At 48.5% G+C, this 72089-nt stretch overlaps 1 protein-coding gene across 1 annotated transcript; it reads left to right on the top strand.

Moving 5' to 3' along the window:
• Nucleotides 1-25360: 25360 nt before the first annotated feature.
• Nucleotides 25361-44282, top strand: LOC119921585 (platelet-derived growth factor receptor alpha-like). Its single transcript, XM_038741710.1, has 16 exons — nt 25361-25403; nt 26787-26857; nt 27068-27129; nt 27279-27583; nt 28850-29113; nt 29885-30015; nt 32349-32520; nt 32593-32782; nt 37110-37225; nt 38339-38443; nt 40821-40931; nt 41057-41204; nt 41732-41883; nt 42939-43066; nt 43230-43339; nt 44210-44282. The coding sequence occupies exons 1-16, from the start codon at nt 25361-25363 to the stop codon at nt 44280-44282; spliced, it is 2181 nt and encodes a 726-aa protein (XP_038597638.1).
• The last annotated feature ends 27807 nt before the right edge of the window (nt 44283-72089 follow it).

Raw genomic sequence — 72089 nt, 5'->3', positions numbered from 1 at the left:
CAAGCATGCACCTCTCTGAATAATCTGGCAATAAGTGGCACAAAATCAAGCAAGGATAATACCTAAGATGGTAAAGCCATAACAGTTATAGGGGTCAAAGGTCACAAAATTTGTTTTTTACCTCTAGGGCCGTGTTTGAACCAACTCATGAAATCAGTCAATCAATTGCATTTATATGATATTTATCGAAAAGATAGATAAAGGGAAGACGTATTATTTTGGAGGACTTAAAATGACAGTTTATCAGCGAATTGTATCTTCTGTATTGTAATTTAAACAGGAAGTCACAAATCATCATTGCTGGTATTTAGTGAGCGCTTACTTTTGCAGAGTACTATGATGATGATGATGATGAGGATGGTATTTGCTAAGCGCTTACCATGTGCAAAGCGCTGTTCTGAGTGCTGGAATAATTATGGTATTTGTTGAGAGCTTACTTTGCGCAAAGCACTGTTCTAAGCTCCGGAGTTGATACAAGGTAATGAGGTTGTCCCACGTGGGGCTCACAGTCATTCATTAATTCATTCAATCAGTCGTATTTATTGCGTGCTCACTGTGTGCAGAGCACTGTACTAAGCGCTTGGGCAGTACAAATTGGCAACATATAGAGACAGTCCCTACCCAACAACGGGCTCACAGTCTAGAAGGGGGAGACAGACAACAAAACAAAACAAATAGACAGTCTTAATCCCCATTTTACAGATGAGGAAACTGAGGCACAGACAATAATAATTATTATTATGGTATTTGTTAAGCGCTTACTATGTGCCAAACTCTGCTCTAAGTGCTGGGGTATATACAAGGTAAGCACGTTGTCCCACGTGGGGCTCACAGTCTTAATCCCCACTTTACACATGAGGTGTGTAAAGAAGCCAGAGAAGCCAGATGACTCACCCAAAATCACACAGCAGACAAGTGGCTGAGCCGGGATTAGAACCTACGACCTCTGACTCCCAAACCTGTGCTCTTCCCACTAAGCCACACTGCTTGGGAGAGTTAGCAGACGCATTCCCTGCCCAATATGAGTTTACAGTCTGTTAATCAATCAGTGGTATTTATTGAGTACTTATGTGTGCAGAACACCATACTAAGCGCTTGGGAGAGTTCCCTGCCCGCAAGGATCTTAAAGTCTAGAGGGGGAGAGAGATATTAACATAAATAAATTCTGGGTATGTACATAAGTGCTGTGGGGCTGGGAGGGTGGATGAATAAAGGAACCAGTCAGGTAGATGCAGAAGGTGTGAGCCCACTGTTGGGTAGGGACCGTCTCTATATGTTGCCTGCTTGTACTTCCCAAGTGCTTAGTACAGTGCTCTTCACACAGTAAGCGTTCAATAAATACGATTGATTGAGTGGAAGAAAAGAAGGCTGCTTAGTCAAGGAAGGCTTCTTGGAGGAGATGCTTAGGGAAGGTTTCTTGGAGGAGATGTGCCTTCAGTTAGGCTTCGAAGGTGGGGAGATTAATTACCTTTCGGATATGAAGAAGGAGAGTATTCCAGGGCAGAGGCAGAATATGGGAAAGAAGTCAGTGTTAAGATAGATGAGACTGAGGTAACAGTGAGTAGGTTGTTATTAGAAGAGCAAAGTGTGAAGGCTGCGTATGTAGCTGGAGAGTAGCGAGTGAGTGACTGAGTGAGTGAGTGAATGAGTGAGTGAGTGAGTGAGTGGGCTAAGTGGATTGATGGTAAGGAGTTTCTGTTTGATGTGGAGATGGAAGGGCAACCACTGGAGTTTCTTAAGAAGTGGGGAAACCTGGACTGAACGTTTTGGAGAAAAATGATCCAGGCAGCAGAGTGAAGTTTGTTATATTGTTGTATCGTACCTTCCCAAGAGCTTAGTACAATGCTCTGCACATAGTAAAGCACTCAGTAAATATGATTGACAATTGCTGGTCTGATATAAGTGAAGTATGTTAGATTGTTATATCATACCCTCCCAAGTGCTTAGTACAGTGCTCTGCATGTAGTAAGCACTCAATAAATATGATTGACAATTGTTGGTCTGGTATAAGTGAAGTATGTTGATTGTTATATCGTACGCTCCCAAGTGCTTAGTACAGTGCTCTGCACATAGTAAAGCACTCAGTAATTGTTGGTCTGCTATAAGTGAAGTATGTTAGATTGTTATATCGTACCCTCCCAACTGCCTAGTACAGTGCTCTGCACGTAGTAAGCACTCAATAAGTATGATTGACATTTGTTGGTCTGGTATAAGTGAGGTATGTTAGATTGTTATATCGTACCCTCCCAAGTGCTTAATACAGTGCTCTGCACATAGTAAAACACTCCATAAATATGACTGACAATTGTTGGTCTGGTATAAGTGAAGTATGTTAGATTGTTATAGCGTACCCTCCCAAGTGCTTAATACAGTGCTGTGCACGTAGTAAGCACTCAATAAATATGATTGACATTTGTCGGTCTGGTATAAGTGAAGTATGTTAGATTGCTATATCGTACCCTCCCAAGTGCTTAGTTCAGAGCTCTGCATGTAGTAAGCACTCAATAAATATGATTGACAATTGTTGGTCTGGTATAAGTGAAGTATGTTAGATTGTTATAGCGTACCCTCCCAAGTGCTTAGTACAGTGCTCTGCACACAGTAAAGCACTCACTAAATATGATTGACAATTGTTGGTCTGGAATAAGTGAAATATGTTAGATTGTTATATCGAACCCTCCCAAATGCTTAGTACAGTGCTCTGCACATAGTAAGCACTCAATAAATATGATTGACATCTGTTGGTCTGGTATAAGTGAAGTGTGTTAGATTGTTATAGCATACCCTCCCAAGTGCTTAGTACAGTGCTCTGCACATAGTAAAGCACTCAATAAATATGACTGACAGTTGTTAGTCTGGTATAAGTGAAGTATGTTAAGTTGTTATAGCGTACCCTCCCAAGTGCTTAATTCAGTGCTCTGCACATAGTAAAACACTCAATAAATATGATTGACAGTTGTTGGTCTGGTATAAGTGAAGGATGTTAGATTTTTATATCGTAACCTCCCAAGTGCTTAGTACAGTGCTCTGCACATAGTAAAACACTCAATAAATATGACTGACAGTTGTTGGTCTGGTATAACTGAAGTATGTTAGATTTTTATATCATACCCTCCCAAGTGCTTAGTACAGTGCTCTGCACATAGTAAAGCACTCAATAAATATGATTGACATTTGTTGGTCTGGTATAAGTAAAGTACATTAGATTGTTAATCGTACCGTCCCAAGTGCTTATTACAGTGGTCTGCATGTAGTAAGTACCCAATAACTATGATTGACAATTGTTGGGCTGGTATAAGTGATGTTAGATTGTTATATCGTACCCTCCTAAGTGCTTAGTACAGTAGTCTGCCTGTAGTAAGTACTCAATAACTATGATTGACAATTGCTGGTCTGGTGTAAGTGATGTTAGATTGTTATATCGTACCCTCCCAAGTGCTTAGTACAGTGCTCTGCACATAGTAAAGCACTCAGTAATTGTTCGTCTGGTATAAGTGAAGTATGTTAGATTGTTATATCGTACCCTCCCAAGTGCTTAGTACGGTACTCTGCACATAGTAAAGTACTCAGTAAATATGATTGACATTTGCTGGTCTGCTATAAGCTAAGTATGTTATATTGTTATAGCGTACCCACCCAAGTGCTTAGTACGGTGCTATGCACATAGTAAAACACTCAATAACTGTTGGTCTGGTATAAGTGAGGTATGTCATATTGTTATAGCGTACCCTCCCCAGTGCTTAGTACGTATGGTGCTCTGCATATAGTAAGCACTCAGGAAGTATAATTGACAATTGTTGGTCTAAGTGAAGTATGTTAGGTTGTTATATCATACCCTCCCAAGTGCTTAGTACAGTGGCTCTGCACATAGAAAAGCACTCAATAAATATGATTGACATTTGTTGGTCTGGTATAAATGAAGTACGTTAGATTGTTATATCATACCCTCCCAAGTGCTTAGTACAGTGGTCTGCATGCAGTAAGCATTCAATAAATATGATTGACAACTGTTGGTCTGGTATAAGTGAAGTATGTTAGATTGTTATATCGTAACCTCCCAAGTGCTTAGTACAGTGCTCTGCACACACTAAAGCACTCAGTAATTGTTGGTCTGGTATAAATGAAGTATGTTAGATTGTTATATTGTACCCTCCCAAGTGCTTAGTACAGTGCTCTGCATGTAGTAAGCACTCAATAAATATCATTAACAATTGTTGGTCTAGTATAAGTGAAGTATGTTAGATTGTTATATCGTACTTTCCCAAGTGCATAGTACGGTGCTATGCACATAGTAAAGCACTCAATAATTGTTGGTCTGATATAAGTGAAGTATGTTAGATTGTTATATTGTACCCTCCCAAGTGCTTAGTACAGTGGCCTGCATGTAGTAAGCACTCAATAAGTATGATTGACATTTGTTGGTCTGATATAAGTGACATATGTTAGATTGTTATATCATGCCCTCCCAAGTGCTTAGTACATGGTAAAGCACTCAATAAATATGATTGACAATTGTTGGTCTGATATAAGTGAAGTATGTTAGATTGTTACATTGTACCCTCTCAAGTGCTTAGTACAGTGCTCTGCACATAGTAAGCACTCAATAAATATGATTGACAATTGTTGGTCTGGTATAAGTGATAGTCCTGTTTATATTGATACAGATTATAGAATCGTGGAGAAGTTGTGAAAATGTGAGATATAGTGGTATGTTAGAGAAGACGCGTGGCTCAGCGGAAAGAGCACAGGCTTTGGAGTCCGAGGTCATGGGTTCAAATCCCGGCTCGGCCAATTGTCAGCTGGGTGACTTTGGGCAAGTCACTTCACTTCTCTGTGCCTCAGTTACCTCATCTATAAAATGGGGATTGAGATTGTGAGCCCCACATGGGACAACCTGATCACCTTGTATCCCCCCAGCGCTTAGAACAGTGCTTTGCACACAGTAGGCACTTAACAAATACCATCATTATTATTATTATGTTCAAGACTTTTCAAAATATTTGGAATTGCACAGTCCAAATACTTATTCTCTACCTTTTTTTTCCCAGACTATTTAAGGAATTTTGTCAGTTTACGATCTCCAAATTGTGTTACAATGTAAAATTTTAAGTTTTTCTCCCGGCAGTTCTGATGAATGACTTTTTTAGTTTTGCTACTTACCTGAAAGGTTTTAACGACACCTGTCATTTAGCTATCTTTCTTAAGTGGCCTACTCAGTCTCTGTAGGAAATATAAGCATATAAAGTCATGCAGCATGATACTGGTATTCTAAAACTGGTTATGCTATAATTAGATATGCATGTATATACATATGTGTGGGGGGTACATACATTTGTGCGTGTATATATATATATATATATATATGTTTAGAGAGAGAGAGAGAGGTATATAAATATATATAAATTATTGTATAATTACAATTACATATAATATATTAATATATTTTTATGTAATTGTAATTATACTATAATTTAGAGAGAGAGAGAGAGAGAGAGAGAGAGATAAACAAATACCCACACATTGGTAGGGTCTGAGATAATGATGATGATGATGATGATAATAATAATAATAATAATAATAATAATAATAATAATAATAATAATGGTATTTGTTAAGCGCTTACTATGTGCCAAGCACTGTTGTAATGACAAATTCACTCCCGCAATTCATTTTACATCAACACTAGCAGCATGGCTCACTGGGAAGAGCCCGGGCTTTGGAGTTAGAGGTCACGGGTTCAAATCCCGTCTCTGCCGCTTGTCAGCTGTGTGACTTTGGGCAAGTCACTTCACTTCTCTGGGCCTCAGTTCCCTCCTCTGTAAAATGGGGGTGAAGACTGTGAAACACCCTGTGGGACAACCTGATCACCTTGTAACCTCCCCAGCTCTTAGAACAGTGCTTTGTACATAGTACGCGCTTAATAAATGCCATTATTATTATTATTAACACTATTGCTGTTTTGCTGGCTCTGCTTTTGCCACCTGCAGCGCTGATCCCCATCTGCCCTCTGGAATCCCCAGGGCTGCCAGAGTCAGGGACCGGCTATCTTCTCTCCCAGGCACTATACTACGAGCTAGTATAGATACAAAGTAGATATAGATACAAGGCAACAAGGTTGGTCACAGTTCATCCATTTTTGTCTGATGGTATTGACGCCCGTCTGCTTGTTTTGTTTTGTTGTCTGTCTCCCCCTTCTAGACTGTGAGCCCGTTGTTGGGAAGGGATTGTCTCTATCTGTTGCTGAATTGTACTTCCCAAGTGCTTAGTACAGTGCCCTGCACACAGTAAGCACTCAATAAATACGATTGAAAGAATTAATGATGTTTATATTTCTATAATTCTATTTATTCTGATGGTATTGATGCCTTTCTACTTGTTTTGTTTTGTTGTCTGTCTCCCCCTTCAAGACTGTGAGCCCGTTGTTGGGAAGGGATTGTCTCTATCTGTTGCCGAATTGTACTTTCCAAGCGCTTAGTACAGTGCTCTGCACACAGTAAGCGCTCAATAAATACGATTGAATGAATGAGTACCTTTTGGTGTTGTGTTTTTCCTGATATCTCTATTTTAAAACAGTCAAGCTGTAAGTTTACGTCAGGCTGTTGTGCCATTTGCTGTATTTCTTCAGAGTATGCTTTATTACCCTTTTTTTAAACATTCAAATAAAACTTCTTCCTTCCTTATTTATATTCCCTTTGTTTCAGTCCCCAGAAAATTCCCCTAACCCTACCTGAGTAACCTCATCATTCTTTCTCCTTAAACGCCCGCTGGGTGAAAAAAAGTGATTCTTTCAGTGCCGATGAAAAAACAGAAGGCTGTCCATCACCTTTCCCCCTCCTACCTCACCTCCCTTCTCTCCATCTCCAGCCCAGCCCGCACCCTCTATTCCTTTGCCGCTAACTTCGTCACTGGGCCTCGTTCTCGCCTGTCCCGCCATCGACCCCCGGCCCACGTCCTCCCCTTGGCCCGGACTGCCCTCCCTCCACACATCTGTCAAACTAGCTCTCTTCCTCCCTTCAAAGCCTTACTGAGAGCTCACCTCCTCCAGGAGGCCTTCCCAAACTGATCCCCCTCCCCTTTTCCTCGGCTCCTCCTCCCCTCCCCATCTCCCCATTCCCTCCCTCTGTCCTACCCCCTTCCCCTTCCCACAGCCCTTGTGTATATTTGTACATATTTATTACCCTAGTTAATTTATGAATGATGTGTATATATCTATAATTCTGTTTGTTTTGATGGTATTGACATGTGTCTACTTGTTTTGTTTTGCTGTCTGTCTCTCCCTTCTAGACCGTGAGCCCGTTGATGGGTAGGGACTGTCGCTATATGTTGCCGAATTGTACTTTACAATTGCTTAGTACAGTGCTCTGCGCACAGTAAGCACTCAATAAATATGATCGAATGAACGAATGAAGGAAGTCATCGCTGGATGCGACCCAAGAGCGTGTGACCCACTAGAAATCCAACAGCAGATTAGAACCCGGGTTCTTCGGATTCCCCAGGCCCATGGTCTAACCACTAGGTCACGCTGCTTCAGGAGTATTAGTATTCATTCATTCATTCAATCGTATTTATTCATTCATTCAATCGTATTTATTGAGCGCTTACTATGTGCAGAGCACTGTACTAAGCGCTTGGGAAGTACAAGTTGGCAACATATAGAGACGGTCTGTACTAGTAATAGCAGTCGTAGTAATAATATGTATTGACACCTATCTACTGGTTTAGTTTTCTTGTCTGTCTGCCTCCTTCTAGTCTGTGAGCCCATTGTTGGGTGGGGATTGTCTCTGTTGCCGATTTGTACTTCCCAAGCGCTTAGTCCAGTGCTCTGCTCACAGTAAGTGCTCAATAAATACGATTGAATGAATGAATGAATAATAATAACAATCACTGTATTTGTTAAGCATTAACTGTGTGCCAAGCACTGTCCTAAGCGACGGAGTAGATACAAGGTAACCAGGTTGTCACACACAGGGCTCACAGTCTTAATTCCCCTTTTACAGATGAGGTAACTGAGGGGCAGAGAAGTGAAGTGACTTTCCCAAAGTCACACGTCTGATGAGTGGCGGAGCCGGGATTGGAACCCACGACCTGTGTCTCCCAAGCCCGGGCTATTTCCATTAAGCCATGCGGCTTCTACTGGTAGTACTGGTAGTGGTGTGAGGGTGATAGTAGTACTAAAAAAGAAGTAATGGTGGCAGTAAAGGTATTTTTTGGTTGTCTACTGGGTACAAAGCACTATACTAAGCTCTTAAGAAAATATAACAGAGTTATCAGTGCTCGGCGCATAGTAAGCGCTTAAGAAATACCATTATTGTTATTATTATTATCTCAGCCCCTACCAGTGACAGGATACCATTCAACCTTGGGGTTCACCTCCTGCCTGATGTTCATTCATTCATTCAATCGTATTTATTGAGAGCTTACTGTGTGCAGAGCACTGTACTAAGCGCTAGGAAAGTACAAGTTGGCAACATATATGATGTGACCTGGGGCAAGTCACTTCACTGTGTGCTTGTTTTCTCACCTGTAAAATAGTGATGGTATGTCTATCTGTTCTTCCTCCCTCTTACCCTGTGAGTTCGTTCATTCATTCATTCATTCATTCATTCATTCATTCAAGCAATCGTATTTACTGAGTGCTTACTGTGTGCAGAGTACTGTACTAAGCTCTTGGGAAGTACAACTGAATCAAAGTGAAGGAGGATAACCTAAGAACGTTGCTTCTCCCCACAAGAATGCATTTTTGTTATTCCAAACCTTAATCCAGCACTGATTCTAATCTCATTGCTTTTTGTATTTGTGGCCCGACAGAAAAAGACCCCATAGAATGCTAAACGATCAAGAAATTTAAGGTTTTAATAGACTTTACCTAACTATCTGGAGTAAAAATGTGTATCATGGTTAAAAATATCTGTCACTTTAGATATTTCTATTCTGGGTGTGTGAAGATTGTGTGCTCTTGAGGGAGAAATTTCAAGAAAGCCATTCTCATTCAGAGAAGAAAAGATCAGTCAGTCAATTATATTTATTGAGCACTTACTTTATGCGGAGCACTGTACTAAGCGCTTGGGAGAGTACAGTACAACCTGTTAACCTTGTATCCCCGCCAGCGCTTAGAACAGTGACTTGCACATAATAAGCGCTTAACAAATACCATCATGATCATTACTATTATTAAAAAAGCGTCATCTGTCAGAAGTAAACCAGGACCAGCTGGAACTCAGCACCGGAATCCGTGTTCTTGTTGTGGGCAGGGAACGTGTCCGTTTATTGTTATATTGTACTCTCCCAAGCGCTTAGTACACTGCTTTGCACACAGGAAGTGCTCAGTAAATACGAATGAATGAATTAATGTTCTAAGTGGGCAGTCTGCTCCCCCTGGTCCCTGATATCTGTCAGGGACAGATATATGCTGTCTCTAGTTGTCAGTGGTTGTCAGGGCTGCCCTGAGTCTACATGCACATGGCCTTGTTTTCTTCACTGTTTATGTGGCCAACCCCTCCTCCTTCCCATTTGGTTTTCAATAGTTGATTCATATCTGTGACAGTCGAAGGGAACAGAATGCTGAAGATTTGCAGCATTTTCCGATTTTCGGAAGCCTGTATCTTCAGTGTCGACGCCAGGCTCTTCAGGGCCTTCTTGTCTCTATCCCCTAGAAGGATATTATAAGTCTGCTGTCCCAAATAAGTCCGCAGGGTTTCCTGAGCTTCACAGATGACAATGTTTTGTTTGGCCCGTTATTCCATTTAATCAATATATTGTTCCTTTTCATCCTTAATACGGTTGGTATCTGATGTCTCAGGCCCTGAGAGCAGTCAGTATCTTCAAGCTCAGTGTGGTGTGCCCAAATAACTCTCATGTTACACCCTGAGTGAATTAGAAATGGTCATTTTTCTGTTCTCTTATTTGCCTCTCTTCCTTTCAGGAACACCTTTTTAACATATGCCTATTGATTTTCTTTTCTTTCCTTTTGAAATAGCTAATTACCAGGCAGACTTAGCCAACATTACTTGTGAAATTGCAATAAAGCCAAAGCTGATCGATGGACTCGAAAACAGTCAGCGAAGGCTGCAGACCCCGAAGAAGCAGTACGAAGAGAAAGTAATGATGCTGCAGCGTAAAAGTCGGGATACTCGGCTCGAAAAAGGTCAAGTGCTTCAGAATTTAGGTAAGAACTGGAACTTAACGTAATTACCTTTATGTGTGATTTTATTTTCCCATTTCCACTTTTTTAAGGGAAGAAAAATTCAAGTAAGACCTACGTGAAATTTGCATTAGAACAAGTGTCCTATCTAGTTCATGAGTTGATTTTGTGTTTATTTCAGAATTGTAAACTCCTACAGTGTTTTTTATAGATACTATTAATAAAAAAAAGTTCTGTTCACGTCTCCCTGCTCCTCACCACCCCTGAAGTAACGTGGTCTAGGGATTAGGGAACAGACTCAGAAGTCAGAAGGACCTACCTTGTAACCCCGGCTGTTCCTCTTGTCCTCCGTGTGACCTTGGGAAAGCCTATTAATTTCTCCGTGCCTCTGTTACCTCATCTTTAAAATGGGGATTAAGTTTGTGAGCCCCATGTGAGACAGGGACTGCGCCCAACCCAATTTGCTCATATCCACCCCATCACTTAGTACAGTGCCTGGCACATAGTAAGTGCTTAAATTCCACAAGCCTCCACATCGAAAAGATACTCATTACCGTTGGCTTTAGGGAACTCAATCAACTTGTCCCCTCCTACCTTAACTTTTCTGAATTTCGTACTACAACCAATCTGCACACTTTGCTCTTCTAATGCCAACCTACTCAATGTATGTCAGTCTCATCTTTCTCACCACTGAATCCTTTGCCCACATCCTCTCTCTGGTCTGGAAGTCCCCTTTTCCTTCAGATGTGACAGACCACCCAACTCACCAACTTCAAAACTTTATTAAAGTCACATCTCCAAGAGATCTTCCTCAGCTAATCCCTCATTTCCCCTACACCCTTTCCCTTCTGCTTTGCTTATGCTCTTGGATCTGTACCCCTTAATATGCTTGATGTTTGCCTGTACACTTGGATCTGTAACCCTTAAACACTTGATAATCACCCCAACCTCAGCCCCACAGCACTTATGTACAGATCTGCCAATTTATTTTAATGTCTGTCCCCCCCTCCAGACTATGTCTATGTCTATGACTATGTCTAAGTCTTTGTGGGCAGGGAAGATATCTACCAACTCTATTTGTATTGTATTATCCCAAGCACTTAGTAGAGTGCTCTGCACACAGTGAGTGGTTAGTTCAGTTTTCTTGATTTGACCATCATTGATGTTTTCAATATTGGGAATATTCTATTCATCCATTAAATTTAGGCCACATAAAATCATGTCTTGGGTTTTCTTTGGGAAATCTTAACATAGCAACTGTCAAAATGACAATTAAGCGTGAGAGGAATAGAGAATGTTCTCAGGCTATCGGAAGTAGTTGTGAGGTCATTGAATGATTGCTCATCGTGAATGCTAAAGTTATGTAAAAATTAATAGAAGAAAATTTCCTTTTGTCATTAAGGCCTGGTGGAATCTTGTTCAGAAGAGAAAGCCAAAAAAGTTAAATCTGAATATACGAATCCACAGACCATGAGTAAAGAACTTCAGCGACTCCAGACTGTTCAGAAAGAGCATGCACATGTGCTGAAAAGTCAAACTCAATATGAAAAACAGCTGAAGAAATTGCAGCAGGATGCGACAGAAATGAAAAAGGCAAAGGTATAGATTTTCTTTGAAAGAAACACTAAATTTGGAGTCTGGGAAACTTGGCATTTACAGCGAAGCTATGCGATTGCAAAGTGTTCTCCATTTTTAATTGCAAATGCTATGCTTTGACCTGATGTTATGATTACAGATAGATTGGCTGTCATTCAATAGAGTTAAAAATTCACTGTTCCTTGTTAGACAGTTTTCAGCCATCTAGGATGGAGACTTTTGTGTCACATTGGAAGATAGATTTTTCTGTGTTGGACATTAAAATCACAAGAGAATAACAGATTTTAGATCAGGTATTTGTGGGAAATGTACGATCCAAGTTAATCAAAACTTCAGGTCATTGTATACAATTATCTATCGTAAAATTTTCAGAGTAATTTTAACACATTAACGTACATTAAGCGTAACAAGTGTGCAGGCGCTCATAAAATTTTCAGAATAATTTTAACACATTAACGTGCATTAAGCATAAAAAGTGTGCAGGCACTCCTCCTTTCTCACCTCCCTGATGGGAATCTTCAATCAGTCACTTGCCAATGGCTCCTACTCCACATTGTAGGGTGGAGAGTGGGGAAAATAGGTCTAGCGAGCCATGGCAGTTTCCCCAAAACAGGAAGGCAGAGGTGAGACTAGAAAGGCAAGTCGGTGGTGGAGAAGGCTACTTAGAGGCAGTAGCCCTAAACCTAGACAATCTCGGCCAATCAGTCGTATTTATTGAGCGCCTACAGTGTGAAGAGCACTCTACTAACCTCCTGGGAGAGTATCGCATAACAGACGCAGGGAACGTGTTCATAGTTTAGAGAGGGAGATAGACATTAATATAAATAAATAACGGACAGCTATGGACATGAGTGTGAGCCCGTTTCTAGACCGTGAGCCCGTTTCCAGACTGTGAGCCTGTTGTCGGGTAGGGGCCATCTCTATATGTTGCCAACTTGTACTGCCCAGGCGCTTAGTAGAGTGCTCTGCACACAGTAAGCGCTCAATAAATACGATTGAATGAATGAATGAATATGAACGAGTGCTGTAGGGCTGAGGGAGGGCTCGAAGAAGCCGTGAGTCAGGGTAGATCATAGGCCGTCTATTGTACTGCCCATGTTCCTTAATGTGGAAATGTAGTATTAATGAGCTCGTCTTGCTTACCTCTGTAGATACGCTTAATGAAACAAAAGAAAGAAGAACAAGATGACAGAATCTCGAAGAAACCGAGAGATCGCGCAGCTTAAAGAAGACCAACAGAAACGAGACGTGAGTTGGAGGATTTTTAACTCTAGGACACGGCTTTCACTGTGTTAGTGAAATCAAACACTTAGAACGGTGCTTTGCACATAGTAAGCGCTTCATAAATGCCATCATTACTGATATTATTATTATTATCTGTGGAATTTCTGGGAAAAGTTATGGGATAATTATTATTTCCTGAATTATCTGTTCTTTAGTCTTACATATAGGTAAAAATATAAACCCACTCTGCTTGTAAGAGGCAAAGTTGATATTCTTTGTTGAGTTAAATCCCAGTATATGAAATTAATAGAAATGTGAATTGAAATGAAAGCTTTGCCCGAAGGAAAAATCCCAGTGTGACTCACTACTTTGGTGTGTAGCACTTATTAAGTTTTCGTTTGATTTATTTTAAAATATTGATTCTTGCAGCCTGAAAGGGAGACTAAAGGAACCCTTTCTTGGATAAAGTATAATGGAGCTGCTCATAACTCTAGTTACAATATCAATAAACAGGCAAGTGTGCTTGAAATAACCTCTTAATTCTTGCCTTTAAATTTTGCCCAGCCGAACCGTGACCATACTGTGTGTTTTGCAGGAAGGTGAGAACCCCCGATGTCACTGCAATGATCAGTGCTTGCACTTTAACTTTGCACTTCTCGTTACCTCCTAGACCATTTCTCGTCAATGGGCATCAATATGAGATTCAGTATGTACTGTTCATTGGAAAGTGGGGGGTGAATGTGATTTTTTTAATTTTGGAAAGCAGCACAAAGTACAGTTTATAAATCTGACACGGTTGCTACCTGCATCTGAATCCTCCAATCTATTCCAGCCTTTCATAAAACTTGCCAGCTGGTTATTTTTGAATCAGATAGTTTCTTCTTCATCCTTGGAATTCACTTCAAACTGATTCGATACGCTTCTCTGGCTAGATAAGCCGCGAAGCCATTATAACATTATAACATTATTATGGCTCATACTCTGTCCTAATCCTCCTCGACCTCTCAGCTGCCTTTGACACTGTGGACCACCCCCTTCTTCTCAACATGCTATCTGACCTGGGCTTCACAGACTCCGTCCTCTCCTGGTTCTCCTCTTACCTCTCCGGTAGTTCTTTCTCAGTCTCTTTTGTAGGCTCCTCCTCCCCCTCCCATCCTGTTACTGTGGGGGTTCCCTAAGGTTCAGTGCTTGGACCCCTTCTGTTCTCGATCTACACGCACTCCCTTGGTGACCTCATTCGCTCCCACGGCTTCAACTATCATCTCTACGCTGATGACACCCAGATCTACATCTCTGCCCCTGCTCTCTCCCCCTCTCTCCAGGCTCGCATCTCCTCCTGCCTTCAGGACATCTCCGTTTGGATGTCTGCCCGCCACCTAAAGCTCAACATGTCGAAGACTGAACTCCTTGTCTTCCCTCCCAAACCCTGTCCTCTCCCTGACTTTCCCATCTCTGTTGACGGCACTACCATCCTTCCCGTCTCACAAGCCCGCAACCTTGGTGTCATCCTCGACTCCGCTCTCTCATTCACCCCTCACATCCAAGCCGTCACCAAAACCTGCCGGTCTCAGCTCCACAACATTGCCAAGATCCACCCTTTCCTCTCCATCCCAACCGCTACCCTGCTCATTCAAGCTCGCATCCTATCCCGTCTGGACTACTGCATCAGCCTTCTCTCTGATCTCCCATCCTCGTGTCTCTCTCCACTTCAATCCATACTTCATGCTGCTGCCCGGATTATCTTTGTCCAGAAACGCTCTGGGCATATTACACCCCTCCTCAAAAATCTCCAGTGGCTACCAATCAATCTGGGCATCAGACAGAAACTCCTCACCCTGGGCTTCAAGGCTGTCCATCACCTCGCCCCCTCCTACCTCACCTCCCTTCTCTCCTTCTACAGCCCAGCCCGCACCCTCCACTCCTCCGCCGCTAATCTCCTCACCGTACCTCGCTCTCGCCTGTCCCACCATCGACCCCCAGCCCACGTCATCCCCCGGGCCTGGAATGCCCTCCCTCTGCGCATCCGACAAGCTAGCTCTCTTCCTCCCTTCAAGGCCCTGCTGAGAGCTCACCTCCTCCAGGAGGCTTTCCCAGACTGAGCCCCTTCCTTCCTCTCCCCCTCGTCCCCCTCTCCATCCCCCATCTTACCTCCTTCCCTTCCCCAAAGCACCTGTATATATGTACATATGTTTGTACATATTTATTACTCTATTTATTTATTTATTTTACTTGTACATATCTATTCTATTTATTTTATTTTGTTAGTATGTTTGGTTTTGTTCTCTGTCTCCCCCTTTTAGACTGTGAGCCCACTGTTGGGTAGGGACTGTCTCTATATGTTGCCAATTTGTACTTCCCAAGCGCTTAGTACAGTGCTCTGCACATAGTAAGCGCTCAGTAAATACGATTGATGATGATGATGATGGTGATGATAACGCCAGGTACTCTTTCTCGTTTAACTTTTTCATTCATCTAGACTGTGAGCCCGTTGTTGAGTAGGGACCGTCTCTATATGTTGCTAACTTGTACTTCCCAAGCGCTTAGTACAGCGCACAGTAAGCACTCAATAAATACGATTGAATGATTGAATGAATTTGTGCTTAGTACAGTGAGCGCTCAATAAATACGATTGGAGGAATTTGTCCATAACTAAGGAGTTTTGGGAAAAAGCCACCCTGAATCCTGGGCGTGTTCTTTTTGCACGGGATAAACAATAATAAATCACCCAGGGCTCACCATTTCATGGCCCTGGGATGTGCCTTGACGGTGTCTTTAATTTGACTCACTCAAAGCCTTAGAGGGGCCACCATCATGTGAATTTCAGCTCTGTTCTCTCCTTTCGAAAAGATATTGCATTTTTCCCCCCTCTCTGGGCTAGCGCAGAGTCAGGAAGAAGAATGAGGGGTTTTTTTTGTTTGTTTTTCCAGGGCCCTCATTCGGTATTTTCCAAGGTGAGAATTGCCTATTTCCAGGGAGTTTGCACCCGAATCTGGGGAGGGTGTGCACGGTTAGCGGGAACTGAAGGGGTTCCGGGCCCGGGATTGCCGCGGTGTAGACCCAGATCCACACCCAGACGCACAGCACAGAACCCACACACACCCACACCCACACCCACACCCACACACACACACACACACAGCGTTTCGCAGGTGAGCCGGGGAAGGACCGGCTCTGTTGTCAACGGGGCGGGGACTTTGGGGGTCCGGGTAGGGAGACATAGAAGACCCCCCACCCTAAACTCATTTGGAGTTTGGTGGCCGCACTCTCGGAGTCGGTTTTTGTGCGATTCCCCTTTCTTTGTGTGTTTTTCGTTCTTCTATTTGGACCCTGTTCCCCTGAGGCTGATTTCTCCTTTTTTTTTTTTTGGCTTTTCTTTCATTTTGTCTCTTTCTCTCCGGTGGGGAAAGGGGAACTCGTTTGGCGGGAATCCCAAGCCCCCCGGAGCCCGGGAAGGAGTGGGGCGAACCTCCTCGTGCAATCGGAGGTGAGAGGCGGGAGGGCGGAGGGCCGCCCCGTCCAGGCCGGATCGGTGTCGGGCTATCGCCATGGCGACGAGTCCTGTCGCCACAAGGGGCACCGTCGGGGGGACCGGGGCAAGGGATGGGGGTCGACGTTGGAGCGGCCCATGTCGTCGTTGATGTCGACTGAACTCGGAGTGGGGGGCCCTCCCCTCTGCCAGGGGCCCGGGGAGCTTCGTCCCAAGGCTGGAGGGGATGGGGTCCCCGGATAAGAGTTGCCACCACCGGCCTTCGAGTTAAGCGTTTAGTACAGTGCTCTGCACACGGTAATCGCTCAATAAGTACGATAGAGCCCACTGCTGAGTAGGGACCGTCTCTATATGTTGCCACCTTGTACTTCCCAAGCGCTTAGTAGAGTGCTCTGCACACAGGAAGGGCTCAATAAATACGATTGATTGAATGAATGAATGAGTGCCGAGGCCCCAGGGCGGGACGGCATCTGCCGGGGGTCAGCCGGGCAGTGTGATGGAGCTGGGGGAATAGTAGCAATAATAATAATAATAATAATAATAATAATAATAATAATAATAATAATAATAATAATAATAATATAATGGCAAAGAACTGTTTTAAGAGCCGGGAAGGTTGCAAGGTGTTCAGGTTGGCCCACGTGGAGCTCACAGTCTTCATCCCCGTTTTACAGATAAGGGAACTGAGGCCCAGAGAATAATAATAATGATGGCATTTAGTAAGCGCTTACTAGCGCTCAGTAAATACGATTGAATGAATGAATGAATGAATGAGTGCCGAGGACCCCGGGGCGGGACGGCATCCGCCGGGGGTCTGCCGGGCAGTGTGATGGAGCTGGGGGAATAATAATAATAGTAATAATAATAATGATAATAATGGGACTGTATATGTTGCCAACTTGTACTTCCCAAGCGCTTAGTACAGTGCCCTGCACACAGTAAGCGCTCAATAAATACGATTGATTGATTGATTGCTTGATTTCTTAAGTCGTTACTATGTGCAAAGAACTGTTTTAACCGCCGGGGAGGTTGCAAGGTGAACAGGTTGGCCCACCTGGAGCTCACAGTCTTCATCCCCGTTTTACAGATAAGGGAACTGAGGCACAGAGAATAATAATAATGGTGGCATTTATTAAGCGCTTACTAGCGCTCAGTAAATACGATTGAATGAATGAATGAATGAGTGCCGAGGCCCCGGGGCGGGACGGCATCGGACGGGGGTCCGCCGGGTACTGTGATGGAGCTGGGGGAATAATAATAATAGTAATAATAATATTGGCATTTATTAAGTCGTTACTATGTGTAAAGAACTGTTTTAACCGCCGGGGAGGTTGCAAGGTGATCAGGTTGGCCCACCTGGAGCTCACAGTCTTCATCCCCGTTTTACAGATAAGGGAACTGAGGCACAGAGAATTATAATAATGGTGGCGTTTAGTAAGCGCTTACTAGCGCTCAGTAAATGTGATTGAATGAATGAATGAGTGCCGAGGCCCCGGGGCGGGACGGCATCCGACGGGGATCCTCCGGGCAGTGTGATGGAGTTGGGGGAATAATAGTAACGACTTAATATATGCCATTATTATTATTATGTGCAAAGAACTGTTTTAAGCGCCTGGGAGGTTGCAAGGTGATTAGGTTGACCCATGTGGAGCTCACAGTCTTCATCCCCGTTTTACAGATAAGGGAACTGAGGCCCAGAGAATAATAATAATGATGGCATTTATTAAGCGCTTACTAGCGCTCAGTAAATATGAATGAATGAATGAATGAGTACCGAGGCCCCGTGGCGGGACCGCATCCGACGGGGATCCGACGGGCAGTGTGATGAAGTTGGGGAATAATAATAATTATAATAATAATAATAACACTTATTAAGTCGTTACTATGTGCAAAGAACTGTTTTAAGCGCCGGGGAGGTTGCGAGGTGATCAGGTTGGCCCACGTGGAGCTCACAGTCTTCATCCCAGTTTTACAGATAAGGGAACTCAGGCACAGAGAATAATAATAATACTGGTGGCGTTTATTAAGCGCTTACTAGCGCTCAGTAAATACGATTGAATGAATGAATGAATGAGTGCCGATGCCCCAGGGCGGGACGGCCTCTGACGGGGGTCCGCCGGGCAGTGTGATGGAGACGGGGGAATAATAATAATAATAATAATAATAATAATAATAATAATAATAATAATAATAATAAAACAATGACATTTATTAAGTCGTTACTATGTGCAAAAAAACTGTTTTAAGCGCTGGGGAGGTTGCAAGGTGATCAGGTTGGCCCACGTGTTCATCCCCGTTTTACAGATGAGGTAACTGAGGCAAAGAGAATAATGATAATGATGGCATTTATTAAACTCTTACTATGTGCAAAGCACCATTCTAAAGGCCCGATGAGGTTGCCAGGTGATCAGGTTGGCCCAGGTGGAGCTCAGTCTTAATCCCTGTTTTCCAGATGAGGGAACTGAGGCCCAGAGAAGTGAAGTGACTCACCCACAGTCACCCATCTGACAAGTGGCGGAGTTGGGATTTGAGCTCATGACCCCTAACTCCAAAGTCCGTGTTTTTCCACTGAGCCACTCCAGACTTAATGTCCACTCTCCACCCCGTCCTCTCTCCCTTCCTCCCCCCTGCGGCTCCCGGGCCTTGGCCACCGGCTTCCCCCACCCTGCCCGCCAGGCCCCTTCTACACTAGTGAGCCCATTGTTCCCAACTTGTACTTCTCCAGCGCTTACTACAGTGCTCTGCACACAGCAGGCGCTCAATAAGTACGATTGAATGAATGAATGAATGAGGGGGTGGCAGCCAGGCAGGCGACGAGAAGCGGGTGGGGGGCGTCCTCTGGCGGCGGTACCGGCGGGATGCCCGGGCAGGGGGATGGGAGGGGGCGCGCCCTCTGGCGTCGGGGTCGGCGAGATGCTCTGAGAAGGGAGTGGTGGGGCGCGCCCTCTGGCGGTGGTGCCGGCGAGATGCTCTGAGCGGGGAGTGGAGGGGGCGCCCTCTGGTGTCGGCGTCGGCGAGATGCTCTGAGCGGGGAGTGGGGGGGCGCACCCACTGGCGGCAGCGCCGGCAAGATGCCCTGAGCTGGGAGTGAGGGGGCGGGGGGTGCGCCCTCTGTTGGTGGTGCCGGCGAGACGCCCTGAGATGGGGGGCGCGCCCTCTGGTGGCGGTACCGGCGAGATGCTCTGAGCGGGGAATGGGGCGGGGCGCGCGCCCTCTGGCGGCCGCGCCAGTGGAAAGAGCCCGGGCTTTGGAGTCAGGAGTCATGGGTTCGAATCCCACCCCCGCCACGTGTCGGCCGTGTGACTTTGGGCAAGTCACTTCACTTTTCTGGGCCTCAGTTCCCTCATCTGGAATATGGGGATGAAGACTGCGAACCCCTCGTGGGACAACCTGATCTTGTCTTGTAACGTCCCCAGCGCTTAGAACAGTGTCTGGCACATAGTAAGCGCCTAATGAATGCAATCAGCATTATTATGATATTATTATTATGATATGGTATTATTATTATTATTATTACTATTATTATTATTATTAGAGAGGCAGCATGGTCCAGCGCTTGGCACATAGTAAGCACCTTATAAATGCCATCAATGTTATTATGATAATATTATTATGATATTATATTATTATTAAAGAAGCAGTGTGACTCAGTGGAAAGAACATGGGCTTTGGAGTCAGGGGTCATGGGTTCAAATCCCAACTCCACCACGTGTAGGCTGTGTGACTTTAGGCAAGTCACTTCACTTCTCTGGGCCTCAGTTCCCCATCTGGAAAATGGGGATGAAGACCGCGACCCCCCCGTGGAACAACCTAATCTTGTAACCTTCCCAGTGCTTAGAACAGTGCTTGGCACATAGTAAGTACCTAATAAATGTCATCAGTATTATTATGATATTATTATAATTATGTGATATCATTATGATATGATATTATTATTATTAGAGAAGCAGTGTGGCTCAGTACTTGGAACATAGTAAGCACCTAATAAATGCCATCTGTATTATTACGATATGATATTATTGTTACTATTATAGAAGCAGTGTGGCTCAGTGGACAGAGCAGGGGCTTTGGAGTCAGGGGTCATGGGTTCGAATTCCGATTCTTCCACTTGTCGCCCGTGTGACTTTGGCAAGTCACTTCACTTCTCTGGGCCTCAGTTCCCTCATCTGGGAAATGGGGATGAAGACTGTGAGCCCCCCGTGGGACAACCTGATCTCCTTGTCACCTCCCCAGCTCTTAGAACAGTGCTTGGCCCATAGTAAGCTCCTAATAAATACCATCAGTATTATTATGTGCGGAGAGGGGATGGGGGAAGGCACCCTGCACCCCACGGGCGAGGGCGGGACTCGGGGCTCGGCCGCTGGGTGAAAAACACCCTAAACACCCCCCAACTCTGGAGAAACCTGAGTTCGACGGGCAATGTGCAGCCGTTTCATCCATTCAGTCGTATTTATTGAGCGTCAACTTTGTGCAAAGCACTGGACTAAATACTGTACTGCGAAGCAGCTTGGCAAGCAATAGGATTGAAGGAATGAAAGACTCCTCATGAAAGACTCATCCCCACTCCTAGCCCCGCGACACTTGCATCCGTACCTGTGATTTATTTTTTCTATTAATAATGATAATGGCATTTATTAAGCGCTTACTATGTGCAAAGCACTGTTCTAAGCTCTGGGGGAGGATACAAGGTGATCAGGTTGTCCCACGTGGGGCTCACAGTCTTCATCTCCATTTTAAAGATGAGGTAACTGAGACACAGGGGAGAAGAAGAAGAAGAAGAAGAAGAAGAAGAAGAAGAAGAAGAAGAAGAAGAAGAAGAAGAAGAAGAAGAAGAAGAAGAAGAAGAAGAAGAAGAAGAAGAAGAAGAAGAAGAAGAAGAAGAAGAAGAAGAAGAAGAAGAAGAAGAAGAAGAAGAAGAAGAAGAAGAAGAAGAAGAAGAAGAAGAAGAAAAGAAAAGAAGAAGAAGAAGAAGAAGAAGAAGAAGAATATAAGAATAAGAATAATAGCATTTATTTAGCGCTTACTATGTGCAAAGCACTGTTCTAAGCACCGGGGGGAGGATACAAGGTGATCAGGTTGTCCCACGTGAGGCTCCCGGTCTTCATCCCCATTATACAGATGAGGGAACTGAGGCACAGAGAAGTTAAATGGTTTGCCCAAAGTCGCACAGCTGGCAAGTGGAGGAGCAAGGATTCGAACCCATGACCTTTGGCTCCGAAGCCCGTGCTCTTTTTCACTGAGCCACTGAAAGGCGCCTTCTGCGTCACCCTGACGTGCTCCCTTTATTAATCTGTGAGCCCACTGTCAGGTAGGGACCGTCTCTATATGTTGCCAACTTGTACTTCCCAAGCTCTTAGTACAGTGCTCTGCACATGGTAAGTGCTCAATAAATACGACTGAAATACGACTGAACGGATCCTCACTCCCAGCCCTGCGACACTTGCATCCATATCTGTAATTTATTTCTGTTAATGTCTATCTCCCCCTTTTCTCTTATGTTATTTCATTGTACTCTCCCAAGCTCTTAGTACAGTGCTCTGCACACAGTCAGTGCTCAATTAATACTGAAAACTGGCTGACAGTGAAAAGGGCTCCAGCTGGGGAATCAGAGGAAGTGGGTTCTAATCCCGGCTCCGGCACTTGCTTGCTATGTGACTTGGGCAAGCCACTTCACTTCTCTGTGCCTCAGTGACCTCATCTGTAAAATGGGGATGAAGACTGTGAGCCTCCCGTGGGACAACCTGATCACCTTGTATCCTCCCCAGCGCTTAGAACAGTGCTTGGCACATAGTAAGCGCTTGACAAATACCATAATAATCGATATTATTCATTCAGTCAGTCAGTCCTTTTATTGAACGCTTACTGTGTGCCGAGCACTGTACTAAGCGCTTGGGAAGTTCAAGTAAGAGAAGCAACGTGGCTCAGTGGAAAGAGCTCGGGCTTTGGAGTCAGAGTTCATGGGTTCAAATCCCTGCTCCACCACATGTCTGTAGTGTGACCTTGGGCAAGTCACTTCACTTCTCTGAGCCTCAGTTACCTCATCTGTTAAATGGGGATTAAGACTGTGAGCTCCCCCATGGGACAACCTGATATTACCTTGTATCTACCCCAGCGCTTAGAGCAGTGCTTGGCACATAGTAAGCGCTTGACAAATACCATAATAATCATTATTATTCATTCATTTAGTCAGTCCTTTTATTGAGCGCTTACTGTGTGCAGAGCACTGTACTAAGCGTTTGGGAAGTGCAAGGAAGAGAAGCAGCGTCGCTCAGTGGAAAGAGCTCTGGCTTTGGAGTCAGAGGCCATGGGTTCGAATCCCTGCTCCGCCACATCTCTGCTGTGTGGCCCTGGACAAGTCACTTCTCTGAGCCTCAGTTACCTCATCTGTAAAATGAGGATGAAGACTGTGAACCCCCCGTGGGACAACCTCCCCATCCCCCCTTCCTTACCTCCTTCCCCTCCCCACAGCACCTGTATATATGTATATATGTTTGTACGTATTTATTACTCTACTTATTTATTTGTACATATTTATTCTACTTATTTTATTTTGTTAATATGTTTTGATTTGTTCTCTGTCTCCCCCTTCTAGACTGTGAGCCCGCTCTTGGGTAGGGACCGTCTCTATATGTTGCCAACTTGTACTTCCCAAGCGCCTAGTACAGTGCTGCACACAGTAAGCGCTCAATAAATACGATTGAATGAATGAACCTGATTACCTTGTATCCACCCCAGCGCTTAGAGCAGTGCTTGGCACATAATAAGCGCTTGACAAATATCATAGTAATCATTATTATTCATTCATTCGTATTTATTGAGCGCTTACTGTATGCAGAGCACTGTACTAAGCGCTTGGGAAGTACAAGTTGTATTTCTATTCACTCAATCGTATTTGTTGAGCGCTTACTGTGTGCAGAGCAATGTACTAAGCGCTTGGAAAGTACAGTACAGCAATAAAGAGAGACAATCCCCCGCAACGAGCTCGTAGTCTATAGGTGGGGGAGACAGACTTCAATCCAAATAAATGGACGTCAGCATAAAGAAATAAAACGTCAAATAAGGACGGAAGTGCTGTGGGGTGGAGACGGGGGAAAATCAAAGGGAGGGTGATTTTTGAAAAATCAAAAATCAGGGTGATGTAGAAGGAAGTGAGAGAGGAAGAAAAGTGTCACAATCGGGGAAGACCTCTTGGAGGAGGGGTGCCTTCAGTGAGCCTTTGGATAATATAATAATAATGATTTCCTTCAACCGTATTTATTGAGCGCTTACTGTGTGCAGAGCACTGTACTAAGCGCTTGGAAAGTACAAGTTGGCAACAAATAGAGACGGTCCCTACCCAACAGTGGGCTCACAGTCTAGAAGGGGGAGACAGAGAACAAAACAAAACATATTAAAATAAAATAAGTAGAATATGTACAATGATGATGGTATTTGTATGCGCTCACTATGTGCCAAGCACCTTTCTGAGCGCTGAGCACGGTTTGAAGAGAAGCAGCGTGGCTCAGTGGCAAGAGCTTTGGAGTCAGAGGTCATGAGTTCAAATCCCGGCTCCACCACTTGTCAGCTCTGTGGCTTTGGGCAAGTCACTTTTCTTCTCTGGGCCTCAGTGACCTCGTCTGTCAAATGGGGGTGAAGACTGTGAGTCCCCCATGGGACAACCTGGTCACCTTGTAACCTTTCCAGTGCTTATAACAGTGCCTTGCGTGGCTCAGTGTAAAGAGCCCGGGCTTTGGAGTCAGAGGTCATGGGTTCAAATCCCGGCTCCACCACTTGTCAGCTGTGTGACTTTGGGCAAATCACTTCACTTCTCTGGGCCTCAGTTCCCTCATCTGTCAAATGGGGATGAAGACTGTGAGCCCCCCCCCGTGGGCCAACCTGATCATCTTGTAACCTTCCCAGAGCTTAGAACAGTGCTTTGCACGTAGTAAGCGCTTAATAAAGGCCATCATTATTACTATTATTATTAAAATGGGGATGAAGATTGTGAGCCCCCCGTGGGACAATCTGATCACCTTGTAACCTTCCCAGCGCTTAGAACAGTGCTTTGCAACTAGCAAGAGCTTAATAAAGGCCGTCATTATTACTATTATTATTAAAATGGGGATGAAGACTGTGAGCTCCTCGTGGGCCAACCTGATCATCATGTAACTTTCCCAGCGCTTAGAACAGTGCTTGCATGTAGTAAGCACTTAATAAAAGCCATCATTATTATTATCAAAATGGGGATGAAGACTGTGAGCCTCCCGTGGGACAACCTGATCACCTTGTAACCTTCCCTGTGCTTAGAACAGTGCTTTGCACGTAGTAAACGCTTAATAAAGGCCATCATTATTACTATTAAAATGGGATGAAGACTGTGAGCTCCCCGTGGGACAACCTGATCACCTTGTAACCTTCCCAGCGCTTAGAACAGTGTTTTGCATTTAGTAAGTGCTTAATAAAGGCCATCATTATTATTATTAAAATGGGGATGAAGACTGTGAGCTCCCCGTGGGACAACCTGATCACCTTGTAACCTTCCGAGCGCTTAGAACAGTGCTTTGCATTTAGTAAGTGCTTAATAAAGGCCATCATTATTATTATTAAAATGGGGATGAAGACTGTGAGCCCCCCATGGGCCAACCTGATCACCTTGTAACCTTCCCAGCGCTTAGAACAGTGCTTTGCACTTAGTAAGCGCTTAATAAAGGCCATAATTATTATTATTAAAATGGGGATGAAGACTGTGAGCCCCCCGTGGGACAACCTGATCACCTTGTAACCTCCCCAGCGCTTAGAACAGTGCTTTGCACATAGTAAGCGCTGAATAAATGTCATTATTATTATTATCATTTGAAGGGCGTGGAAAGGAATTGTCTTGGTGTAATGTGGATCTGCTAGCTCCTCGGACCTCAGAGTCGGGCCCCGGCAGGATGCCCCCCTCCGACTCCGCGGGTCCGGGCAGCGGAGACCAGAGTGGGAGCAGAGGGCCAGCCGGGCGAGGGGCACGTCCGCGGCCCCGCCCTACCTCCTTCCCTCCCCACTGCGCCTATATATATGTTTATACAGATTTATTACTCTATTTATTTTACTTGTACATATTTACCGTTCTATTTATTTTGTTCACGATGTGCATCTAGCTTTACTTCTATTTATTCTGATGACTTGACACCCGTCCGCATGTTTTGTTTTGTTGCCTGTCTCCCCCTTCTAGACTGTGAGCCGGTTGTTGGGTAGGGACCATCTCTATATGGTGCGGACTTGTACTTGCCAAGCGCTTAGTACAGTGCTCTGCACACAGTAAGTGCTCAATAAATACGATTGAATGAATGAGAGAGATGAGCATGAGAAAGAGAGATTAGTTTGAGAAAGAGAGAAGCATGGACCTGGGAGTTTGAGGACGTGGGTTCAAATCCCGGCCCCACCACACATCTGCGGTGTGACCTTGGGCAAGTCACTTCGCTTGTCTGGGCCTCAGTTACCTTATCTGTAAATTGGGGATGATTGTGAGCTGCCTGTGGGACAGGGACTGTGTCCAATCTAATAAACTCGTTTAATTATCCCATCACTTAGAACAATGCTCGGCACATAGTAAGTGCTTAACAAGCACCATAGTAATAATAATAATAATAATAATAATAATAATAATAATAATAATACTAACGATGGCTTTTGTTAAGCTCTTACTATGTGCCAAGCACTGTTCTAAGCGCTGGGGAGGTTTCAAGGTGATCAGGTTGTCTTACGGGTGGGGGGGGGGGGGTGCTCACAGTCTTAATCTCCATTTTACAGATGAGGTAACCGAGGCAAAAAAAGTTAAGTGACTTGCCCAAAGTCACACGTTTGACAGTTGGCTGAGCCGTAATTTGAACTCATGACCTCTGACACCAAAGCCCCTGCTATTTCCACTGAGCCACGCTGCTTCTCTAATCATTATTAGAGAGTGAGTTCATTCATTCAGTCATTTTTATTGAGCGCTTACTGTGTGCAGAGTACTGTACTAAGCACATGGAAAGTGCAATTCGACAACAGAGACAAATCCCTTCCCAACAATCAATCAATCAATCGTATTTATTGAGCGCTTACTGTGTGCAGAGCACTGTACTAAGCGCTTAGTACAGCGGGCTCACAGGCTAGAAGAGCCACAGTCCAGAAGAGTTGGGGAGAGTGGCGGGGAGAGAGAGAGAGGGTAGTGGCTGGGATTTTTTCAGCTACACACAAATGTATCCAACCAGGTTACCCTGTATCTACACTCCCCATTGACACTCCACTGAGTGTGGGTCAAGGGAGAGGACAGGATTCTGTCTCAGCTGCCTCAGGGGAATGGGAGATTCCTCTCCCCCTCATTCCTTCTGCCAGGCGTGGCAGACCCCCCCAACAGGGTCAAACCAACTCCTGAGTTTGCCTCCGGCCACTGGTTCCTAGAAGGAGTGAGTGTCGGCTATCCTTAGTGACCCAAAGGAATTTCCGTGGCTTCCTTCTGTCAAGAGAGGGTCCCGGCTCTGGGGGTGAGGGATAGGGTGAGGGTGGGCTCTCTGAGGCTGAGCTTGCTCCTGGAGGGGGTCCCAGGGTCGGATTACCCAGGCCCAGCTACTGGTCACAGCTCCCTGGGCTGAACCCAGGGGTCCTTGGCTCCCCAGGGCCAACGTGGGGTGCCCCAACCCAGATTCCGGAAATCAAAGGCTGTGAGTTGTAGAACCGGGTGAGTGGGAGGTCTTGAGCGCAATAGCCGTTGTTCGGGGAGGTCTGGGGGATCCCCCAAAGAGGGAACCCCCAAGTTGAAGGATGAGACGCCCCCTGCGGAGGGTCCAGTCTGACTGGACCGGCTCCAACTGTCTTTCCCCCCACCAGGGCTGCGACGCGGAGCCTTCCAATCCCCGGTTCCCGCCATGACGCCAAACAAGGAGGAGCTGGTGTTGCCCCTGAACAGGTCTCCCTGTGGGACAGCGAGATCAGCTGGCGGTTCCCCACGCTGGATGACGAGAGCTCCGGCCTGTCCATCCGCAGTGAGAAGAACAACTGCAGCAACTTCCTGTCCGTGCTGGAGGTGGCCAATGCCTTGGCCGTGCACACAGGCCTCTACACCTGTTACTACAACGACACGCAGGCCCAGGGGACCGGGATCGTAGGCCGGAATATCTACGTCTACGTGCCTGGTGGGTGTGGGAGGCCCCCGTGGGCAGGTGGGCCCGGGGGGGCGGGCGGGGGAGAAGCGACCTTGGCTTCCATCCGGGGGCGCTGGAAGGGGAGATCCGTGGTTGGGGGTTGGACCGGCCCCCTTACAGAAATGGCGGGGAGCTGTTCTGACAGTGAAGGGTAGTCAGAAGGACTTGTGTTCCAATTCTGGCTCTGCCACATTCAATCAATCGTATTTATTGAGCGCTTACTGTGTGCAGAGCACTGTACTAAGCGCTTGGGAAGTACAAGTTGGCAACATATAGAGACGGTCCCTACCCAACAGTGGGCTCTATCGTACTTATTGAGCGATTACCGTGTGCAGAGCACTGTACTAATGTCTGCTGTGTGACCTTGGGCGAGTTACTTCACTTCTCCAGGCCTCAGTTCCCTCATCCGTAAAATGAGGATGAAGAGTATGAGCCCCATATGGGACGGGGACTGTGTCCAACCTGATTAACTTGTGCCTAACCAGCGCTTAGAGCAGTGCTTGGTACATAGGAAGCGCTTATCAAGTTTCATAATTATTATTATTGTTATTATCCAGAGTGGAGATGGGGAACTCCAGGGGATCTGAGTCCACGGAGGAACCCTATGCTGGTTGTCCTCCTGAATGTAGCTCACAGCAGGCGCCCAGCCCAGTTCTCTGCCCAAAGCAAGCATTCAGTCCAGCGCTCTGCCCACTGCAAACGCGCAGCCCAGCACTCTATCCACAGCAGGTGCCCAGCTCAGCACTCTTCTTACAACAGGCGTTCAGTTCAGTGCTTCGCACACGGCGAGGCATCCAGTCCAGCACTCTGCCCTCAGCAATTGTCCAGGCTAGCCCTCTCCCCACAGCAGGCGCTCAGTCCAATGTTCTGGTGTCCAGTCCAACACCCCACCCCTTGGTGGTGATGACAGTTTCATCCTCTGCATGCCCTCCGTCCCTCCTCCACCCCCGGACATCCCCGCCAAACCAACCCCTCAGTTCAAACAGCGTGACCTAACGCCTAGAGCACGGGCCTGGGACTCAGAAGGACCTGGGTTCTCATTCCGGCTCTGCCACCTGTCTGCCTTGTGATCTTGGGCAAGACACTTCTCTGCCTCAGTTACCTCATCTGTAAAAAGGGGATCAGGACTGGGGGTTCCATGTGGGACAGGGACTGCGTCCAATCTGATTTGCCCGGATCGACCCCAGCTCTTAGAACAGTGCCAGACACACAGTAAGCGCTTAACACATACCTTCGTCGTCACCGTTCCCCCCTCAGACCCTGACGTCACCTTTGTGCCCTCCGTCATGGTCGACCACTTCATCGTCGTGGAGGAAGGCAATTCCACCGTGATCCCCTGTCGCCCCACCGACCCGCAGGCGCAGGTGACCCTGCACGCCAGCAATGGCAAGGAGGTCTCTGCCATCTACGACCGACGCGGAAGCTTCCTGGGTCACTTCGCCACGGGGTCCTACACATGTGAGACGACCATCCATGGCAGGAAGTTCCAGACCCCCGAGTTTAGCGTCCACACCTTGCGAGGTATCCCTGTTGCCCCCGGTCAGTCCGTGCCGTCCCTGGCGGGAGGTTCCCTGAGCACCTGAGGCCCGGCGAATTCGGTCCCTTTTCCGGAGGGCCGAGAGCGTCCTCCCGGAAGGCCACCGCTTCTTTCTCCGAGGGGAGGACAGTTCCCTGGGACCACCTGCTCGTGGGAGGATTTCGGGGAGGCAGGGCACCTGGGTGGCCAGGACTCCTGACTTCTAGTCCCGGCTCTGTCCTGGACTGCCGGGTGACCTTGAATGTAAGTCACTTAAGTCTCTCCGAGCCTCATTTTCCTCATCTGTAAAATGGGGCCAATAACCTTGCCTCTCCCCATCCGTCAGAAATCATGAGTCTCAGGTGGCGTGGGTCTGCGCCAGAAACAGCGTGGCTTAGTGGATAGAGCCCGGGCCTGGGACTCAGGAGGACCTGGATTCTAATCTTGGCTCTGTCACTTGTCTGCTGTATGACCCTAGGCAAGTCACTTCACTACTTTGTGCCTCAGTTCCCTCAACTGTAAAAGTGGGGATTAAGACTGTGAGTCCTATGTGGAATGGGATCTGTGTCCAACCCGATTAGCTTGTATCTACCCCAGCGCTTAAGCACTTAGGAAGTGCTTAACAAATCCCACAGTTATTTGGGGACACCTTGGTTCGGAGTTCTTGCTGGCCAGTTGGCTGGGTCTGGCCCCCACGGGGCCCCGGGCTGGGTACCGTGCAGAGACTGGGTTGGTGATTCCCCTGCCCGTTTCTGGCCTCCCTGGCTCGCCTGCAGTCTCCCAGGAGATCGTCTTGGAGATGGAGGCCCCGAAGACGGTATACAAGAAAGGTGAAACCATCGTGGTCACCTGTTCCGTCCTGGACATCGAGCCGGTCGATTTCCAGTGGAAATACCCGGGGGAGGCGGTACGTCCCGCTTCCGGCGCGCCTATTGGTGAGGGTGTGGTGGGGATGGGGCTTCGAGCAGGAGTCAGTCGAGCGTACTTATTGAACGCTTACTATGTGCAGAGCACTGTACTAAGCGCTTGGGAGAGTGCAATACAATAATATGAGACACAATACCTGGCCACAACGAGCTTGCAGTCTAGAGGGGGAGGTAGACGTTAGTAGAAATAAATAAATTACAGGTCTGGACGTACGTTGTGGAACTAGGACTGGGGATGAATAAAGGGAGTGAGTTAGGGTGACGCAGAAGGAGTCTCATTCATTCAGTCGTATTTGTTCATTCATTCAATCGTGTTTATTGAGCGCTTACTGTGTGCAGAGCACTGTACTAAGCGCTTGGGAAGTACAAGTTGGCAACACGTAGAAACGGTCCCTACCCAACAACGGGCTCACAGTCTAGAAGGGGGAGACATACGACAAAACAAAACAAGTGGACAGGTGTCAAATCGTCAGAACAAATAGAATTAAAGCTAAATGAGCATCATTAACAAAGTGAATACAATAGTAAATATGGACAAGGAAAATAGAGCAATGTGTCTGTTCAAACGTATATATAGGTGCTGTGGGGAGGGGAAGGAGATAGGGCGGGGGGATGGGGAGGAGGAGAGGAAAAAGGGGGCTCAGTCTGGGAAGGCCTCCTGGAGGAGGTGAGCTCTCAGTAGGACTTTAAAGGGAAGAAGAGAGCTAGCTTGGCGGATGTGTGTAGGGAGGGCATTCCAGGCCAGGGGGAGGACGTGGGCCGGGGATCGACGGCGGGACGTGCGAGAACAAGGCACGGTGAGGAGATTAGCGGCAGAGGAGTGGAGGGTGCGGGCTGGGCTGTGGAAGGAGAGAAGGGAGGTGAGGTAGGAGGAAGGAGGTATTGAGCACTTACTGTGTGCAGAGCACCGGAGGCACGACCTCAGGCCCGATGGACCAGGAGACCAAATGGCGGAGACACCCCCTCCATCAATCGATTAAGCGCCTACTGGGGGAGGAGTACTGCCTTGGGAATCTACTCAGTTCCTTGTGGGTGTAAAACACCATCCTAGGTGCTAGACATTATACAGAGCACTGGGGAAAGTAAGACGGAGGAAAAACGCGTGGTCACTGTCCTCATAGATTTCGAGCCCTTTCAGGGCTAGGAACTGGGTCTAATCCCCATCTGTGCACTCTTTCTCAGTGCCTAGTTCATACACTAACTGCTTAATAATAATAATAATAATGAACTCGATATTTGTTAAGCGCATACTATGTGCAAACCACTGTTCCAAGCGCTGGGGAGGATACAAGGTGATCAGGTCGTCCCGTGTGGGGCTCACAATCTTAATCCCCATTTTGCAGATGAGGTAACTGAGGCCCAGAGAAGTGAAGTGACTTGCCCAAAGCCCCACAGCTGACAAGCGGCAGAGCCGGGATTTTGAACCCGTGACCTCTGACTCCAAAGCCCGGGCTCTTTCCACTGAGCCACGCTGCTTAATACCCGTACTACTACTTCTAGTGTCATTGGAGGAGATGGGCAGAGAGAAGCAGAGTGAAGTGAAGAAGTGAATTACTAAGTGATTGAGCCACAGGGAATGCGTGACGAGAGGAACAAAAAGTGCTCCGGTACTATGGTGGATGTTGTTGTGAGGTTGGGACCTGGGGAGATGTCTCGTGAGGAGGAGGAGGAAGAGGAGCAGCAGGAGGAGGAGGAGGAACAGGAGGGATTTTAGGAGGTTTTGAAGGTCTGCAGGCAGTCGGGCGGCTGTTAGGAGGGAGAGAGCTTCAGACCAAGGCGGGGCCGTGAGGAGGGATCAGAGGTGGGAGAGGCGAAGCCACCCGCGGCTTGCGAGGAGCCCGAAACCTGAGTCGGGGAGCCAAGCTGACGGTCACTGTCCAGGTTACGGCCTTTTCTCCCCTGTGGGTCTGCGGGAGGCGACCTCGCCGGCCCTCGTGGGCAGGAGAGAGTTCTTTCCCTCCCCTCCCCTCCCTCCACTGCCCAAGCGCACGCCTCCTTGCCTAGTCTCTCCCCCCATCTCCTCCTCCTGATTCTCTGCCCCCACTCTCCTCTTTCATCTTCCCACCCTCTTCCTCCCTCTCCCCTGCCCCGGTGTCTTCCCTCCTGCTTCTTACTCTTCATCCCCTTCTTCCGCCCCATTTTCACCTATTCGGCATCTGTCGGTCCACCCCCCCGGTCCCAGTTCTAGGCCAAAGGGCAGGGAGAAAGGACGGTGCATCCGACCCAGGAAAGCCCAACGGACCCTCTGTCCTCCCCCCGGGTGTCCCCTCTCCCAGCCGGGTGGCTTGAACCCCGCCCCCTCTCTCCGTCACAGAGGGACAAGGGCGTCGTCACGATGGACAAGATTACGGTCCCATCCGTCAAGCTGGTGTTCACCCTCACGGTCCCCAATGCCACGGCCAAGGATCGCGGCAGTTACGAGTGTGCCGTCAGCCACGTCACCAGGGAGGTGCAGCAGACTAAGGTGGTCACCATCGCCGTCCTAGGTACATTCCCCGGGGCGGGGCTTGTGGCCAACCGGCCTCCACCCTGCTCATCGAACCCCCCTCCTGTCCCAGAGAAAGGCTTCGTCTGGCTCCAGCCTGTCTCCGACCCGGTGGAGGCCGTGAACCTGCACTCGGTCTGGCATTTTGACGTGGACCTGGAGGCTTACCCCCCGTCCAGGGTGTCCTGGCTGAAGAACAATGAGTCGCTCACCAAGAACACGACTGGGATCTCCACTGGCCTGCAGAAGACCGATGAGTACAGGTGACGGAGGCTTTCCCCCGCTGGGTCTCCCCCAGTGCTGTCCCACACCCCTTTCACGAATCCGTGGCCCCTGCTGGACGCCTGAGGGCAGAGTGCTGTATAGGGTTCCTACATATACGAAGTGCTGTGTTGGACTCTACTCTATGCTGAACACATATTACATGTAGAGTGCCGTCCCTTATTTATAGTATTTTCTTTTTAATAGTGTTTATTAAGCGCTGACTATGTACAGAGCACTGTTCTAAGCACTGGGGAGGTTACAAGGTGGTGATGATGATGATGATGAATGTACTTGTTAAGTGCTTACTATGTCTAAAGCATTGTTCTAAGCACTTGGGAGATTACAAGGTGCTCAGGTTGTCCCACGGGGGGCTCACAGTCTTAATGCCCATTTTACAGATGAGGTAACTGAGGCACAGAGAAGTGAAGTGACTTGCCCAAAGTCACACAGCTGACAATTGGCGGAGCCGGGATTTGAACCCATGACCGCTGACTCCAAAACCCGAGCTCTTTCCACTGAGCCACGCAGCTCAGTATTTGTGAAGCACTTTCTATATGCCAGGCACTGTGCTAAGCACTGGGGTAGACACAAGCTAATCAGGTTGGACACAGTCCCTGTCCCACATAATAATAATAATAATAGTGATGGCGTTTATTAGGCGCCTAATATGTGCAAAGCACTGCTCTAAGCGCTGGGGAGGTTACAAGGTGATCAGGTTGTCCCACGGGGGGCTCACAGTTTTAATCCCCATTTTACAGATGAGGTAACTGAGGCCTAGAGAAGTGAAGTGACTTGCCCAAGGTTATCCAGCAGACAACTGGTGGAGCCAGGATTAGAATCTAGGTTTTTTTGACTTCCGAGCCCGTGTTCCGTCCACTAGAGAAGCAGCGTGGCTCAGTGGAAATCAATCAATCAATCGTATTTATTGAGCGCTTACTGTGTGCAGAGCACTGTACTAACCGCTTGGGAAGTACAAGTTGGCAACATATAGAGACAGTCCCTACCCAACAGTGGGCTCACAGTCTAAAAGGGGGAGACAGAGAACAAAACCAAACATACTAACAAAATAAAATAAATAGAATAGATATGTACAAATAAAATAAATAAATAAATAGAGTAATAAATATGTACAAACATATATACATATATACAGGTGCTGTGGGGAAGGGAAGGAGGTAAGATGGGGGGGATGGAGAGGGGGACGAGGGGGAGAAGAAGGAAGGGGCTCAGTCTGGGAAGGCCTCCTGGAGGAGGTGAGCTCTCAGTAGGGCCTTGAAGGGAGGAAGACAGCTAGCTTGGCGGGTGGGCAGAGGGAGGGGATTCCAGGTCCGGGGGATGACGTGGGCCGGGGGTCGATGGCGGGACAGGCGAGAACGAGGCACGGTGAGGAGATTAGCGGCAGAGGAGTGGAGGATGCGGGGTGGGCTGTAGAAGGAGAGACGGAAGGTGAGGTAGGAGGGGGCGAAGTGATGGACAGCCTAGAAGACCAGGGTGAGGAGTTTCTTCCTAGGGTGAGGAGTTTCTGGAAACAGCCCTGGCTTTGTAGTCAGAGGTCATGGGTTCAAATCCCGGCTCCGCCAATTGTCAGCTGTGTGACTTCGGGGAAGTTGCTTACCTTCTCTGTGCCTCAGTTCCCTCATCTGTAAAATAGGGATTCATGCGTTCATTCAATCGTATTTATTGAGAGCTTACTGTGTGCAGAGCACTGTACTAAGCGCTTGGGAAGTACGAGTTGGCAACATATAGAGACGGTCCCTACCCAACAGGGATTAAGACTGTGAGCCCCACGTGGGACAGCCTGATCATCTTGTATCTCCCCAGCGCTTAGACCAGTGTAAGAGTTTAACAAATACCATTATTATTATTATTATTATTATTATTATTATTATTGTTATTATTATTATTAGACCACGCTGCTTCTTGCAGCTGTATTGGGTGCATATTGTGTGCAGAGCACTGTACTGAGGACGTTGGGTGCAGAATGCCGTACCGGGCACCGATGGCATGCAGAGCACTATGCTGCATATTTGGGAGGGTCCCATAGGATTAGAAGACAACCCCTGCCCTACTGTGTGCAAAGTACTGCACTAAGCACTTGAGGAAGAACAACAGAGTTAGGAGACACAGTCCCTCCTCTCAGAGAGCTTCCAGGCTGTGGTGTGAGGAGCGCTGCACTAAGTGCAACTAAGTTGTTGCCAACTTGTACCTCCCAAGCGCTTGGTACAGTTCTCTGCACACAGTAAGCGCTCAATAAATACAATTGAATGAATGCTGGGGAGAGTGGAACAGAGTTAGACGTGATCCCTGCTCTAAAGGGGCTCCTGGTCTAGTGGCCCATAACTTCCTCGTTGAGGGAGGGGACGCCTGCTCCAGAGTGACCACAGTGACCCAGGCGGGGATCTCAGGAGGTTCTGGCCCCGTATGTTGAACATCGGGCTCCAGCCCGGCCCGGGTTCAGGTGAAGTGTCGGGGCTCTTGGCCCCAGGAGAGGCAGCAGCGGCCAGGCCCAGGGCCCCTGGGATTCCACGGCTGGAGGTTGATGCCTGTCTTCTTGTTTTGTTTCATCGTCTATCTTCTCCTTCTAGACTGTGAGCCCGTTGTTGGGTATGGGTTGTAGCTATCTGTTGCCGAATTGTACTTTCCAAGCGCTTAGTACAGTGCTCTGCACACAGCAAGCGCCCAATAAATACGATTGAATGAATGAATGAATTGTTGCGGAGACCTGGCTCCCCGCAGCCCCGTGACACCCCACTAACTCCCTAGCTTGGCCGTTGGCCGACTGCCTCCTCTGGAGGCTGGCCACATGGGGATCCCAGTCTCCTGGGTCCCCCTCAAGACTGCTTGACCAGACAGAAATGCTTTTAGAACAGTGTCCAGCACTTAGCACAGTGCTTTGCACATAGTAAGCGCTTAATAAATGCCATTATAAAAAAAAACGCACAAGAGCCGTCTGGATTGCTCTGGCCATGGTGTGGGGTATTTCATTCACTCATTTAATTTTACTTATCATTCATTCATTCAATCGTATCTATTGAGCACTTACTGTGTGCAGAGCACTGTACTAAGCGCTTGGGAAGTACAAGTTGTCAACATGTACCCAACAGTGGGCTCACAGTCGAAAAGGGGGAGACAGAGAACAAAACAAAACATAGTAACAAAATAAAAAAAATGTACAAATAAAATAAATAAATAAATAGAGTAATAAATACGTACAAACACATATACATATATACTGGTGCTGTGGGGAGGGGAAGGAGGTAAGGAGTGGGGGATGGGGAGGAGGAGGAGGGGAAGAGGAAGGAGGGGGCTCAGTCTAGATCGCTTACTGTGTGCGGAGCGCTGTACTAAGCGCTTTGGAGAGTACAATCGTGGCGCAGTGGAAAGAGCCCGGGCTTGGGAGTCAGAGGTCGTGGGTTCTAATGCCGGCTCTGCCACTTGTCAGCTGTATGACTTTGGGCAAGTCAAAACTTCTCTGTGCCTCAGTTACCTCATCTGTAAAATGGGGATTAAAACTGTGAGCCCCATGTGGGACAACCTGATCACCTTGTATCCCCCCAGCACTTAAAATAGTGCTTCGCACATCGTAAGCCTGCTGTTGGGTAGGGACCGTCTCTATATGTTGCCAACTTGTACTTCCCAAGCGCTTAGTACAGTACTCTGCACACAGTAAGCGCTCAGTAAATACGAGTGAATGAGTGAATGAATGAATGAATAGTAATCCCGCTGTTGAGTAGGGACCGTCTCTGTATGTTGCCAACTTGTACTTCCCAAGCGCTTAGTACAGTGCTCTGCACACAGTAAGCGCTCAATAAATACAATTGAATGAATGAATGGATGAACAAATACCGTCATTATTATTAGTATTATTATTAACAGTAAACAGAGATATTCCCTGCCCACAACAAGCTTATAGTCAGAACAGGGAAGGTCCCTTCCATTTGCAATGTCTGTTGGCTGCGGGACGGAGCCACCTGGACCACTGGCTCCACCTGGGCTGTGCCAGACGAAGGAGGTGCCCTCGGGGTCTGTCGCCTCCCCTGTTTTCCCCTCCCCTGCCCGCCCTGGGACAGGCGTGGGCACGGTCTGCACTGGGCATCCTGTGGGGCAACCAGCGTGCAGTTCCTCCCACGGTCCTGGCACCCTGGGGGAGACCCCCAGGCCAGTGCTCTTTCTACTAGGCCATACTGCTTTCCTGCTGTTGAAGTGAAATAGCAGAGATGAAGACTTGCCCCTTTTGCAGAATGATTTAGCGAGAAACCTTCTACGTGTGGGCTTTCTGTGGTGCCTAATGAGGGTATTCACGTCGGTCCTCTTCGATGTCACCAGGTATCAGAGCAGGCTGAAGCTGATCCGTGCAAAGGAGGACGACAGAGGGCACTACACAATTGTGGTGCAAAATGAGGATGATATTGCGAGCTACACTTTTGAGCTGCGGGTTCACGGTAAGATTTAGGGGCAACGCTTCCGGTCCGGGGGTGAATGCAGGGCAGCTGCTCCCCATCCAGTCAGCCAATCGGTGAATCAGCAAGATTCCCCGAACACCGGCCGTATATATATAAATGCTCTGGGCATGTCACTCCCCTCCTCAAAAATCTCCAGTGATTGCCTGTCAACCTACGAATCAAGCAAAAACTCCTCACTCTCGGCTTCAAGGCTCTCCATCACCTCACCTCCTCCTACCTCACCTCCCTTCTCTCCTTCTCCAGCCCAGCTCGCAACCTCAGCTCCTCTGCCGCCGCTAACCTCCTCACTGTGCCTCGTTCTCGCCTGTCCTGCCGTTGACCCCCGGCCCACGTCCTTCCCCTGGCCTGGAATGCCCTCCCTCCACGCATCCGCCAAACTAGCCCTCTTCGTCCATTCAAAGCCCTACTGAGAGCTCACCTCCTCCAGGAGGCCCTCCCAGACTGAGCCTCCTATCTCCTCTTCTCCTCTCCTCCCCATCGCCCTACCTCCTTCCCCTCCCCACAGCACTTGGAGATATTTGTAGAGAGGAGTCAGGTGAGACGGGTATGAGCAGAGAGAGGGATTTCAGAGTCGGTGAGGGTGGAGATATTGCAGCGGTAGGAGATGACGAGGTCGAGGGTGTGACCAAGTTGGTGAGTGGGCGAGGTGGGGTGGAGCAGGAGATTGGCTGCATCAAGGAGAGATAGAAGGTGGGCGGCAGAGAAGTGACCAGGGACATCCATGTGGATGCTGAAGTGTCTGAGAATCAGAGTGGGCATGGAGAAGCTGTGTTAATGGAGAACCCTGTGCTAAGTGCTGCGTAGACTCAAGACCCTCAGATCGGAAACAGACCCTGCTCCTCATAGTCTACGAGAGAGGGAGAGTGGGGATCTCTATTCCTGTGCACCACTCCTGCCCATGCACATCCCGACACATGCACAAATCCATACCCCCATAGGCACACGCACACTCACCTCCGCACACTGCAACACGAGCCCGCCAGCCAAGTCACAGCCCTCCCGGAGGGGCCCCAGGAAGGCAGGCAGGCAGGAAGCAGTGGGAGGGAGGCGGGGCTGGCTCGCTCCTGCCCTGACCAGCCCTGTCGCCCACAGGTCGACTCCTTGGGTCTGGAGCATTTGGACAGGTGGTTGAAGGCACTGCAAACGGACTGAGCAAGTCCCAGCCCAAGATGAAGGTGGCTGTGAAAATATTAGGATGTGAGTGACTCTCCCGATGCCCTTTGGGGCTTCCATGGTGCATGGCGGGGGGGGACCGGGTGGGCCCTCCCTCTGAGACCCCCCAGGAGTCGCCACCCTTCTCTCTCCAACCCCTAACCCTGCCGCGGTGAATCCCCTGGGATTGACTCGCTCTTCTGGGGTGCAACAGGGTGGGTGGGTGCTGCTGGTTTCCCCAGCTCCTCGCCTCTCCGCCCCAATCTCTCTCGTAATGGTATTGATAAAGGGCATACTACATGCCGAGGGCTATGCTGAGCGCTGGAGTAAATTTAGGATTATCAGTTTGGACACAGTCCCTGTGCCCCCCGAACAGTTAGGGGGAGCAGGAATCTCATCCTCATTTTACAGATGGGGAGGTTGAGGCCCAGAGAGGTTCAGTGACTTGTTCAAGGTCATCCAACAAGCCCCTGTCCCCTCCTCATATGACACACCCACGCCCACTCTCCTGGACTGAGTTTTTTCCCCTTCTGGCCCCTCAGCTTTCCACTGGCCAGCTGCCCTGTAGCTGGCTGGCCTCTCCTCCTCAACCACCGTCCCCTCTCCCGTGCCATTACGTGCCCCCGCCCCTCATTCTCCCCAGCTGAAATAGCCTCCCCACTCCCATCAGAGCCCTTCTCCTCAGCCCCCCTCCTCCAGAAAGCCTCCCCTGACTAACCACGCCCCTGCTGCACACATTCCTCATCCCACCTTCCGGCTCTTCCTCCTCCCTAGGGCCCAGGTCTGTCTGTCTTGGAGAAGCAGCGTGGCTCAGTGGAAAGAGCCCGGGCTTTGGAGTCAGAGACAGTGGGTTCAAATCCCGGCTCTGCCACTTGTCAGCTGTGTGACTTTGGGCCAGTCACTTCACTTTTCTGGGCCTCAGTTCCCTCATCTGTAAAATGGGGATGAAGACTGTGAGCCCCTCGTGGGACAACCTGATTACGTTGTATCTACCCCAGCGCTTAGAACAGTGCTTTGCACATAGTAAGCGTTTAACAAATACCATCATTATTATTATCCCAGCTCTGCCAACTGTCAGCTTTCTGACTTTGGGCAAGTCACTTAACTTCTCTGTGCCTCAGTGACCTCATCTGTAAAATGGGGATTAAAGCTGAGCCCCCCGCCCCCAGGACAACCAGCAGTGTGGCTCAGTGGAAATAACCCGTGCTTTGGAGTCAGAGGTTATGGGTTCAAATCCTGCCTCTGCCACTTGTCAGCTGTGTGACTTTGGGCAAATCACTTCACTTCCCTGGGCCTCAGTTCCCTCATCTGTAAAATGGGGGTGAAGACTGTGAGCCCCCTGTGGGACAACCTAATCACCTTGTAACCTCCCTAGCGCTTAGAACAGTGCTTTGCACATAGTAAGTGCTTAATAAATACCATTATTATTATTATTATTATTATTAACCTGTTTATCTTGTAACCTCCCCAGCGCTTAGAGCAGTGCTTTGCAAATAGTAAGCTCCTAACAAAAATTATTATTATAGGGAGAGCTCATGTAGAACAGCCCCCACCACCAGGGGAAGCTCCTTGAGAGCAGGGCAACCGTCTTACATTTTTTCTGCAATGCCCTCAGCCCCTAAAAGGGAGTGCAGTCCTAGCCAGGCCCCCAGCCCCAACGCAACTGCTCTGCGCCACTCACGGTGACCGTCGTAATAAGGGGAACGATAGGCAACTCTCAGGGACTGCTTACGTGCCACTCACGGTGACCATCGTAAACTGTTAGGGACTGTTTCTCCACCATGTGGATTATCCAGGCCCCCACCTTCCCCTTCCTGTTCTCCCTTCGCCCCTTGTCAGCCCCTCCCCGAGGCCGGGAAGGGTGAAACTACTATCCCGTTGCCGTTTATCGGTGGTCCGGGGTGGGGAAGGTGCGGAAAACTGTTGGAGAAAGGTTCTCTCCTCCCACATCTTGGGGGTCTCGTGCATCTCTGTCACCACGGTCTCCCCTCTTTGTGGCTGTGGGGGCTCGCCTTTCACCCATCACCCTGCTCTAAGACTGGTGACCTTCAGCCAGTGCTCTGGGCTCATTAAGTGGCCACCATTAAGTGGCTGGTCTCGGGTCATAGAGTCGAGTGGACGGAGAGGCCTCTGTGTGCTGTGAAGGAGTGGGGCAGTGCTTGGAATTACCGAGTAGCAACTGTGTGCACAGCACTGTGCTAAGTACAGTATAACAGAGTTGGTGGATACGATCCCTGCCCACAAGGCACTTGAAGTCTACAGGAGACGGGAGATATCGGGGAAATTTGTTTTGCAACATCCTGAGGGCTGGGAAGTTGGGCGGTGGAGGACCCCTGGGGGTCTGCAGCAGTGCAGCGGGCGCTCGAGCTCCTGGGGGCCGGACTGCCCAGACTGACCGACGTGTTTTTCCTGACCCCGACAGCCGCGTCTCGATACAGCGAGAGGCAGGCCCTCTTGGTGGAGCTGGACATCATGATGCATCTGGGCCCCCATCTGAACGTTGCCAACCTCCTGGGAGCCTGCACCCAATCAGGTGGGTGTGGGTGGCCAGGGACATGCCCCGGCACGTCCGGGGCCGAGGGACGACTGGAGTGAAGGGCTGGGGCTCTGTGGGTGCACCCCTGCCACCCCACTCACTTGCCATCGACCCGGCCTCAGGACCCATCTACATCATCATGGAGTACTGCCTCTACGGCGATCTGGGCGACTACCTGCGCAAGAACCGCAATAGGTTCCTGGCTGTCAAGTCGGAGAAGACGGAGGAAGAGCTGGACACCTTGAGCCCCGACGACAAGAGCACCATTAAGTGGGCTAGGGCGGGGCATGCTGGGTGTCGCCCTGAAACCAGAGGGGGTGGGGCCGTGTACTGATTGCCCTCCTGAACGCCCACTCTCAAGGCCGGGAATAGAGACAGGAGCACCAGGGGTGTTGGATTGTCCAAGATGGGTCACTGGGGGAGGGTCAGGAATTGGGAGGGGAGAGTCGGGGGTTGGATGGTCTGTGCTGGGTCACTGGAGGAGCGTCGGAGGTGGAGACGGGGAGAGTCAGGTGGGCTGGCAGGTGCTTCTCAAGATCTGGTGGTCCCTGGGCCTCTGTTTCTGTAAATGGGGGCTTTCCCGGGGCTGGGGAGGAATCAGGAATCAGTGGCGGGAAGTCTCTTTGCCAAAGTGGGAAGGAGGGGCCGGAAGTGGCCCCGCTCTGTAGAATCCCCGACCAATGAGAGGCCATCAGGGCCAGCCCCCTGCCCCCTCCATTAAGACCTGTTTCCTAGACGAATGTTTCCCTCAGAGGGTACGGGGCCCCCCTCCTAACACTTCTCTTCGGCCAATGCAGTTACACCTGTCTCACATCTGAAAAAAAACGGGACGACGCGGACGTGACGCAGGAGGTCGGCACGCAGAACGTGTCCAAGTTGGAGAGGAAAGAATCGTCCGAGTATGTGGACTTGCATAAATGCCTGTGCCCCGACAAGAAGTCCGTATCGGGTGAGTGACGGTCCCTGCGACTGTCGGGTGGAGAGGTGGGCAGGGGGCAGCACGTCCAGGTGAAGGGCCGAGGGCATTACCGGTGGGGGCTGCCTGGACGGAAAATGCCGAAAATGCCAGGCCATTTGGGGGCTGCGGCACGTGGCCCTGGATCATTTGCTCTGCCACCTTGGAAGCCAAGTCCTCTGTATGGGCATGGGAGTTAGAGGATCTGGGTTCTAATCCCGTCTCTGCCACTTTCCTGCTGCCTGACCTTGAGCAAAGTCACTTCTCTGGGCCTCAATTCCCTCATCCGTAAAACGGCGATTAGGACGTGAGCTAGCGACTGTGTTCCAACCCGATTACCTCGTATCTACCTCGGTGCTTAGAACAGCGCTTGGCACATAGTAAGCACTTAACAAGCACCATAATTATTAGCAGGAGGAGCAGCGTGGCCCAGTGGGTAGAGCACGGGCCTGGGAGCCAGAAGGTCATGGGTTCTAATCTCAATTCCTCCACTTGTCTGCAGCGTGATCTTGGTCAAGTCACCTCTCTGTGCCTCAGTTACCTCATCTGTAAAATGGGGATTGACACTGTGATGGGGACTGTGTCCAACCCGATCTGCTTGTGTGATTGACACTGTGATGGGGACTGTGTCCAACCTGATCTGCTTGTGTCCACCGCAGTGCTTAGTGCAGTGCTTAGTGCAGTGCCTGGAACATAGTATGCACTTAACAAATACCATTATAATAGTAATAATAATGATGATCTCTCCTCTAGGGCAGGAGGAGGAGGAAGGAAGTGGCAGGAGATGGGGTCAGAATGAGGCAAGGAGTAGAGAGCTGGAGACTGTGGGCCAGTAGTGGCCTTTTTCTCCTGGGGCTGGGGAGGGCGGTCTCGACGACAGGAGGATTCTCCGGTCATGGTGGGGCCCGGTGCCCGGAATTGGGGCAGGAGACCCTTTCCGGGGGCTTCTCGTGGGGGGGCCCGCCTGGCCCTCCAGGTTGGCAATGCTCTGTCATGGGGGGAACGCATCCGGATTCCTGACATCCTCTCTCTGCCCTCTCCTCACCCAGGACCACTGGCAAAACCTGAAGTCCTGGACCTCCTGTCAGATGACGGTTCGGAAGGCTTTGGCGTGCTGGAACTGCTGAGCTTTTCCTACCAGGTGTCCCGCGGGATGGAGTTCTTGGCTTTGAGAAACGTGCGTGTCTCTGGGAGGGTGCAGTGGGGTGTGCACTTAGGGGACGGGGGTGGAGGCTCGGGGGTCCCTGTCCAGGTCCCATGTTTCTGGTGGAAATGGGCACTTCTGGAGTGGGAATGAGCCTCTCCCCCACCAAAGTCTAGATTCCTCCTCTTGACTCCAGACTCATGTAGGCCCTTCGCCCACCATGTACTCAGACGTCTCCTTGCAGCATTTCAATACTTCTACCCCCACCCTGGTGAGCTGGGCAGAGGGAAGAGTCCCGGGTCCATGGTAAGCCCCCAGTAGATACCATTCATGATGGTGATGGTGTGTTCTGTCAGGACAGACTCATGTTAAGAGAAGAGTGGGCCTAGTTCTTGGTATGTGAGCTCCGTGTGAGAGAGGGGCTGTGTCCGACCCGATTATTTTGTATCTACTCCAAACACATGTGCCGTAGTGAGAAGCAATGTGGCCTAATAGAAAGAGCAGGGGCCTGGTAGTGAGAGGACCTAGGTTCTAACCCCAGCTCTGCTACATGCCTCCTTTGTGACCTTGGGTAAGTCACTTAATGTGTAAACTAGAAATTCAGTTCTCCCTCCTACTTAGATTGGGAGCCCTGTGTGGGACAGGGACCGAGTCGAACTTGAGTATCTCATATCTTCTCCAGCTCATATAATAATAATAATAATAATAATAATAATAATAATAATAATAATAATAATAATAATATCGGTTAGGCACTTACTATGTACCAGGCACTGTACTAAGCACTGAGGTGGATTCAAGCAAATCCTCTCCTCCTGGAGACCCGGGCTCAGCTCAAGATCCAAAACCACTTGTGACAATCCCAGGCACCAGGGCAATAGCATCCTCCTTTGTTAACATTCACGGGATGCAGAAGGCCAATGGGATATTCACAGGATGGACAGGAGCCCCCCCCACGAATGGATTTCTGCTAGCGTTGAGCCTAGTTGAGTTAGTCGGTGTACTAACTGTGTATAATACTACTACTACTACTGTCTTCAATAGTTCTATGTGTGGAGCTTGTGACACGTTGTCCTCGAGCCAAAGCACAATCCCACACGGGGACTCAGGAGGGGCCGGGTTTTTACCATTCGAAGCATCGAACCGGAAGTCTTTCTGAGGGGTTGGGTCCCATAGGGTCGTGGCCACAGCTGAGACGAGAATGGAGCAGAGAGCAGAGCTCATCGTCGCAGCTTCTAGCGAAATCTGAGGAGAAAGTCCTCTGGCCAGGAGCCTAAAGCGGGGAGGCCTGAGGGGGCTGCACCTTGCAGGCACCCCCTTTTCTGTGCCCCCTGTGGGGTAGGTCCCCCGATCTGAATGGGGCAGGGTTTCTCCTGCCCTCTGTAGTCGATGGGGAGCATCGTATTTGGAGGTGCCCCGAACCGGCCCAGCTGATGCTGCCAAAAGTCCAAGCAGTGACTCCGTTCCTCTAGAGCCATAACAACGGAGGCGGTAGGTTCCTTGGCAGCATCAGACACCCCTCCCCGCCTAAACTGGCCCGGGTTTCACCCCAAGCCCATGCAGCCCCGACACCTCTGTGCCCACCTCCCGCTCCAGGCCCCCAGGCCAGCCTAGACCTTGGGAAAGTGACCAGGGGCCAGAGCGGAGAAAGAATCTCCAGCTTGGCCCTGGATCAGGCCCGACAGAGTCACACTTGACCTCTGAAGCCCAGGCACCAGCCAACCCTTGGTTTCTGTCCATTCCCCACTGCCCTGAGGAAGCCACATGATTTCTCGTGGGTCCATAGGGCAGGAGGTGGGGAGGTCAGCTTTCCCTCCAAGGGGTTCCTGGGTTCAGCCCCGAATGGGCAGCGGGAGCCTCCAGGAAGAGCCAGCTCAGCTTCCACTTTTGCATTCCTTCTGGGCAGGCATGCTCCAGAAGGGCCAGAAACAGGCCCCCCGACGCTGCTGCTACTATGTCCCCACCCTGGACCTTGTACGGGAGGAACCAAGGGTGCGGAGGCCACTAAGGTTCACTCAGGACCCGGCCCAGCCCGATGGTCCCACCTGTGAAACCGAGCGCAGGGCGTCTCCCCTACTGCAGCCCAAACAATTCCTACCTCATTCTGGCTTCCTGCCTCATTCCGGGCACACCCCACTCTCCGCCCCCAGGTCCAGGCTTAGTTGGGGCAGGTTCCTCGGAGGAGACCTCTGTGTCCACGCGATTCTCGTTGTGCCCTTGGGTCGCCCCTGCCCTCCTCTCTCCATCACGACAATCAAAGCCCCCTCCCGCTGGGAGATGGCTTTCCTCCTGTCCCCACCCCACATTTCCTTAGGAACGTGGCGTGTCTGCTTGGGAAGACCGCCCCGGCTTTGCCCAGAGGGCTAGTCGATAATGGTGATGTTATACATCGGTGTGGGGTAGACAATAATGGTGATGTTATACATCGGTGTGTGTATATTTAGTTCTAGATAGGCAACTAGAATACTGCCAAAACATTTATGACAAGCTGTGTCACTGCCTTTTGTTTATAATTTTTTTTTTGTACTGTGATAGTCCCCTACAGGCACGTATAACTGTTGCACTTTGGAAAAGTCCCAAACGACTGTTTGAGGATAATAAAAGTTGAAGTGTTTCCCGGCGTGCTGAATGTGTGAGGGGTGCCCGGTGAGGGGTGAGGGTGAGGGTGGGGACTGGGGAATGAAATGGTCAGGCCCCTGTGGGGGGATTTTATTTCCAAGCCGTTAAGTGGAGATCTTTATCCTTCGATAAATGACGTATGATTTAAAGCGTGGCTGGATGCTGGTTAGTTAGAAGTGGATGGTCTGGGGGCAGAGGAGCCCAGCTGCTCGTGGGGCTGGGGGCTGTACAGGATGTCGGCAGCCAGACTGGCTCGGGAAACACCCCAAATTTCCCCCTCTCTACCTCTAGACTGGAATCTCCTCCGACACAGGGATTCTAGCTACCGACTCTATAGTACTAGACTCTGCTGAGCGTCGAGTACAGCCCCTTGCATGCAGTCAGCAATCAAATACCACTGATGGACTGACAGGAAGGTAACATCAGGTGGGTAAACTCTGCCTATGGGAAACAGCATGGCTTAGTGATTAGAGTGCGGGCCTGGGAGCCTGAAGGACCTGGGTTCTAATTGTGGCTCCGCCACTTCTGTGTGACTTTGGGCAAGTCACTTCACTTTTCTGGGCCTCAGTTACCTCATCTATAAAATGGGGATTAAGACCATGAGCCCCATGTGGGACAGGGACTGGTCCAACCTGATTAGCTTTTGTCTACCCCAGCGCTTAGAACATGCTTGCCACATAGTAAGCGCTTTACAAATACCATCATTAGTATTAGGGTGGGGGGAAAAGGTCATTTGAGCCTTCTGTCCCCAGCCTCGAGGCCCTCCCTAAGGGGGCCGGAACTTGGCTCCAATCAAAGAAAGAGTCCCAAAGTGGTGTTCGTGGTTTGAAAATTGTTCCACAGTAGCAGCGGTGATCTTGTTGGGCTGTGGTGGGGGGTCAAGGAGGAGCAGAATAAGGCAGCACAATGCCAGTATCACCAGCACTGTACTGCAGCGTGGCTCAGTGGAAAGAGCCCGGGCTTGGGATTCTGAGGTCATGGGTTCTAATTCTGGCTCCACCGCTTGTCAGCTGTGTGACTTTGGGAAAGTCACTTAACTTCCCTGTGCCTCGGTTACCTCATCTGTAAAATGGGGATTAAGACTGCGAGCCCCACGTGGGACAACCTGATCACCTTGTATCCTCCCCAGCGCTTAGAACAGTGCATTGCACATAGTAAGCGCTTAACAAATGCCATTATTATTATTATTATTGTTATTACTGGAACCTGTCTGCAAGAGCACTGGAGTGGGCAACCGCTGTGTGCAGAGCACAGTGTGAGCACCAATTGTGTGTGGAGAATTGTAGTAAGGGCCTAACATGAGGAGCACTGTGCTCGGTGCCTTCTGTGTATGGAGCACTGTACTGGGTGACTACTGAGAAGCAGCATGGAATACTGGATAGAGCATGGGTCTGGGCATTAGAAGGTCATGGTTTCTAATCCTGGCTCCGCCATTTGTCTTCTTTGTGACCTTGGGCAAGTCACTTCACTTCTCTGTGCCTCAGTTACCTCATCTGTAAAATGGGGATTGAGCCTTGGAGCCCCACATGGGACAGGAACTGTGGCCAACCCGATTTGCTTGTACTTACCCTAGAGCTTAGTACAGTCCCTGGCACATAGTAAGCGCTCAACGAATCCCATAATCATGGTTATTTTTATTGCTATGTGCCCAGTGCTGCACTGGGTGTCTTTTGGGTGTACTGGTCATTGTGGGAAGCCTAAAAGAAGTAAGAGACATGGTCCCTGCCCTTTAATGGAGGAGAGAGAGTGGATCCAAATGGTTAAGGAAGCCAGAACAACCAATGTGTGAGCAATTTTAATATTGGACCCCAGGGAATAAACAAAGAAATAAAACCCTGAATACTAAGGGTGGCTATGTAGGAGGTGCTGAGGATGGGGATGACTGGGGCTGGAAGACGTGATCTGGGGCTGGGGCTTGGTGCAGCGGGGATGGGGCAGCAGAGCCGAGATGTGGCAGGAGGGCCGGGATTGGTGGTGACCCACCTCACGTGCCCACGGCGCTCATGTTCATATCCATATACCCTGCTCCTTTCCCTACTTCTAATTTATTTTAATGTCTGTCTCCCCTAATAGACTGTACGCACCTTCAGGGCAGGGAATGTGTCTACTAGCACTGTAATAATAATAATAATAATGATTATGATGGTGTCTGTTAAGTGCTTACTATGTGTCAAGCACTGTTCTAAGTGCTGGGGCAGATACCAGCTAATCAGGTTGAACATAGTCCCCGTCTAAACAAGGGGATCCCAGCCTTGAGCCCCATTTCACAGATGAGGTCACTGAGGCACAAAGAAGCATACTGACTTGTCCAAGGTCACACAGCAGGCAAGTGGTGGAGTTGGGATTAGAACCCAGGTCCTTCCGACTCCCAGGCCTGTGCTCTAGCCACTAGGCCATGCTGCTTCCAATGGTATTGTTCTCCCCCAAGCACTTAGTACAGTGCTCTGCACACACAAATTGCTCAATAAATATCATTGGCTGATTAATGGGGTGGACCAGGTTGCCAGGGGCCAGTGTGCCCACAGCTAGCAGTGGTGCTGTGGGTTTCCTGGGGCCTGGCACCCGAGCCCCGCCATCTCCCCTACACTCTTCAGGTCTCTCAGGAAAGATAATAATAATAATAATAATGGCATTTATTAAGCGCTTACTATGTGCAAAGCACTGTTCTATGCGCTGGGGAGGTTCCAAGGTGATCAGGTTGTCCCACGGGGGGCTCACAGTCTTAATCCCCATTTTACAGATGAGGTAACTGAGGCACAGAGAAGTTAAGTGACTTGCCCAAAGTCACACAGCTGACAATTGGAGGAGTTGGAGTTCGAACCCACGACCTCTGACTCCAAAGCCCGTGCTCTTTCCACTGAGCCACGCTGCTTCTCGATCTTTTGGATGTAACAATGACAGTAATTTGGATTTCTGAATCCCACTCACATCAGTCGTTGAGGGTGGGGAATGTGTCTGTTTCTTGTTCTGTTGGCCTCTCCCAGGTGCTTAGTACATTGCTCTGCACACAGTAAGCATCCAATAAATACCACTGGATGAATGAATCAATCAATCAGTGGTCTCATTTTTATCCTCTCAACATCCGTCTGGCCTGAAACTCCCCACCACGACTTGGAGCTGTAGCAGGAAGAGCGGAGGCGGGGGATGCTTGGACTCAACACAACTGGCACGGAGAACCGTGCAATAATAATAGTAACGGAATAGTACAGTGCTCACCATACAATACTACTAATAATAATGATAATAATACTTGGGGCATCTGTTAAACCCTTACTATGTGTCAAGCACTGGTGTAGTGGATAGAGCACGGGCCTGGGAATCAGAAGGACCAGGGTTCTAATCCCTGCTCTCCCACTTACCTGCTGGGTGACCTTGGGTAAATCACTAAACTTCTTTGGGCCTCAGGTACCTCATCTGTAAAATGGGGATTGAGATTGGGAGCCCCAAGTGGGACAGGGATTGTGTTCAACCGGATTTGCTTGAATCCACCTCAGTGCTTAGTACAGTGCCTGGTACATAGTAAGTGCCTAACCGATATTATTGTTATTATTATTATTATTATTATTATTATTATTATATGAGCTGGAGAAGAAACGAGATACTCAAGTTAGACTCGGTCCCTGTCCCACATAGGGCTCCCAATCTAAGTAGGAGGGAGAACTGAATTTCTAGTTTACACATTAAGTGACTTACCCAAGGTCACAAAGGAGGCATGTAGCAGAGCTGGGGTTAGAACCTAGGTCCTCTCACTACCAGGCCCCTGCTCTTTCTATTAGGCCACATTGCTTCTCACCACGGCACATGTGTTTGGAGTAGATACAAAATAATCGGGTCGGACACAGCCCCTCTCTCACACGGAGCTCACAGACCAAGAACTGGGCCCACTCTTCTCATAACATGAGTCTGTCCTGACAGAGCACACCATCACCATCATGAATGGTATCTACTGGGCGCTAACTATGTGCAGAGCACTGAACTAAGCACTTGGGAAAGTACAATTCCACGTACATGGCAGACATTCATTCAATCGTATTTATTGAGCACTTACTGTGTGCAGTGCACTGTACTAAGCGCTTGGGAAGTACAATTTGGCAACATATAGAGACAGTCCCTACCCAAGAGTGGGCTCACATTCTAGAAGACATGTTCCCTGCCCACAACGAGCCTATAGTCTAGAGAAGCTAGCAGGTGTAAATCAGCCCTAGAAGATCCAGTGAAAGTTAGACGTGGTTGTGTGCCAGTGTTTTGCACTGGGTGAGGTGGTTTAGCTGCAATGCTTCCCAGACTCGTCCTCAACCTCCCTGTACTGAACTGGTCAGGACTTTGTATGTCTTTTGTGTTTTGGCAACACTACAGTATTTAAATTAATTTAATTTAATTGGGGCACCCCGGCATAGTGGATAGCACACAGGTCTGGGAGTCCAAAGGTCATGGATTCTAATCCCGGCTCTGACACTTGTCTGCTGTGTGACCTTGGGCAAGTCACTTCACTTCTCTGTGCCTTAGTTACCTCCTCTGGAAAAAGATTGAGACCGTGAGCCCCACATGGGGCAGATACTGTGTCCAGCTTGATTTGCTCGTATCCACTCCAGCACTGTGTTAAGTGCTTACTATATGCCAGGTACCATACTAATAACATTATCGTTATTATTATTATTATAGAAGCAGCGTGGCTCAGTGGAAAGAACCCGGGATTTGGAGGCAGAGGTCATGGGTTCAAATCCCAGCTCCGCCACGTGTCAGCTGTATGACCTTGGGCAAGTCACTTCACTTCTCTGGGCCTCAGTTCCCTCATCTGTAAAATGGGGATTAAGACTGTGAGCCCCACGTGGGGCAACCTGATCACCTTGTATCCCCCCAGCGCTTAGAACAGCGCTTAACAAATACCATTATTTTATTATTATTATCATTATTAATAGTATAAAACAGCAATGAGGAGCCAGGGTGCTACGCATTCCTCGGGTACTAAGAATGGCGTTTGTTGAGCACTTACTAGGTGCCAAGCACTGTGCAAAGGCAGGGGTCAATACAAGAGAATCTAATTGGACCCTATCAGGGTCCCACATAGGGCTCATAGTCAAAGAGGTGGGGAGAGCAGGCACCTCAATTCCATTGTACCATTGGCTTTAAAGCTCTGCATAACTTTGCCCTCTCCTACCTCACCTCCCTTCTCTCCTCCTATATCCCAGTCCCCACACTCCACTCCTCCGCTGCTAACCTTCTCACTGGGCCTCGATATTGCCTGTCTCGCTGCTGACCCTGGCCCATGCCCTACCTCTGGCCTGGAATGCTCTCCACCCTCAAATCTGCCAGACAATCACTCTCCCCCTACTTCAAAGCCCTACCGAAGGTACACCTCCTCCAAGAGCCCTTCCCAGACTAAGCTCCACATTTCCTCAGTTCCCACTCCTTTCTGCATCACCTCGACTCGCTCCCTTTGCTCTTCAACTTCTCTCCCCACCCCACAGCACTTAGGTATATATGTATATACCTGTAATTCTGTTGATTTATTTTGATGTCCGTTTACTTGTATTGAGGTCAGCCTTCCCCTCTTCCCAGAGTGTGAGCCCACTGTGGTCAGGGATTATCTCTGTTTTCTTGGTGTTTTGTACTTTCCAAGCGCTTAGTACAGTTCTCTGCACACAGTAAGTGCTCAATGAATACGACTGACTGAATGAATGGATGAAACCGAGGCCCAGAGATGTTAAGCGATTTACCCAAGGACACCCAGCAGGACCAGGGCAGTGCTAGATCGAGAAGCCATTCGTCCTGTCTTTCAGCCCTGAGCTCTATCCTCAGAAGAAACTGGGAGACAACTGAGGCAGGCAGACCGTTGACAACTCACCCCTTCCCCTAGAACCTCCGAGGTTCAGTGCTTGGCACATAGTAAGGACATAACTGAGCCCCCTTTTTCCTTTCTTCTTATCCACCGGATCGCCCCCTCCCCCGCGCCCTACCTCCTTCCCCTCCCCACAGAACTTGTATATATTTGTTCATATTTATTGTCCTATTTATTTTGATTGTATATATTTACTACTATATTGTATTAATGTGCATATAACTAGAATTCTACTTATTCTGATGGTTTTGACACCTGTCCATGTTTTGTTTTGTTGTCTATCTCCCCCTTCTAGACTGTGAGCCCATTGTTGGGTAGGGACCGTCTCTATATGTTGCCGACTTGTACTTCCTAAGCGCATAGCACAGTGCTCTGCACACAGTAAGCGCTCAATAAATATAATTGAATGAATGAATAACAAATACCAAAATCATCATTCTCAGCTAACTGTTCGTGCTCGTATTGGCCACTAGGCGGCAGCATCAACCCAGAGAGTAACTGGGAGGCCGAGACCTGGCTGGACTTGGTTTCAGCTAACGGGATTTGGAATGAAGCAGGAAGGTTAGGGGAGATTTTCTGCAGTGGGGTGTTTGCCCCCCTCCTCGTTTACACCGCGGGCCTGTGGCCGGGGAAGCGACTGGAATCAGCCCAGCGGGGAAATGGACACAAGCAGGATCAATCAATCAATCAATCAATGGCATTTATTGAGCACTTACTACGTGCCCAGCATATTCAAGAGCTGTGGTGTGGTGAACTCACATGGGCCTGTTCAGAGGGGAATACGTTTAAGGAAATAGTACAAGACTGTCTTGGTTGTTATTAAAAATAAATAAATTGTGGTATTTGTTAAGACCTTAACTTACTGTGTGCCAAGCACTAGAGTTTACTCTGTGTCAAGCATTTTGCTAAGCACTGGGGTAGACACAGAATAATCCAATTTCCCATGGGGCTCACAATCTAAGTAGTAGAGAGAACAGGTATTGAATTCTCATTTTGCAGATGAAGGAACTGAGGAACCGAGAAGTGAAGCAACTTGCCCAAGGCCACGTAGCAGATGAGCGGTGAAGTTGGGATTAGAACTCAGGTCCTCTGACTCCCAGTCCTGGGATCTTTCCATTAAGCCGTACTGGGCCTCAATAGTGAGTGCTGAAACAATACCATAATTATTATCAAATGCCATCAGTGGCCACCCAGAAAGAGGGAAAGGGGAAGTTCGAGAGAGAGAGAGAAAGAGGAGAGAGAGAGAGAGAGAGAGAGAGAGAGAGAGAGAGAGAGAGAGAGAGAGAGAGAGAGAGAGAGAGAGAGAAGAGGGGTGGGGGATGCATGTGTGCTTTGTCCATCCTGCTGTGTTCTCGGGGCACTGGCACAGCCAGAATAAGAACATCACGGCAGGATCCGAGCCAGAATTGAGCCCTGGCCTCGGTGCCCAGGCTGAGGTGGTTTCCACCGTATATTTTGTGGTCAGCCTCGGCCCAGGCAAACTCTCAAAGGCTCCAAGGAGTCAGTCCACAGTGTTCTTGTGGCTTCTCCCGGGTGGACCTTGCACCACTGGACAAAGGGCAGCTCTGTCTTCTGAGGGCTGTACATGCACGTGTGTGTGTGTGTGTGTGTGTGTGTGTGTGTGTGTGTGTGTGTGTGTGTGTGTGTTAGGGGCGGCAGGGAGAGGGTGGGGTTCTATGCTTCCCAGGCCTCTCCTATGTCTCCTGGACCTCAGCCTGGAGTCACGAAGCCAGAAGGACAGGGGGACAGTCACGACACGGCAGTGGCTGAACAGGACAGGAGACAGGCCGGCTCTGTCTTCCCCTATTTGATGGGGCAGTGGCGGGATGGCTGAGGGGTTGCTTCCCACACTGCACACGACACACCGGACCAAATCAATCAACCCACCTGGAATCTCCTCTAAGACACTCGACTTTAAGACACCCAAAAACTCTCTCCTGCTATGCACCAGCCCGCACACTTCCCTCCTCTCACACCAACCAACTCGGTGGGCTTCAATCTCATTTCTCAATCAATCAATCAATGGTGTTTACTGAGTTCTTACTGTGTGCAGAACACTGCTCTAAGCACTGGGGACATGGACTGTGTCAAACCTGATCTTGTATCTACCAAATCCCGGCTCCGCCAATTGTCAGCTGTGTGACTTTGTGCAAGTCACTTCACTTCTCTGGGCTTCAGGTCCCTCATCTGAAAATGGGGATTAAGACTGTGAGTCCCACGAGGGACGACCCGATCACCTTGTAACCTCCCCGGTGCTTAGAACAGTGCTTTGCACATAGGAAGAGCTTAATAAATGCCATTATTATTATTATTATTATTATTATTATTATTATTATTATAGTAGGGGAATAGCGAGGTGAGGCAAGAGGGGGCAAGTTGATTGACAGATGGACAGGCAACCCTTGAAGCTTTTTGACTTGTAGTTCCCAAGCGCTTAGTACAGTGCTCTGCACACAGTAGGTGTTCAATAAATATGATTGAATGAATGAATGAATGAATGAAAAGAGTGGGGACACATAGCCTGAATTTTTCTGTATAAAAAGAATCCAGGTAGCAGAGTGAAGTCTGGACTGGAGTGGGAAGAGACAAGAGGCAGGGAGGTCAGCAAGGACACTAACACGGTAATCAAAGCGGGATATGATAAATAATTGGATTAACAATATGGGGAAACCAACTCTTAACGAGAATTACTCCATTTTGTTTTCAGTCTCCATTTTGAATCAATGTACCTTGTTTTCCTAAATCATGAATCAGCCGCAACCTTCCTCTGCCGTCAATTTCAGCCACACCCTGTCCTCCGCTAAAACAAAAACAAACAAAATGGAGCCATACTTGATTGGATTCTGATCCCGGTGGGAAGGAACACTATGCCCACCACGGACTGTAACTAGTTACCTCTCCCACCTTTGCCTCAGTGACCTTATCTGTAAAATGGAGATTAAGCCCTACTCCCTCATATTTTAGACTGAGGTCCACATGGGACAGAGACTGTGTCCCACCTGATAATAATAATAATAATAACAACAATAACAACAACAATAATAATAATAATAATAATAATAATAATAATGTTATTTGTTGGGCACTTACTATGTGCCAAACACTGTTCTAAGCGCTGGGATTGATACAGGGTTACCAGGTTGTCCCACATGGGGCTCACAGTCTTAGTCCCCATTTTACAGATGAGGCAACTGAGACACAGAGAAGTGAAGTGACTTGCCCAAAGTCACACAGATGGCCAGGGGCGGTGCCAGAATTACTTCTCTGGGCCTCAGTTACCACATCTGAAAAACGGGGATTAAGACTGTGAGCCCGCCGTGGGACAACCCGATCACCTTGTAACTTCCACAGCGCTTAGAACAGTACTTTGTACATATTAAGCGCTTAATAAATGCCATTATTATTATTATTATTATCATAGAGCCCATGACCTTGACTCCCAAGCCCATTCTCTTTCCACTAAGCCATGCTGTTTCTCATAATAATAACTATGGTATTTGTTAAGCACGTACTATGTGCCAAGCACTGTTGTAAGCACTGGGGTAGATGTAAGGCAATCAGGTTGTCCCACGTGAGGCTCACAGTCTCAATCCTCATTTTACAGATGAGGGAACTGAGGCCCAGAGAAGTGAAGTGACTCACCCAAGGTCACACAGCAGACAAGTCGCAGAGTTGGGATTAGAACCCACAACCTTCTGTCTCCCAGGCTCGTGCTCTATCCACGACGCCACACTGCTTCTCGAGCAGGAGGGGACCCAGGCCTGGTAATCAGAAGGACCTGGGTTCTAATTCCAACTCTGACATTTGCCCACAGTGGGGCCTAGGAATGCTCGTTTCACTTTTCTGGATCTCGGTTAGCTCACCTGAAAAACGGGGATTCAATACTCATTTTCCACATGTGGGACAGGGACTGTGTCATTCATTCATTCAATCGTATTTATTGAGCGCTTACTGTATGTGGAGCACTGTACTGAGCGCTTGGGAACTACAATTCACCAACATAGAGACGATCCCTACCCAGTAATGGGCTCACAGTAGTAATCACCTACTATAATTAAAGATGCAGCGTGGCTTAGTGGGAAGAGCCCAGACTTTGGAGTCAGTGGTCATGGGTTCAAATTCTAGCTCTGCTAATTTTCAGCTGTGTGGTTTTGTGCAAGGCACTTCATTCATTCATTCAATCGTATTTATTGAGTGCTTACTGTGTGCAGAACACTGTACTAAGCGCTTGGGAAGTCTTTCATTCATTCATTCATTCATATTTATTCAGCGCTTAGTGTGTGCAGAGCACTGTACTAAGCGCTTGGGAAGTCCAAATTGACAACATATAGAGACGGTCCCTACCCAACAGTGGGCTCTGTGCCTCAGTTACCACATCTGTAAAATGGGGAAGACTGTGAGCCCCCTTTGATCAGCTTGTAACCTCTCCAGCACTTAGAACAGTGCTTGGCACATAGTAAGTGCTTAACAAATACCAACTTTATTATTATTATATTACCCGTGTGTTTCCTTTCACAGTGTTGTTAAAGAAGAAAATACAGACATTGAACAGGAAAAGAGGGAAGAAAAGGGTATTTCAGAAATAGAGAGCAATGAAGGTGAAGTAGTAAGTATACAGGAGTAGACGCTTGGATTTAAAATATTTATTTTTGTATTTTGTAGATAATATTCGGGTACTCAAGCTTGGGAAACAAAATATTCCACGGGACACAAGCAGTTAAAGTGTGGCTCAGTGGAAAGAGCGCAGACTTTGGAGTCAGTGGTCATGGGTTCAAATCCCGGTTCTGCCAATTGCCAGCTGTGCTTTGCACATAGTAAGCGCTTAGTAAGTGCAATTATAATTATTATTAATAATAACTGTGGGATTTGTCAAGCGTTTACTACATGCCAGACACTGTTCTAAGCACTGGCATGGATACAAGCGAGTCGAATTAGACCCAATCCCTGTCCCCCGTGAGGCTCTCAGTATCAATTCCCATTTTACAGATGAGGTAACCGAGACCCAGAGAAGTGAAGTGACTTGTCCAAGGTCTCACAGCAGGTAAGTGGCGGAACTGGAATTAGAACCGACAACCTTCCAACTCCCAGGCCCGTGCTCTATCCACTAAGCACGCTGCTTCTCTAAGAACTCACCGTACAGGCTCAGGTCTGGGATGGTCGCAAACACGGATGCTCATCTGTACAGATGCCTCAACTCCCTTCTCTCCTTCTCCAGCCCAGCCTGCACCCTCCGCTCCTCTGCCGCTAACCTCCTCACTATACCTCGTTCACGCCTGGCCCGCCATCGACCCCCGGCCCATGTCCTACCTCTGGCCCTCCACAATCTGCCAAGCTAGCTCTCTTCCTCCCTTCAAAGCCCTACTGAGAGCTCACCTCCTCCAAGAGGCCTTCCCAGACTGAGCCCTGAACCCTCTTTTTCCTCTCCTCCTCCCCATCCCCCCGGCCCTACCTCCTTCCCCTCCCCACAACACCTGTGTACATGTTTGTACAGATTTATTACTCTACTCATTTTACTTGTACATATTTACTATTCCTTTTATTGTTAATGATGTGCATTTAGCTTTAATTCTCTTTGTTCTGATCACTTGCCACCTGTCTTCATGTTTTGTTTTGTTGTCCGTCTCCCCGTTCTAGACTGTGAGCCCGCTGTTGCATAGGGACCATCTCTATATGTTGCCAACTTGTACTTTCCAAGCGCTTAGTATAGTGCTCTGCACACAGTAAGCGCTCAATAAATCCGATTGAGTGAATGAGTGAGTTTTCATCGGACTTCAGGATCATCGATGGTCCAACTTCTGCTTCCCAATCGCTTAGTACAGTGCTCTGCACATAGTAAACATTCAATAAATACGATTGAATGAATGAATGAAACTTCCCCTGTAAGTGAGAAGATCAATCGATCGAACAATCTGTCACATTTATGGAGCATTTACTGTGTGCGGAGCACTTACTGTGTGCGGAGCACTTACTATGTGCGAAGCACTATACTGAGCACTTGAGAGGACAACAGAACAGAGTTGGCGGTCACGTTCCCTGCCCGTGATGAGTTTACGGTGATAATGAGGTCGATCCATCAATGAATGGCATTTATAATAATAATAATAATAATAATAATAATAATAATGGCATTTATTAAGCGCTTACTACATGCAAAGCATCGTTCTAAGCGCTGGGGAGGTTACAAGGTTATCAGGTTGTCCCACGGGGGACTCACACTCTTCATCCCCATTTTACAGATGAGGTAACTGAGGCACAGAGGAGTTAAGTGACTTGCCCAAAGTCACACAGCTGACCTCTGACTCCAAAGCCCGGGCTCTTTCCACTGAGCCACGCTGCTTTTCATTTATTAAATGCTTACTTTGTGCAGAGCACTGTACTAAGCGCTTGGGAAGTACAAGTTGGCAACATATGGTCCCTCCCCAACGATGGGCTCACAATCTAGAACGTTGATTGTTTCCCATGCAAGGAGCACTGTACTGAGCTTTTGGGAGAGGACAAAGAATCGAGTCGGTAAACAAATTCCCTGCCCACAACGAACTTACAGTCTAGAGACGGAGACAGATGATAATATAAATAAATGACCGATGAGGATGTAAGTGCTGTGGGGCTGGGAGGGAAAAGCAAACGAAGCAAGTCACGGGACGCAGAAGGGAGTGAGAGAAGGGAAAATGGGGGCTTTGGGAAGGAAGTGTCCTTTCAAGAAGCAGCGTGGCTCAGTGGAAAGCGTCCGGACTGGGGAGTCGGAGGTCGTGGGTTCTAATCCAGGCTCCGCCACTTGTCCGTGGAATGACTTTGGACAAATCACTTCACTTCTCTGGGCTTCAGTTCCCTCCTCTGGTAAATGGGGATGAAGACCGTGAGCCCCACGTGGGACAACCTGATGACCTTGTATCCCCCCCCGCAGAGCTTAGAACAGTGTTCAAACTCCTTGTCTTCCCTCCCAAACCCTGCCCTCTCCCTGACTTTCCCATCACTGTTGATGGCACTATCAATCAATCAATCAATCATATTTATTGAGCGCTTACTGTGTGCAGAACACTGTACTAAGCGCTTGGGAAGTACAAGTTGGCAACATATAGAGACAGTCCCTACCCAACAGTGGGCTCACAGTCTAAAAGGGGGAGACGGAGAACAAAACCAAACATACTAATAAAATAAAATAAATAGAATAGATATGTACAAGTAAAATAAATAAATAAATAAATAGAGTAGTAAATATGTACAAACATATGTACATATATACAGGTGCTGTGGGGAAGGGAAGGAGGTTAGATGGGGTGGATGGAGAGGGGGACGAGGGGGAGACGAGGGAAGGGGCTCAGTCTGGGAAGACCTCCTGGAGGAGGTGATCTCTCAGTAGGGTCTTGAAGGGAGGAAGAGAGCTAGCTTGGCTGATGGGCAGAGGGAGGGCATTCCAGGCCCGGGGGATGACGTGGGTCGGGGGTCGATGGCGGGACAGGCGAGAACGAGGTACGGTGAGGAGATTAGCGGCAGAGAAGCGGAGGGTTTGGGCTGGGCTGTAGAAGGAGAGAAGGGAGGTGAGGTAGGAGGGGGCGAGGTGATGGAGAGCCTTGAAGCCGAGGGTGAGGAGTTTCTGCCTGATGCGCAGATTGATTGGTAGCCACTGGAGATTTTTGAGGAGGGGAGTAACATGCCCAGAGAGTTTCTGGACAAAGACAATCCGGTCAGCAGCATGAAGTATGGATTGAAGTGGGGAGAGACACGAGGATGGGAGATCAGAGAGAAAGCTGGTGCAGTAGTCCAGACGGGATAGGATGAGAGCTTGAACGATCAAGGTAGCGGTTTGGATGGAGAGGAAAGGGCAGATCTTGGCAATCTTGTGGAGCTGAGACCGGCAGGTTTTGGTGATGGCTTGGATGTGAGGGGTGAATGAGAGAGCGGAGTGGAGGATGACACCAAGGTTGCGGGCTTGTGAGACGGGAAGGATGGTAGTGCTGTCAACAGAGATGGGAAAGTCAGGGAGAGGGCAGGGTTTGGGAGGGAAAACAAGAAGTTCAGTCTTGGACACTACCATCATTCCCGTCTCACAAGCCTGCAAACTTGGTGTCATCCTCGATCCCGCTCTCTCGTTCACCCCTCACATCCAAGCAGTCACCAAAACCTGCCGGTCTCAGCTCCGCAATATTGCCAAGATCCGCCCTTTCCTCTCCATCCAAACCGCTACCCTGCTTGTTCAAGCTCTCATCCTATCCCGTCTGGAATACTGTATCAGCCTGCTCTCCGATCTCCCATCCGCTTGACTCTCCCCTCTTCAATCCATTCTTCACGCCGCTGCCTGGATTGTCTTTGTCCAGAATCGCCCTGGGCATGTTACTCCCCTCTTCAGAAATCTCCAGTGGCTACCAATCAACCTACGCAACAAGCAGAAACTCCTCACCCTCGGCTTCAAGGCTGTCCATCACCTCACCCCCTCCTACCTGACTTCCCTTCTCTCCTTCTACAGCCCAGCCCAAACCCTCCGCTCCTCTGCGGCTAATCTCCTCACCGTGCCTCGTTCTCACCTGTCCCGCCGTCGAACCCCGGCCCACGTCCTCCCCCTGGCCTGGAATGCCATCCCCCTGCACATCCGCCAAGCTAGCTCTCTTCCTCCCTTCAAGGCCCTACTGAGAGCTCACCTCCTCCAGGAGGCCTTCCCAGAATGAGCCCCCTCCGTCCTCTCCCCCACCTCCCCCTTTCCATCCCCCCTGCCTTACCTCCTTTCCCCTCCCCATAGCACCTGTATATATGTATATATGTTTGTATGTATTCATTATTCTATTTATTTATTTGTACATATTTATTCTATTTATTTTATTTTGTTAATATGTTTTGTTTTGTACTCTGTCTCCCCCTTCTAGACTGTGAACCCACTGTTGGGTAGGGACCGTCTCTATACGTTGCCAACTTGTACTTCCCAAGCGTTTAGTACAGTGCTCTGCACACAGAAGAGCTTAATAAATACGATTGAATGAATGAATGAAAAACTCAACCGGCAGACTTTTAAGTATGGGGGCAGTCCAGATGTGACCAGCAGACATTCACGGAAGCAATGAGAACGTGGCCAGCAGACCTTAAAGGACGGGGATGATGCAGACCTTGCTGACAGATGATAAAGGAACGGGGCGATGCACATGTGGCTGGCGGACCATGAAGACGGAGGTGATGCGGATGTTGCTGTCGGACATTAAATATAAGGTGCAATGAGGACGTGGCCAACAGATGTTAAATATAGGAGGCGATCTGCTTGTGGTCGGCCAATGCTAAATGTCAGGGGCAATGAGGACATGGCCAGCAGATGTTAAAGGAGGGGAAGATGCAGACATGGGCCAACTGACGTTAAAGCAGGGAAAGATACAGACCTGGCCAGCAGAAGGGGAAAGACAGAAGGGGGGCAATCCGGACAAGGCCAGGAGCACTACATCCGTATCTTTCAATTTTATATTATAAATGACATTCATATTAACGTCTTGTCTCCCTATCGAGAATGGAAGCCCGTTATGGGCAAGGGACGTGTCTGCTAATTCTGTTGTATTGTACTCTCCCCAGAGCTTAGTACATTAAGCACTCAATAAATATCACTAATCAATCGATCATAGGCTGGGAATATGTGTGTTATGTTGTTGTATTTTACGCTTCCAAGCTCTAAGAATGGTACTCAGCACACAGTCAACACTCAGTAAATACAATTGACTGACTGACTGACTGACTGATTAAGTGCTGTTTCAGAGATTACAGAGCAGGCAAGAGTCGTAGTGGATATTAGAACCCTGGTCTCTGAACTTTCAGTCGTGTGCAGTGTCTACTAGGTCATGCTTCTTCTCCTCTACTACCACTAGCAATCAATTAATCAATCAATCAATGGTATTTATTGAGTACTTCTTGGGTGCAGAGCAGTGTACTGAGCACGTGGGGGACTCTCATACAACAGCATTGGTAAGCATGTTGCCTTTCCACAGTAAGTTTACCATCTGTAGGGGGGAGAGGCATTCATTTAAAGAAATAAATTATGACATTTTGTACATTTGTTGCAGAGGGTGAGGTGAATATCAAGCGTGTAAAGGGTCCAGCTTTGAGTACTTAGGTGACACAGAAGGGAGACGGAGTAGGGGAAAAGAGGGTTTAATCGGAGAAGGCCTCGTGGAGGAGATGTGACCTCAGTAAGGCTTTGAAAGTGAATTGTATTCTAGAGAGACACAGAAGCACAATAGAGGCAAAAAAGGAAGGACAGGTTGGCTTTATCTCAAAAATTCCTATAATATTCCGGATTTCTGATGTAGAAAATCTGGCTTGTATATCACACGATCAGACTTTATGACTCTCTTCCTCTGAAAAATGCTGTCAGCAGCATCACCCCCAACCTAGGTATTCTTGTGAGATGGCTAGAGGCAGATGCATTGTCCTGGGAGTCAGAGTACCGGGATTCTATTTTCGGTTCTTCCACTTGTCTGCTGTGTGACCATGGGCAAGTCACTTCTCTTCTTTGTGTCTCAGTTACCTTTTCTGTAAAATGGGGATTAAAACTGTAGGACAGGGACTGTTTCCATCCCGATCATTCTGTATCTACCCGAGCAGTTAGTACACTGCCTGGCACAAAGTAAATGCTTACCAAATACTGTTATTATCATCACATCATCATATTATTATTATCCTATTTCTTTACATCTTAAAAACTTTTAAAATGTATGCACGATATAAAACGATTGAAGATAGCACCCAGGTTTCCAGCTCACTGCCCAGTCCCCTGCAGCGCCAATCGATGAACTAAATATTAAGGAATACATGTGCCTGGCAGATAGTAAGTGCTTCAAAAATACCATACACATAATTCAAGTTTTTATTTTTTGTTCAAAGGAAGATAGTCTTATCCCATTTCAAATAATCCAAGACTTAAGTGGATCCCGTTTTGGGGACCATCAAGATAAAGACCTAGGGGTCTCAAAGGGTCCAAAGGTTTGCTGTGCCATCTGCAGTGTCCAGGGCACTGCACTGAGTGCTTGGAAGAGGACAACAGAGTTAGTAGACAAACTCCCTGCCTTCAAGGAGGTTAGAGTCTATCATGTGAAGACCACACATGTCAAGACTCCCCCATTCTAAAACCGCTTCCCTCGACCCCACGGTTCCCTCCAGTTGTCACCGCGTCTCCTTCCTACCATTCCTCTCTAAACTGCTTGAACTGGTTGTCTCACCCACTGCCTTCACTTTCTTTCCTCCAATTCTCCCCTTATTCCATACAATCTAGCTTCTGCCTTACATTTTTCCCTAGAAACCACCCTATCTAAAGTTCCCAATGATCTCCTTCTTGCTAAATCCTAAGGCTTCTACTCCCATTCTAATTCTTCTCAACTCCTCAGCTGCCTTGGACATGGTTGATTGCCCCCTTCTCCTGGTCACATTATCCAACCTGACATTGACACTCACAGTGTCCTCTCCTGGTTCTCCCCCTATCATCATCATCATCATCATCAATCGCATTTATTGAGCGCTTACTATGTGCAGAGCACTGTACTAAGCGCTTGGGAAGTACAAATTGGTAACATACAGAGACAGTCCCTACCCAACAGTGGGCTCACAGTCTAAAAGGGGGAGACAGAGAACAAAACCAAACATACTAATAAAATAAATAGAATAGATATGTACAAGTAAAATAAATAAATAAATAAATAGAGTAATAAATATGTACAAACATATATACACATACACAGGTAAGAGGCCCCTATGTCTCAGGCCGCTCCTTCTCAGTATTTTTCTTGGTCTTCTTCTCTTCCTCTCACCCCCACACCGTGGGAGTCCCTTAAGCTTCAGTTCTGTGTCCCCTTCTATTCTCCATCTACACCCATTCATTTGGAGAACTCATCCTCCCTAGCACAGATGAGCGGACAGTGAGCTGTCCCACTTACGTGCGTTTAGGGGTCAGGGGCTCAGGGGCTCGCGGCTGCAGGGTGTATTTGGGGCTCATACCGGCAGGTAGTGTTATGGGGCCACGGCTGCAGGGTGCGGGATGCTCTGTATGTGCTCCCTACACCCCCTTCCACTGGAAACAGAGGCGGGAAGTACTACTGTATCTCCTGGATCCGACTTGGCTTGCTCCACCCCCACCCCCTGCCGTGGAAAGGGCAGAGGCCCCTTTAAGAGCCTGTGCAGCTCCCACCGACGCCATCTTGAACTGCCAAACTGAGGCCTCCTTCCCCCTCCCTGCCCTGTGTCCTCTGTCAGGTGGAAAGGGGGCGGTGCTCGTACAGGGTGAGGCCTACAGAAGGCGGAGCACAAGGGACAAGAAAGGGACATGGAGGGGGGTAGGACTAACTCCCCCCTCCCCTTTGATTCTCCCTCTCTCCTTCTCGACTCCTCGTACTCTCCCCATCTGACCCTCCCTTCGACTGACTCTTCCTCCCCCGTCTGACTCTCCTCTTCTGACTCTCCCCTTGTCTGACTCTTCCCCATCTGACTGTCCCATGTAAGGCTCTCCACTCTCCGACTCTCCTCCTGGCACTCCCCGCCCTGACTATCCCCCGTCAGACTGCCCCCAAGTCTGAACATCCCCCACCTGACCCTCCCCTCATCTGATGTTCTTTGGTGTCACCCAGTGCCCATCTGACTCTCCCCTTATCGTCCTCTCCCCTGGGCCTAACCGTCCCCTCAGGTTGACTCTCCCCAGGATCCCTGTCAGCTGAGGGTTCCAGGGGAGCAAGGAGGGGTGAGGGCAGGGAAGTTCTTAGTACAGTGCTCAGCACACAGTAGGCACTCAGTAAATGACTCGCTGGATTGGCTTCAGGGTTATATGGGGGAGCTAGGCCCACTCCCTCACTTGGTCTCTCCCTTCTTCTCTCACTCCCTCTCGGCTTTCATCCCAGGGCGGCTCCAGGCCTGGTCTCCCCCTTGAACCCACCGGTTTCCACGCTGGCACATGACGAATCTCTCCTGGCCGCGGATCTGCCAGTCCTGATCTGCCATGGTGGCTCTGGAAAGAAAGTAACCTGCAGTCAGTGGGGATGAGGGGTGGCCCTTCACTCTCCACCACTTTACTGTCTCCCCCTGCTGCACTGGGCCCTGCCAGGGCTGACCCTGTGCCGTGCTTTATCACTTCATTGCTCGCAAAGGGTATGCCCCAGGGCCCTCCCTCGGCTGACACCGTTAGACCGGCAGACCCCGAGGGGCAAGGACCGAGCTTGATTCCCAGCCAGGAGTGCTCTCCCAGTGTTCAGTACTGTGGCCTGCCCACAGAAAACACTACATCGATGCCCTCTCCACCCTGGCACTCTTGCACTGGCTTTGGGATAACGGGCATGCCTGAAAGAGGCCCGGAGCAGGACCCTCTGCCACCCTCCAGCACAGGGACCTCACCCCAGCCATGCAGTCCCCATTTCCAGCCTTCCTCCGGGTCCCCCCGAACCATGGAGACACCCCCTGCTCCCAAGCACACAGGTGCTTCTCACCGTTGTGGGGTGGATTCTGGATTCTGTGCTAAACTCAGAAACGTCAATATGCGCAGGTTTGGATCAACCAAATTTGTTCTGACTCGAGCCTAATAGCCGCACAGCTGCCTCTTTGGCTCTCTCAGATGGGCAGTGCCCAGTGGGGCAGGGGACAAAGGTAGGGGGCTGTGTTGTCAAGGGCACCATTGTTAAAAGACGAGTTGGTGAGGTGGCATCAGAGCTTGACATGAATGTACGGGACATCTCCTGAACGAGGGCCCTGAAATGTGGCCAAAGAGCCTGGGCCTGGGAGTCAGAGGGTCTGGACTCTTTGCAGCTCTCCCACTGGGGTGGTGTGTGTCCTTGGGTAATTGACTTCATTTCTCTCTTCATTTCATCTGTAAAATGGAGATTAAGACTGTGAACCCCTTGTGGCCCCCCTTTTTCCTCTCCTCCTTCTCATCCCCCTCAAAAATCTCCAGTGGCTACCAATCAATCTGCGCATCAGGCAGAAACTCCTCACCCTCGGCTTCAAGGCTCTCCATCACCTCGCCCCCTCCTACCTCACCTCCCTTCTTTCCTTCTACAGCCCAGCCCTGCACCCTCCACTCCTCTGCCGCTAATCCCCTCACCGTGCCTCGTTCTCGCCTGTCCCGCCGTCGACCCCCGGCCCACATCATCCCCCGGGCCTGGAATGCCCTCCCTCTGCCCATCCACCAAGCTAGCTCTCTTCCTCCCTTCAAGACCCTACTGAGAGCTCACCTCCTCCAGGAGGCCTTCCCAGACTGAGCCCCTTCCTTCCTCTCCCCCTCGTCCTCCTCTCCATCCCCACCATCTTACCTCCTTCCCTTCCCCACAGCACCTGTATATATGTATATATGTTTGTACATATTTATTACTCATTTATTTATTTATTTATTTTACTTGTACATATCTATACTATTTATTTTATTTTGTTAGTATGTTTGGTTTTGTTGTCTGTCTCCCCCCTTTTAAACTGTGAGCCCGCTGTTGGGTAGGGACTGTCTCTATGTGTTGCCAACTTATACTTCCCAAGCGCATAGTACAGTGCTCTGCACACAGTAAGTGCTCATTAAATACGATTGATTGATTGATTGATTGATCCCTCTGCCCTGCCTCCTTCCCCTCCCCACAGCACCTGTATATATGTTTGTACAGTTTTAGTACTCTATTTATTTTACTTGTAAATAGTTACTGTTCTATTATGTTAATGATGCACATCTATCTTTAATTTCATTTGTTCTGATGACTTGACACCTGTCCACATGTTTTGTTTTGTTGTCTGTCTCCCCCTTCTAGACTGTGAGCTTGTTGTTGGGTAGGGACCGTCTCTATATGTTGCCAACTTGTACTTCCCAGGTGCTTAGTACAGTGTTCTGCACATAGTAAGTGCTCAATAAAAGCGATTGAATGATTGAATGAATGTGGGACAGGAATTGTGTCCAACCTGATGATCTTGCATCTAGCTCAGTGCTCAGAAAAGTACTTGGTGTATAGAAAGTGCTTTGTAGATACCATGCTCGTTATTATTATGATGATTACTATCATAATCGAAAGTGGTTCGGGCCCAGCAACCCATTGGCTAGTGTGGCCTGGGGAGGGGGGTCTCCTGGCCAGAGGCTGCATGGGGAATTTCCCCTATCCTGCCTGGATCCTTCCTCCCCTCCACACTTCCTGTCTGCCTCCTCAGCTCGGGAACCAGACTGGACCACAGCATTGAGTTACTGTTATCATAGTCATCAACATCATAGTCATCAAAATACTATCTTTCAGATTTGGTAAGTGATTACAATGTGCCAAGCACTGCACTAAGCATGGGGGCATTGTCAAAAGGGATCACATGCTAAAGAGGAGGAAGGACAGGATTTGAAATCCCTCTTTACAGTTGGAGTAGCTGAGTTACAAAGAACTAAGAGAACTTATTCAAGGTCACAGAGTATAGAAGAGAGAGCCCAGATTAGAACCCAGGTCTCCCTATTCCCAGTTCTCTGTAATGTCCACTAGGTCAAGCTACTACTACTACTACTACTACTACTACTACTACTACTACTACTACTGCTACTGCTGCTGTTGCTGCTGCTGCTGCTGCTGCTGCTACTATTGCTACTACTACTACTCTTATTACTAGTAATCCTATTGCCATTATTACTACTGCCACTTTCACTTTCACTATTACTGATATTTTACTACTATTACTACTGCTATTGCTGCTGCTGCTGCTACTACTACTACTGCCAATTCTACTATCAGTCATTCAATCAGTCAATGGTATTTATTGACTGACTAGTATGGGCAGAGTGCCCCATAACAAGAGGGGGAGACAGACATTCACATGAATAAATATGGAATTTTAACATGAACTGTAAAGATATCTGCATCAGTACTGTGGGACTGGGGGTGAGGGCAATTTCAAATGCCCAAAGGTCCGAGATCCAAGTGCAGAGATAATGCATAAGGGAGAGGGAGCTGGGGGAAAGAGAATTTAATCACAGAAGACATCTGGGACGAAATGTGACCTTAAGAAGGCTTGGAAGGTGAGGAGAGAGGTGGTCCCGTATATATCAGTCTGTCAATCATAATTATAAAGTGCTTAATGTGTTCAGAACACTGTACTAAGCACATGGGAGAGTACAATTTATCGATATACCAGACATATACCCCACCCACAAAGGGTTTACAATCTAGAGGGGCAGACAGATATAAATATAAATAAATGAACTACAGATATGGACAAAAGGGCTGAGGTGCTGGCCCGGTGGGGGCGGGGGAGGGGGTGAGGGCGGTGGATGAATAAAGGGAGCAAGGCAGGGTTATGCAGAAGAGAGTGGTAGAAAAGGAAATTAGGGCTTAGTCAGGGAAGGCCTTTTGGAGGAGATGTGAGCCCCAAGTTAACAGTGTGAGCCCCACGTGGGACAACCTGATTACTTTGTATCTACCTCAGTGCTTAGAACAGTGCTTGACACATAGTAAGCGCTTAACAAAATTCCATAATTATTGTGATTATTATTATTATTATTCAATAAGGCTTTGAACCTGAGGAAGAGCAATTGTCTGTCAATATGAGGAGGAAATGTGTTCCAACCCAGATGCAGGACAAGGAGAGAAGTTAGCGGTCAAATAGATGAGATCAAGGTACAGGGAGAAAGTTGTTGTTAGAGGAGTGAAGTGTGCAGGCTGTATTGTAGTAGAAGAGTAGTGAGGTGACTTAGGCAGGGGCAAGGTGATGGAGGCCTTTAAAGCCAAGGGTGAGGAGTTTCTGTTGAATGTGAAGGTGGATGGGTTATCACTGGAGTTTCTAGAGGAGTGGGGAAACATGGCCTGAACGTTTTTGTGGGACAATGTTGGGGGCAGCAGAGTGAAGTATGGACTGGAGTGGGGAGACACAAGAGTCAGGGAGGTCAGCAAGGAAGCTGATCAAGTAAACAAGGCAGAATAGGATAAGTGATTGTATTATCGTGGTAGCAGTTTGGATGGAGAGGAAAGGTCAGATTTTAGCATTGCTTTTTGAAGGTCGAACTGACAGGATTTAATGATGGAATGAATATGTGCGTCGAATGAGAGAAAGTCGTTTCATTCCTGTCTCTGAGAGTGAGACAGGAAGGATGGTGGTGCCGTCTATATTAAAAGGAAAGTCAGGGGGAGGACAGGATTTGATTTGCTTGGGAAGATAAGAAGTTCTGTTTTTGACATAGTAAGTTTAAGGTGATGGAAGGACAGACCAGTGGAGGTGTCTTGAAAACAGGAGTCAGGAGAAACCTGACTGCAGAGAGGTAGAGAGATCAGGGCTGGAGAGTTAAAACTGGAAGTTTTAACACATTTGTAGTGGACGGAGAGAAGACGGAAATGGTTAACAATTTTTCTCTCCTGGGATCGATAATAAATAATGAAGGAAGTAGTAGCCAAGAAATAAGGCAAAGATTACTATTAGGAACACTTGCTATGAAGAGCCTGGAAAAAGTCATGAAATGTACTGATGCTGATGAAGGCCAAATGACTCCACTTAGATTAGCAAATTTTGGACAGATAATCCAGAGAACTAATTCTCTGCAGAAGACACAAATGCTAGGAAAAGTACAGGGAAAACGAGGAAGAGGCAGATCAGCAGCCTGATGGATAGAGTCCATAACCATGATAACAGAAGAAACATTAGAAAGATGGTGGATTATGGCAGAGGACAGGACGGTCTGGAAAACATATGTCCAAGGAGTTGCCATGAATTGGAAAAGACTCGATGGCAGTTAATAAGGTCACATTGGTTTCCAGAAAGTTCCAGCAAAGGGATCTTTGTTCAACAGCCTATAGAGAGCCTGTCTTCTGTCTGAGCCGTGATATAAAAAGGACAGAGACATGATCCCACCAGACCACCTGATCCAGAAAATGTGGGCACCAGCATCATCTGGGTAAAGATGGAGACTATAAGACCATAAGAACATTTTTCCGTTGCTAGAGGACTTGTTTTGGGTAATTGTTGAGATGATCTTTCTTGGTAATTGTAAACAGAGACCAACATGACACCTAGTAAATAATAGAAGCAATATGTGAACCTGGTAGAAGCCCTCATGTTGTCATTTTGGTGGGGGCACAAGGGCTTTCCTTGGCAGCACAGTGGTCTTCATGATAGTCCTTTCCTTGGCCTTCCTGTTAGTTATCGGCTAGTAAAGGAGAGCCAAGGAGAAGTTGTAGCAAAGGACAAGATGAAAGTGAAGCCCTGCATCCCACTGTCATTCTATTGTTGCTGCATGTGACTGTGGCACTCTAACTTGTTGCTTTAGTGTTAGACACACGATAGGGCATGGGTGAAAATGCGTGGGTATACAATTTTTGCTAAGAGCAGTGCTTGTCAATCAGTTTTAGTTGAGGTGGCAGTGCGATCCCATCCACAGCAAGCTTGCATAAATCTGGTCTCACCCATCTACCAGGAAAGGTCTCACTCAGACATTGCAGCCCACTGGTCAAAATAACTCAGAGGGCTGGGATCCACGGGGTGGCCATGAACGGAACAGTGGAATGTGGCATGCCCGAGGCCTGGACTTCAATTACTTTGGCCAAGATGCCATTAGGTCGAAGTGGGCACAGCACATGTGCCACTATCTTTTGGCTAGCAGATGGTGTTGACGATCTTGACTGCAGCTGCTGACCCTGATGGGTTGAAGAAGTGATTACCACTTATAATTAATCACTTATGTCTCGAGTTAAGGAGGAGGACAAGACAGGACCAAGCGAATACTCCAGATGGAAATTAACTGGGTCTTGCCAGATATATCTATTTAAATCGACACTGAGGAACAGCTTTTTGACCCCACTTTGACCTGGGTGTCCATGCCGCCTGCTGCCACAGGATGTAGATTTAAGTCACCCTGGGTGGGTAGACCCCATATACACATTCATGTTCCCTCAGCCCAAACTCCAGACAACGGAGCATCAGAGTCCACACAACTCAGATCAAGGTCAATACCTGGAAGGTTCTTCTCACAACCTGAGTGAGAGCTCATAACTTCCACAAGTGGGGTAGAGGGGGAGAGAGAGCGGCGATTCAAGATGCCAACAATGTTAAAAACGAAGTGCTGTTCGCCCTTTGGTATTGGAGCTGCAGGGAGTGCACCCCCAGGGCTGAAGCCCCATAGCAGAGGTCTGACACCAGAGAAATCAGTGGCGTGAACTTCCCTTACTTTCTTGGAGATCCACTCCCTCTGATTGGTTCTGGAGATCTGCGACAGGACCAAAAGTCTGGCTATCTTCTGACAGGAGGCAGGTAAATGGGCGATCGACAGTGTGGCTCCAGTCACTCGACCTCGGCCTCTCTCCGGAGGAATATGGCTGCCTTGGATCTGGCCAAATGCCTCCAGGAAGAGCAGACCTGCTCTATCTGCATGGAGTACTTCATCGACTCCATGACCATCAGCTGTGGACACAGATTCTACCTACTATATCTTCTCAGGTGCTCGGATGATGTTCAGGAGTCCTTCCCCTGACCATAGTACCATAGGGCCTGCCAGCTGAAAAACCTGGAGATCAATCAAGCTCTGGGGAGGCTGGCAGTGCTCGCTCAGAAAGCAGCTCGGACCTCACCTAATGCGGGGCGCCGCCCAGCAATATCTGAAGCTTTTCTGTCAGTAGGACGACACAGCAATCTGCACTCCCTGCTCCTGTTCCAAGGAGCACGGGGAATACAGCGTGAGTCCGATAGAAGCGTCTGGGGAGGATTACAGGGAAAGTTGCCTGCTCCGTGGCCATCCCAAGGAAAGTGTTGAACGTCGAATTAGAACGTCTTTCACCTGCGCAATGCCGATATCTCCCCATCCTACTCCCGAGGTCCGGAAACTAGGTGACAGGGGCCCAGAAGAGCACAAAAGTATTATGAGCATACCAGAGACCTAGTTCAAGTTCATCGACGGTCGTTGTGCATTTCAGGAGAGGTTCCAGGAGCTTCGTCAACCCCTGTGGACAGAAACTGAGGAGATGCAGACTGTGCTAGCTGCGGAAAAAAAGAATTCAGCGATGGTGAAGCTGAGATTTTGGTCCCGTCCTGAGGGGGTCCCTTCTTGACCATTAGCGGGAGGTTCAATGTGTCCGACGGCCTATTGAACAGTGCTTTGTACATAGTAATCGCTTAATAAATTCCGTTATTATTATTATTGAATCTTCTTTCTACTTCGACCTCTTTCCCGGCAAGAGGAGGCACAGAAATGGAGGCAGGAATCTCATATCCAGGTTTGAGGAAATGCACCGATTCCTGGATGAGGAGCTCAAGCTGCGGCTTCGGAGCCTGGAGAAGGATGCAAGGGGGAATCTGCAGAAACTGAGACAGAGCGAGGAGCATCTGTTCCAGCAGAGCTGCACTCTTCCGGCACTTGCCACAGAACCTGGGGAGAAGTGCCAGAGCGGGGAGGCATCTAGCTGCTGCAGGTGAGAGTCCAGGAAACAGGCTTGAAGCAAGAAGGAGCGGAGTAAAGAAAGGCTCTTCCCAGTGTTCCGCAGGACAATGCCCGGAGCCACAGCATCCCTTCCCAGTTGCATTCCTCCATCCAGGGCTAAGGAGAAAGCTTCAAGCCCAGAGGACAACAGCACTGATTGACCAGAAGGGAATGTACATGCCGAATCTCAGGATCCCAGCTCTTAGTTTTGGGAATGAAACGGGTGCAGAAGGGATTGATGCAGTGCCCCC

The sequence above is a fragment of the Tachyglossus aculeatus genome (genome assembly GCF_015852505.1).
Source record: "Tachyglossus aculeatus isolate mTacAcu1 chromosome 12 unlocalized genomic scaffold, mTacAcu1.pri SUPER_6_unloc_3, whole genome shotgun sequence".
Lineage (NCBI taxonomy): Eukaryota > Metazoa > Chordata > Mammalia > Monotremata > Tachyglossidae > Tachyglossus > Tachyglossus aculeatus.
The sequence above is the reverse complement of the archived record's forward strand: the minus strand, read 5'-3'. Positions and strand labels throughout refer to the sequence as shown.

Bases quoted from the DNA above. Each gene is read 5' to 3' on its own strand.
- LOC119921585 (XM_038741710.1), top strand. From the start codon at position 25,361: ATGCCCCCCTCCGACTCCGCGGGTCCGGGCAGCGGAGACCAGA. The intron at 29,114-29,884 runs GTATCCCTGTTG...GCTCGCCTGCAG, and splicing joins TAGCGTCCACACCTTGCGAG to TCTCCCAGGAGATCGTCTTG. The intron at 41,205-41,731 runs GTGGGCTAGGGC...CGGCCAATGCAG, and splicing joins GACGACAAGAGCACCATTAA to TTACACCTGTCTCACATCTG.